The sequence below is a fragment of the Myripristis murdjan genome, chromosome 1 (genome assembly GCF_902150065.1).
Source record: "Myripristis murdjan chromosome 1, fMyrMur1.1, whole genome shotgun sequence".
NCBI lineage: Eukaryota > Metazoa > Chordata > Actinopteri > Holocentriformes > Holocentridae > Myripristis > Myripristis murdjan.
In genome coordinates, this window is record NC_043980.1 from 4,509,125 (window position 1) to 4,581,213 (window position 72,089).

Genomic DNA, 72,089 nt, shown 5'->3' on the forward strand with positions numbered 1-72,089 from the left:
TGATGGGACAGTTGATATGGAGATATATGTATGTGCTGATTGTGATCATAGCATTGAATAGTGTTTTTTTCGGTATTTATTGCATTGTTCATGTGTCTGACATTCCGGAAGCCTGCCTGTGAGGTTTTGGTGACGTGTCCGCACTGCTCGCCGGTCTCCGCTCCGCGCCTGTCTCCTGAGCTCCGCTCCGCCTGCGGCAATAGACCTCCATGTCAGCTGCGTAAACTTTCATTACGCCTTCACGCAGCGCATTTTAAAGGCAAGGACAGGGGCTCATTTGATTGGTTAAATGTGAATCGGCTGTGTCAAACCCACTCCACGCCTTCTCTCCTCCTCTCCGCCGGTATGAGGGACGGCGGAGTACTTGCGCCACCGAGAACGGCGTGCCAAACTTGGAAAATCCGCCTGGCCACACCCAGTTGGCGAAGCGCATCTGCGCTACGCCCCGCCTCGCCTGGTCTGCGAAACTAGAGCCCTAAATCTTTAAATGGCATTAAGTTAAGTTGACATGTTTGCTAATGACATTAGACCTGTCTGAACTGAGGCAGAGATGAAGACCAACCAACACATCTACAGAGGAAGAGGCTGAACATTACAGTCTGCCCATTTTCAGCTGCTAACATGTATGATTTTACATGCCAAAGATGCAAATTAAGGATAAATTCACTGGAATTTTGAACTCAAAGGAAACTTCTTCTTCCTCAACTTCTTGGGTGGGAATGGAAATTCTAACAGCCTTAAAGTGCGTATAGATTTTTGTATTTGGTCAGTTTCTTCTTTCTATGAGAATGTTTTTACAGAGCTTAGATGCATAAACACAAACACAATCACAACATGTCACATGCAAAATGACAAGGTGCAACAATAAAATTCAAAACCACAAATGGGCAAAATAGAAGAAAAAGCAAAGGAAAAGCAATGGAAACAATAAATCAAAAAACATTACAAAGCTTTCTTTATTATTAGGTAAAGGAACAGAGGCTTTCATGAAACAAGACTAAAATCAAAGCTGCCTCATTCACCTGGATATCCACCTCAAACTGCTCTTCATGCAGACTTTGTCCTTTAGAAAACATCCAAACTTCAAAAACTTCTGTCCAAACCTGATCTGAGCCTGAGATTTAATAACTTGTGGTTACAAACGGCTAAATAAAGCTTAGTTGCTAATTTCTACGAATTTTAATCAGTAAGAACCAGCCAAAAGCCCGATAGGCAATGACCTAATAATTTAGCTGGACCTACAAGCAGAGCAGGTTACAGATGAGTGACACGTGAAAGGGCAAACCAGCAGAATGTGTCTTAGTCAGGTGTTGAACAGCTTCAGTGCTCCGTGGCAGAGATTGTCCAAGTCTCTGGAAGTCTCCTGGAGGGACGGAGCTCCACTCCAAGTAAAGGTCAGCCCAGCTGGAGATTTTGGACTCTCCCCCGCCATCATCAAATGGAGAATGGAGCTCCGTCCCTCCAGGAGACTTCCAGAGATTTGGAGAATCTATGAAGCTGTTCATCACCTGACAAAGACTCTTCATGTTGGCTTTTCCTCTCATTTGCCAGCTGCCTGCAAGTGGAGTTCAGGTATGAGTGTCAACATTGAATGCAGGGCAGCTTCCCCATCCTGTGGAGGTACAGGAATGGGTGGACGAACCCAGTCATCACAGCAAAACATGCACAAATACCAAAGGAAATAGAGAACTGCCCCTGAGATATGAAACCATAAAGTGTAAATGTTGTGATAAAAGGAAGGTAGGTCAGGACTGTGGAGACGGTGATAATCAGAAGGACCTTAAAGGACTTCATCTTGACCTTATCGCTTCCCTCCTTGTCCCTCCCCCCTGTCCCCGGCCCAGGCTTCCTCAGAGCCCTGAGAACTGACAGGCAGCAGAACAGCTTCACTGAAAACAGCAGCAGGTAAGCACCGATGTAACAACGCTGGGTCAGAATCGGGTTGTTGAGCATTAACACTTGCATAATACAGGTTCCGAGCACCAGCAGCCAGACAGCTGCACAGCAGACCACCCTGTACTTCAGGGTCTTGAGCTGGAGGAAGAGCACAGGGTGGACGATGGCGATGTAGCGCTCCACACAGATACAAGTCTGGAAGAGGGGCCGGCCCATGATGAGAAAAGTGTTGAAGAATGCAGAGGCCAAATAGACACTGACTGACTTGTGAAACAGGGAGATGAAAGTGCAGATATTGGACAAACCATAAAGCAGCTCGGACACGGTGAGGTTGAGAGAGAAGAACTCCAAGGCGTTCACTCGTCCTGCTCTGGTCACCATCAGCCAAAGGATGAAGGCATTGGAGGGGAAACACAGGAGGAGGTTGAGTATATTTACAGCAAAATAAAGTGGGTAATACAAAGGTGGTGGAGTGTCATAAATGTAGGAGGTCTGGTTGCTGCTGTTGACTCTGTTTTCTTCAAGGCTGTCCATCTTGACTCTGCAGCTCCTAGGGAAAAATACAGAAAGGTGAATTACATCTGTAGAATCAAGTGACAACAAGAAACACCAGACAAATCAGAGTGCCAGCTCATCTGCTGCTTGAACAAGAGAGGCAGCTTTACCCCAGTCCAAAAATACACTTATATCAATCTATCTATATTGAAAACATATGAGCAAGATATTTTTCAAACAGTTTTTAGAGGAGTCATCGTTCCAGTCAAGTGATGGAAGGACGGCTTCTGACCTGGTCTGGTGGACTCCTCTGTCTCTCCACTGCAGGTTTGCAACGGCTTGGTCTGTATTTAAAATTATTATCTAGCTTTAGCTGACAGCACCTCCCCTTCTCTCTGCTGTCTCCACACCTGTTCCATGGATCATATGAATCATTTCATTTTCAAGTCATTTATTTTTCAGTGTTATTTCTGCTCCATCCTGACCAGAGGACATGCAAATACAACCCAAACAAAACAGCACAAGAAACTTTATATTAATTTGAGTAAAGCAAGCAGGAGTGGAAGGGGTAAAAGTATAAAGTTTTACTAAACATACCATTTTTATTTTTCTTAATAGATTCATAAAAGACTTTGTAATACATTTCATAAAACAGTTATTCAAATTATTCAGAGCTCTATGATTTATATATCTAACATCCAATATTGATCTGTGGGGTAAAAGTCTGGGAATTAAAGGAGGCTGTTAGTTTCACATCTAAAGGTAAGTGCGTTACGGTGAGTGTGTGTTGAGAGAGACAGAGGCAGGAATACAAAGTTCAAAACATGCAGAGCTGTTATATTGTTTTTTTCCATTTCTACTTGGCTTTTGTTTCCTCATGAATCTTTGTGTGTATTTAATGCTCTGCAAATACAAAACAAAATGATTAACATCAGTTCAAATCTCAACAAAAATAGTAACCCCACATCAAATAAAGAGACTCACTGAGCAAACAACATGGCTCAGGTCAAAGAGAAAGACCAGTGGGAGGAAGGCAGTTTTTATTTAATCTGTCAACTAGGCAATGTGGTTGCATCTGGGGTGGGCGGTTTCCTGCAAAGCAGGTGAATTTGTGTTATCCACCCAGCCTCAGGTGTGGTCATGTGACTCCTGGAATGGGGACTCCTTGACAGTCACTCTCAAAGTGGAGGTTTTGAAATACAGAATCCCCATCAGTCACCCTCCTTTAACTCCGGGAGCCAACAGGCCATAGTGAGTGAGGAAGTTGGGGATGGACAATCATCGGGATTTTTCCCTGTTTTAGTTTCTCCTGGTCGGTGCTCCATCTTGGTCTTGGTTGCAGGTCTGGGAGGTGATGTCTGACAAAGCTTGCCCAGAAGTGGTAAGACAGTTTTTGCTGTGACACCAGCACCTTTTCCCAATCAGCTGGCTGTTTGCATACACAGCCAGTAGAAGGGAAGCATCCTGCCACCCTATCAAAAGCAGATTTGGGGTAACAGGATCAAGATCAGCCACATCTGAGGAGACATATCCAAGGGGCTTATATTTTAGGGGTTGTTCAGGTCCTGGGTGGAGGAAGTTCTCATCATACTCCTGGTCAAGATCCTCTGATCTCCTGAACCATCCACCAACTCCGATAATGCCGAAAACCTGATCCAGCTGTGGTGCAAGGGATGACAACTTACTGCTGGAAGGAAGAGGCTTGTCCAATTGGAGTACCAACAGTTCAGCTGGAGAGCTGTCTGTTTGGGCCTTTTTCAAGAGAAGGATCTAAGCTTCAAGCTGCGATTAAGAGGCAGGATTGGGGCTGGTGGAGGGATCGCTGTGGTGACCAAGCCCGGAGTGGCTAATCGGGAGGACCGGGACAATTCCCAGTGGGCCGGTCTGATGTTTGGGCCGCGAGGGCCGGTGTTCACTTTTTTTTATTATTTTTTATTTTTTATTTTTTGGGGGCCGGTCTTCAGTCATGGCAGATCATCTATGCTGCTTACCGCTGTCCCTAGGCCGCCATCGCCTCCGCCTCCACTGGCAGCTTTTTTTTTTTTTTTTTTGTAGACGCACCCTGACGTAACACATCCGTGCACTCGGTCAGTGGTGTTTGAAAGATGGAAAATAGAAAGAGCAAGGATGGCGCGGAGAAGGCAAAGTTTAAAAAGAGGAAAGCTCTGGAAACAGACGCAGCCAAATCTGCTAAAATTGGCAACTTTTTCACTAATTATACAACACGTAGATCCGACCGAGCAATCTGATTGGTCAATCAGATGTTTAGAATGTGCTCAAATGAGCAATTGAGCACGGCTAGCCGTGCTCAAATGAAAAAAACCTCTTCACTGAAAATATTACTCCGCCCGGCAATGTTATCGCCCGAGTCTGTGTGGTTTCCATGGCAACAAGAAACGTTTCACTGAAAACCCGCATCAAAAGCCGCTGTCAGCTTTGTTAGTCTGCATAATGGACCGTTTTGTTGTCAATTTTGATTTATTTGGCGACCTAAGTTTGGATAAACGGCTGAACTGGGAAGACAAAGGAGAGATACGCGAGAGTGACGAGTGAAGAGCTGGATCAGCTGGAGAGGTCAGGAAATGAAGCCGGTACGGCCCGGTCAACGTCTTGGGCCGTCAAATGTCTACAAGACTACCTGAAAAACACCGGGCAAACAGCTGATTTCTCACCTGTAAGGAAAGAAGAGCTAAACCAGATCCTCCGTGAATTTTATGGAGCTTTAATTTCTACAATAGAGAATGAAATGCGGAGTCAGCACCACGGACAGTACCTGTAAGATTTTCCACGGAGATGTGCGGCTATAGCTTTTTTCTTGTTATTAATGTGTTAATGTTATCTGTTATTAATTAGCCTATTAATCGTTATTAATTTGTTTAGTCTTTATGAGTTGCCTAGGCCATTGATTGAATTAATTTGTCAATTTGTTTGCATCTGTACACTGAAGTGAACATTTAATAAAGCAACACATCTGTGAAAACTGTCGTCTTTATTTCAGAGGTAAATTGATAACAGCCTGAAAAGGTGATTAGCAAAAGCCCCTGAAAGGTGGGGTTGAAATTATATAACTGTTCAGCCTTAATGTGACTGCTTAGGCCTACTGTTACTTTTGCTGCTTAGCCACATTAATCGGAGCTGACGTTAAACTGGAGTGACACACCGCCAGCTGAAATAAAACATCTGCCGGTGAGTTTATGAAAAGATTGTTTGTTGTGGTGCCGACACTGGAAAGCAGTAGCCTATATTTAAATATAGCCTAACTGTTCTTATAAGATGGTTGTAGATAGACTAAAGATCAGCTATGCTTGTTTGTTTGTTTGTTTGTTTATTTTGCACAATAAAAGCAACAAAAAAAGAAAAAAAAAAAAAAAAAAAAAAAAAACAGTTAAAAACATGTGCAGGGTGAGACATGAAACCCGAAGGGCTTATTTAGGAGCCTCACCCCAAAAACTACATAATAACAATACTATGCTGTACAACAAAACTATATAGTAGTAACAGAATAATAATAACAGTACTGATATTACAAACGACATTTACATACACATACATACATATACCCAAATACATACATGTATACAAACATACACACATATACACATTACTCAACATCACATATCAATACACTATATCAATATACTACAAAATAGCATCAGTATTAACAATAATGAAAACTTTTATAAAATATGCAAAACCAAAACAAAACAGCTCAATTCAATCCAAGTTAAGATACATAGTATCAAATCAGTCATTTAATAAAAGATATTTAAGTCTACATTTCAGTTCTGAAATAGACGTACAATTTGTAATAATTGAAGGTTTTGAGTTCCAGATTGAAGGACCTCTAAACTTAATACTAAACTGACCTAATGTTGTTCGGGAAAAACTTTGGTAAATATGTTTTGCTTGTCTGGTAGAATATGAGTGAATGGTGGAATTTGCAACAAAAAAATCATTGAAAACAGCAGGAAAAGATGCAGCATTAACAGTACAATTAAACATAAAAATACATATCTGGTAAGTGTTTATGTCATAAATGGACAATATTTTAAGTTGTTTAAACAAGGGAGCAGTTGGTGCCAGATAACTCGTAGCAGTGGTGAGTCTAACAAACTTCTTTTGTAATAACAACAATTTGTGAAGAGATGTTGGATAGGTACTGGCCCAAACAAGATTGCAATATGATAAATAAGGGTAGATCAAACTATAATAAAGTGTTAATAGGCAAGATCTACTTATAAAAAATAAAACTCTACGGATAATGCCATAAGATTTAGTAATTTTCTTACAGACCAGATCAATATGGTTTTTCCATGAAAGGGCTTCATCAACTATAACACCTAAAAATTTAGTATGTGATACTTGTTTAATTTCATTATTATTAATATATAATTTAGCTTCTTCAATAGAATAGTTTTTATTTGTGTGCCTAAAGACCATATAATTGGTCTTTTTGATGTTTAATGAAAGCCTATTCATTAGAAACCATCTTGCAGTTTGGTCAAGTATACTATTTGCATTTTCAATAAGGAAACTGAACTTAGAGTGTGACAATACTATGTTTGTATCATCCGCAAATATGATAGGTAAAGCATTCTCAAACTGTAAAGCAAAATCATTAATAAAAATAAGAAACAAAAGAGGCCCAAGGATAGATCCTTGAGGAACACCATAAGATATCCTCATTTTTCTGGAATTCACACCCTCAATGCAAACATATTGCTGCCTATTATGAAGGTAATCTCTGAGCCAATCCAAGACAACATCACAAAAGCCATACCGATTAAGTTTGGCTAGTAAGATCTTATGATCTACTGAATCGAAGGCTTTGGATAAATCTAAGAAAATACCTATTGAAAACTTGTTCTCTTTCAATGCTTCATGAATTTTTTCTACAAACTGAACAAGGGCCATATAAGTTGAGTGCTTTTTTCGAAAGCCATACTGGTGCTTGTAAAGGATGTTATTTACATTGAGATGATTTAGGACTCTAACATACACCAACTTTTCTAAGATCTTGGAGAAGCAGGGGAGGATTGATATTGGCCGATAATTATTAAAGACTGCAGGGTCACCATCTTTAAAAAGTGGTAGGACTTTAGCTAGTTTCAACTCAGTTGGGACTATTCCTGTTTTCAGAGAGACCGCAAGTACATGAGTCAGTGGCATAATGATTGAAGAGGCTACCTCCTTCAGAAGCTTGGCCGTGATTTCATCATGACCAGCTACAGCGTTGTTTAGGTTATTGATGATCTCTAATACTTCAGAACATGTTGGAGGTGCAAAGCTACCAAGAGGAGAAGAAATGGGCTGAATATCTTCTATGGTGCATTCTTTAGTAGATGGAATTTCTTTAGCAAGAGAGTATCCCACACTGGAAAAGAAACTATTAAACCCGTTTGCTATTTCTAGAGAAGTAGAGAATAATTTATCTCCACTTGAAAATTGGGCTGGAAGTTTCACTGTTGTCTTATTCTTATTTAATAATTCTTTAATGACATTCCATGTGGCTTTTATGTCATTAGCTGATTCCTTAAATTTATCAGTGTAATATTTTTTCTTAGCTATGCGGAGAAGATGTGTATATTTATTTTTGTATTTTTTATAAACATCAGCGTTGTGTTGCGTTGGATTAGTCAGATATTTTTTATATAATCTATGTTTTTTTGTGGAAGATTTTAATAGCCCTGAGGAGAACCAGGGTTTCGAGTCACGTGCTCTCTTGGATTTTAAACTTACAAGTGGAAAGCAATAATCAAATATCTTTTTGTAATTCCGAACAAAGGCTTGGTATGCCAGGTTTGCATCATGGTCATGCATATACACATCATCCCAATTAGCTTCTTCAATCATCCCCTTGAAGCGATTAGTATTAACTTCATTGTACCTGTGAAAATTTACTGAGGTAGCATCCCTATGTTGTTTTGCTTTGAGTTGCTTCAGAGTAATATGAAAAATGGGAAAATGATCAGAAATGTCGCAAAGTAATATCCCAGATTTGGAAGCATACTCAAAGGAATTTGTGACTATATTATCAATCAGAGTGGCTGAACTACTTGTCACTCTTGTTGGTTTAGTAATAACTGGGTAGAAATAGGAGGCATGTAATAAATTAATAAAGTCGTTAGTTAGAGCATGATTATCACTTTGCATTAGATTAATATTAAAGTCACCATGTATAAAACATAGTTTACCCTCTTTGCCAATAACATCCAGTGACGCACCAAAAGCATCATTAAAGTGACTAATATTAGCGTCAGGTGGACGATAGACACACCCAATGATTACATTCTTGCCTTCGAAGAAAGAGCATGATGAGAGTTCAATGAATACAGATTCTATTTCACTTTCATTTGAAATTACCGCTAGATCATTTCTAAGTTTGAATTGTAATTTGTTATTAACTAAAAGTGAGGCACCTCCTCCCACTCTCTCCTTTCTTAAGGAATGAACAGATATGTAGTGTGATACATTGTAAGAGTCTTGATTCATATTTGTTAGCCATGTTTCTGTAAGTGCTATGACAGAGAAATCATGCTTTAGAGTCGCTAAGTAGTGACTTAATTGATCATAGTTCTTAGGAAGGCTACGTATATTGACATGTACAGATGAAAAACATTCCCTATTCTTAGTTGAATCAATTAGTTTATGGAAATCTATTTCACTGTAATACTGACAAGAATTTACCCCAACATTAACTTTGTTAAAGTAATGGACATCTGCTGCTGAGTCGCTGTCACGGCACCTGTTAGATTAAAAATGACTGAGAAGTCGGCAGAAGTATAACTATCAGTCCATGAAAAAAATATTTTTTCCCAGCGGATATTCTAGTAACAACATGATTGAGCTATCAGAGCAGTTTTTTGCTATCTATCTGTGGTATTTATTCAGTTTTGGGAAATCACGATGTCTAGAAAACATGGTAAGTCCAAGTTGGCTGGCTGACAGGGACTAGTTAACGTCAGATCTCTCAGATTTCCACTGAAACGGAGAGAATAGGCCTACTAGCAAAAAAAAACTTTTACATACCACAGTATGAATACATTTTGATTATACATTTTATTTTGTTGGTAATAGTTGTATAATTTCAGTGATGCTAACGGAACTCGGCGCAAGCGCCTCGTTCCTGGCCGCATCACTGTCGTGACAATAATAACGGTCAAGCACACCCTCTCGTGTAATAATGCTTAAAACGAGCTCTCCGTTTGAAACGACAAATGAGGACGATGAAACAGGTAAGGCAAGATGTTGAACTTTGCCTGCAACGCACTGTTCAAGTTAATTAATTATCAAGTCAATGAATTGTGTGGCGTTGTGACATACAACATAACGTTATATAATTTAAATAATATTAGCTATGATGCGACGCCACATAACTGGGAAACTTTGTCTTGTAGCCCCTCAGAGTCAGAAGCAAGATCCAGCACCAAGCACCAGGCATGAGGCCACAAGTCCACAGTGGGTAGGTAGGATTGCTCATTGAGTGAATATTATTAGAATTAATATAATGGAGAGTATGGTGTAGACCTGCTCTATATGAAGTGTCCTGAGATGCTAGATGATTCAGCACTACATTAATGAAACTGACCTGAATTGATCAGAAGGCTTTGTAAAAAGAGGAGATTTGTGCTGAGAATTATGACAATTTTTAAAATGTGATTTGGCGTCAGAAGCAGAGCCAGGAGCCAGTAGTGATGGGGGGATTGCTCCTGTCAGTATGGAAGGAACAGGTGAGCTGTTGTAACAGAGTGTGTGAACAAGCAAGCATTAGTTCCAATATAACCACTTTCTATGCTCAAACGATAGTAGTGACCCGTTATATTTTTGATTTTAATAATAATAGGTTGTGATCAAAAGTGGGCCGGTCTGAGGCATGAAACTCCAGGACTGAAAATGAGTCCCACTCCGGCCCTGGTGGTGACTACATCCTTTCAACTGCTGCACTGGGAGACATCCAAGGTGCCTGGGGAAGCACACACAGAGAAGTTGAGGAATCTGGTCGGCTTTCCAACTTTGCCAGAATCCTCCTCACAGAGTGTAGCCAGAAGGCAAGAGCACTGAGAACTGGCAAGGAGGACGAAGGAGGGCCCCTGTGGCTGGGACTGTTCGGAGAGTTTTTTGCCTCTGGTGAGGTCATCAGCAAGGTTACTCTACACATATCTCAAATCCTCTGTATTTGTCAATGCCTGGGTTTTGATGATCCATGTGCTAACAAAGACTTTATAGCGGCAAGAATTAGAGTGGAGCCACTGTAGCACTGTGGTGGAGTCACTCCAAAAGGTGGTCTTGTAATTGGCAGGCTAATTTCTTGTCTGACCATTGTAGCCAACAGCGCACAGCTAAGTGCAGCACACAGTTCAAGTGGTTGCACAGACATTATTTTTAGGTGTCACCCTGGACCGTGCCATGATGTACGCGATGGATACCTGGCCATGCTGGTCTTCAGAGTGAAGGTAAGTCACTGAGCCATAAGCTTTCTTGCTTAGAAAATAACCTCCTTGTATTCAACTGTTCTTACCAATACTGGGGTGAGAGCTTGAATTATAACTGGAGGAGTCCACCAGACCACAGATGACTGCACTAAAAACTTTGAAAAATATCTTGCTCATATGTTTTCAATATAGATAGATTGATATAAGTGTATTTTTGACTGGGGTAAAGCTGCCTCTCTTGTTCAAGCAGCAGATGAGCTGGCACTCTGATTTGTGACTCCTTTGAATATGTTGCCACTCAGTTAAATTCCCCCTGTTGAGCAATTTTAGTGACCATCTACAGACCCCCCAAATATAATGCAAGGTTTTTTGATGAGTTTGCAAAATTGTTGTCTATTGTGTGCAGGGATTTTGACTGTGTTGTTTTAGTGGGAGATTTTAACATTCATGTCGATAACCTTACAGATGGGTGTGCTGAGGAACTGTTAAATATCCTGGATAACTTTGGGCTTTCTCAGCATGTCACAGAATCAACACAGAGGGCACATATTAGATCTAATTATTTCCAAAGGTCTTAATATCTATGAGGTTGTGGTGAATGATGTCACTTTATCTGACCATTACTGTGTTTCGTTCAAAATGACCACCCCTGCTAATAATATGAAAAGTGAAGCAGAGGTGATCAGAAAGCGTTACATAAATGATAACACCTGGGTCACCCAGGGTTTTACACCATCACCAACCCTGCCCTCAGCTCTATTTGATGACCTTGTAAACAGTTTTAGCTCCAATGTCATGACTGTTATTGATTCTATTGCCCCAGTTAAGACCAAAGTTCTGTCAGGAAGGAAAAAGGCACCCTGGAGAAACGCCACACTGGTTAAAGAACACAAAAGAGTATGTCGACAAGCTGAACACAGGTGGCGAAAAAACAAACTCCAGGTATATTATGACATTTATAAAGAGTCTTCGCAACTATAATCAGGAACTGAAGAATGCAAGGCAATCATATTTCTCAGAGATTATCAATAGAAACAGTAATAATGCCCGCACACTTTATTCTGTAGTGGACAGACTGACCAACCCCACAGCATCTCTCCCTCCTTAACTACTGTCCAACAAGTCATGTAATGACTTTGCAGCCTTCTTCACAAACAAAATACTGCAGATAAGACAGGCAGTGTGCAGTTCCAGCTCAGGAATGATAACACTTGTGCCTTCCTGTCCTCTGGTTAATCTAGGACATTTTAGCCTCCATGATTACACAGCTCTAACAGAAACGGTTTCAAAATTAAAGCCCACAACATGCTGCCTTGATATTCTGCCTTCAAACTTTTTTTTAAAACCATTTTTAACCACATAGCTCTGGATGTACTGCTACTGCAGATAATAAATACTTCTCTTAAAGCAGGCCAGTTTCCCCAGGCCTTGAAAACTGCAGTAAAAAAAACCTCTTCTAAAAAATATCAAATCTGGACGCCACAACAATTAGTAACTATAGGCCAATATCAAATCTGCCATTTTTGGGGAAAATCAAAAAAAGGGTTGTCTTCCAGCAAATCCATACTTTTATGATGCAAAACAATCTTTTTTTTAACACATTTCAGTCTGGATTTCGGCCACACCACAGCACTGAGACTGTACTTATCAAAGTCTTAAATGATATTCATCCAAATAATGATGCATGCAAATCCTCTGTCCTGGTATTACTAGATCTCAGTGCTGCATTTTATACAGTTGATCATAATATATCCATTGCTTTAATCATGGCCAGGTCCAGGGTGACACCTAAAAAAAATCGCTGTGCCACAGCTTGAACTGAGTGCTGCACTTAGCTGTGTGCTGTTGGCTACAATGGTCAGACAAGAAATTAGCCTGCCATTAACGAGACCACCTTTTGGAGTGACTCCACCACAGTGCTGCAGTGGCTCCATTCTAATTCTTGCCACTATAAAGTCTTTGTTAGCACATGGACCATCAAAACCCAGGAATTGACAAATACAGAGGATTTGAAATATGTGTAGAGTTCACTTAACCCTGCTGATGACCTGAACAGAGGCAAATAACTCTCTGAACTGACCCAACCACAGGGGCCCTCCTTCATCCTCCTTGCCAGTTGTCAGTGGTCTTGCCTTTCGGCTACACTCTGTGAGGAGGACCCTGGCAAAGTTGGAAAGCCGACCAGATTCCTCAACTTCTCTGTGTGTGCTTCCTCAGGCACCTTGGATGTCTCCCAGGCTTCTTTCTTTCTTTCTTTCTTTCTTTCTTTCTTTCTTTCTTTCTTCCTCTTCGTCCCCTTGGGAACACAGGGCATCAACCATGGATCTCAACCTCACTCTCTTCTGGGCGGTGGCCTTTGCCTCCTCCCAGGAGGTCCCCACCTTGGTCAGCTCAGCCAGCGTGGACCTTCTCCAGTGTTTCTTCGGTCTCCCTTGCTTCCTCCTGCCCTGTGGATTGTTGTCCAGGGCAGTCCTTGCTATGTTGCTTGGATCTTTCCTGAGTGTATGGCCAATCCATCCCCACTTTCTGAATTTGATTTCGTTGTGTACTTGCTCCTGTTTCATCTGTCTCCACAGGTCTACGTTGCTTATCTTGTTGGGCCACCAGGCTCTTAGTGTGTATCTCAGACAGTTGTTAACAAACACTTGCAATTTATTGATAATTGCTTTGGTAGTTTTCCAGGTCTCACAGCCATAGAGAAGGACCGATTTTATGTTTGTATTGTAGATTCTGATTTTGGTGTTTCTGGAATAGAATGGAATAGAATAGAATAGAATGTCTTTATTGTCACTGTACAATGTACAATGAAATAAAAAGTGCGATCCCTAACGGTAATCATTCATTCAACATTAAAAAACATTGTAAAAAAAGGACAAACAAACAAAACGCATAATAAATAGAATTAAAAACAAACAAAAAAAAAAAAAGCAGAGAAGAGAGCCATACAGGACAGAGTTTTCGAAAAGCATGTCTTGCCTTGTTAATGTGCAGCGCCACATCCTTATCAGCTCCTCCCTCTGTGCTGATGTTGCTTCCCAGGTATACAAACTCAGTCACATCTTCCAGGATTTGCTCCTCGATTGTGATAGGTTGGAGGGATTTGGTGTTGAGCCTCATGACCTTGGTTTTCCCAGTGTTTATCCTGAGGCCTAACTGCTTTCTGTATTCATGTAATCTGGTGGTCTTTTGTTGCATGTGTTTATGTGTTACTGAGAACAGAGCCAAGTCATCTGCAAAATCGAGGTCTTCCAGTTGTTCAAAAAGGTTCCACTGCAATCCTGTCCTTTGGCCATCCACTGACCTTTTCATGGTCCAGTTGATGGCGACGAGGAAAAGAAAGGGCGACAGTAGGCAGCCTTGGCACACGCCTGTTTTCATGTGAAGGGCTTCTGAGAGCTTACCATTTGCAACGACTTGGCCTGTGAATCCGTCATACATGCATTTGATAATGTTGACCAGTTTTTTTTTGGTATTCCATAGTGTCAAAGCAGCTTCCACAGGGTGTTTCTGTCCAGACTGTCGAAAGCCTTTTCGAAGTCAACAAAGTTAATGAATAGTGGTGACTGCCATTCAATGCACTGCTCGACAATTATGCAAAGTGATGCTATGTGATCTGTACAGGAGTTGTTTTTCCGGAAACCTGCTTGTTCCTTCCTGAAAATCTTATCCAGTGGTTCTTGAATTCTGTCCAGAATAATTCGTCATAGGATCTTGCTGGGGACTGAGAGGAACATGATGCCTCTCCAGTTTTTACATTCACTGAGGTTACCTTTCTTAGGAACTGTAACTATCAACCCTTCTTTCCAATCATTGGGTATCTCTTCTTTTACCCAGATGTCATTAAGAAGCCCATGGAGGATATCAATGGTGGCATTGATGTCTGCTTTCAGTACATCAGATAGGATATTATCCTTTCCTGGTGCCCTGCCCAGCTTGAGTTTCTTGCTGGCTCGCTTTATCTCCTCCCTTGATATCCTTGCACAGTTGACGTTAAGGTCTTGTCTTGTTTCTTCGATGACTGGGAGGGAGTCTGGGGGGAGTCTTTAGGACTTCTTCAAAGTGTTCTCTCCAGCACTCCAGCTGCTGGGACTCTTTGATGAGGAGAGTTCCCTGCTTGCCCCTAACAGGCCGGCTTGAGATCCTGTTTTTCCCAGACATCTGACGGGTGATTCTGTACAGTTCCTTTACATTTCTTTCTCTTGCTGCTACCTCTGCTTCATTGGCCAGCTCCTCCACTTGTGCTTTCTTGTCTCTCTTGCAGCTTTTGCGGCCTACCTTGTTCTTTTCCTAGAAGTCTTGTTGGAGGCATTTCTTCTTGTTGTTGTCCATCTCTCTGTTGAGTTTGGATTTGATGTCATGCCTAGCTTTTATTTCCCTCCAAGTTGCATCAGTGATCCAGTCTTTTCTTCTGGGGTCTCTGCAGCCCAGGACAAATTCACTTGTGCTAGTGAAGGCCAGCTTGCATCGTTCCTATTTGTCGTTTATGTTATCTCCTTCTGCTAGGGCTTGGAACCGGTTGCGGTTGGATGTCTCCCAGTGCAGCACTTGAAAAGATGCAGTCACCACAGCTATCCCTCCACCAGCCGCAATCCTGCCTCTTGTTCGCAGCTTGAAGCTTAGATCCTTCTCTTGAAAAAGGCCCAAACAGACAGCTCTCCAGCTGAACTGTTGGTACTCCAATCAGACAAGCCTCTTCCTTCCAACAGTAAGTTGTCATCCCTTGCACCACAGCTGGATCAGGTTTTTTGGCATTATCGGAGTTGGTGGAAGGTTCAGGAGATCAGAGGATCTTGACCAGGAGTATGATGAGAACTTCCTCTACCCAGGACCTGAACAACCCCAAAATCCAAGCCCCTTGGATATGTCTCCTCAGATGTTGCTGATCTTGACCCTGTTACCCCAAATCTGTTTTTGATAAGGTGGCAGGATGCTTCCCATCTCCCGGCTGTGTATGCAAACAGCCAGCTGATTGGGAAAAGGTGCTGGTGTCACAGCAAAAACTGGCTAACCACTTCTGGGCAAGCTTTATCAGACATCACCTCCCAAACCTGCAACCAAGACCAAGATGGAACACCAACAAGGACAAACTAAAACAGGGAAAAATCCCGATGATTGTCGATCCCCAACTTCCTCGCTCACTATGGCCTGTTGGCTCCCGGAGATAAAGGAGGGTGACTGATGGGGATTCTGTATTTCAAAAGCTCTATTTTGAGGGGGACTGTTAAGAAGTCCCCATCTAGGAGTCACATGACCACACCTGAGGCTTGGTGGATAACACAAATTCACCTGCTTTGCAGGAAACAGCCCACCTCAGATGCAACCATTTTGCCTAGTTGACAGATTAAATAAAAACTGCCTTCCTCCCACTGGTCTTTCTTTTTGACCTGAGCCATGTTGTGTGCTCAGTGGCTCTCTTTATGTGATAAGGGGTTACTATTTTTGTCGAGATTTGAACTGATGTTAACAATTTTGCTTTCTAATTGCAGAGCATTAAATACACACAAAGATTCATGGGGAAACGAAAGCCAAGTAGAAATAAGAAAAATAATACAACAGTTCTGCATGTTTTGAACTTTGGATTCCTGCCTCTGTCTCTCTCAACACACACTCACCCTAGCCCACTTACCTTTAGATGTGAAACTAACAGCCTCCTTTAATTCCCAGACTTTTACCCCACAGATCAATATTGGATGTTATATATATAAATCATAGTTCTCTGAATAAACTGAATAACTGTTTTATGAAATCTATCACAAAGTCTTTTATGAATCTATTAAGAAAAAGAAAAATGGTATGTTTAGTAAAACTTTATACTTTTACCCCTTCCACTCCTGCTTGCTTTACTCAAATTAATATAAAGTTTCTTGTGCTGTTTTGTTTGGGTTGTATTTGCATGTCCTCTGGTCAGGATGGAGCAGAAATAACACTGAAAAATAAATGACTTGAAAATGAAATGATTCATATGATCCATAGAACAGGTGTGGAGACAGCAGAGAGAAGGGGAGGTGCTGTCAGCTAAAGCTAGATAATAATTTTAAATACAGACCAAGCCGTTGCAAACCTGCAGTGGAGAGACAGAGGAGTGCACCAGACCAGGTCAGAAGCCATCCTTCCATCACTTGACTGGAATGATGACTCCACTAAAAACTGTTTGAAAAATATCTTGCTCATCTCTTTTCAATATAGATAGATTGATATAAGTGTATTTTTGGACTGGGGTAAAGCTGCCTCTCTTGTTCAAGCAGCAGATGAGCTGGCACTCTGTTTTGTCTGGTGTTTCTTGTTGTCACTTGATTCTACAAATTACGAATGAGATATAATTCACCTTTCTTTATTTTCCCCTAGGAGCTGCAGAGTCAAGATGGACAGCCTTGAAGAAAACAGAGTCAACAGCAGCAACCAGACCTCCTACATTTATTACACTACACCGCCTTGGTTTTACTGGCTTTTTGTTGTTATACATCCAGTCAACCTCCTCCTGGGTTTCACTTCCAATGCCTTCATCCTTTGGCTGATGGTGACCAGAGCAGGACGAGTGAACGCCTCTGAGTTTTTCTCTCTCAACCTCACCGTGTCCGAGCTGCTTTATGGTTTGTCCAATATCTGCGCTTTCATCTGCGTGTTTTACAATCTGGTCAGTGTCGCTGTGGCCTCTGCATTCTTCAGTGTTTTTGTCTTCATGGGCCGGCCCCTCTTCCAGACCTGTATCTGTGTGGAACGCTACATCGCCGTGGTCCACCCTGTGCTCTTCCTCCAGCTCAAGACCCTGAAGTACAGGGTGGTCTGCTGTGCAGCCGTCTGGCTGCTGGTGCTCGGAGCCTGTATCATGCAAGTGTTAATGCTCAACAACCCGATTCTGTCCCAGCGTTGTTACATTGGTGCGTACATGCTGCTGTTTTTGGTGAAGCTGTTCTGCTGCCTGTCAGTTCTCAGGGCTCTGAGGAAGCCCGGGCCGGGGACAGGGGGGAGGGACAAGGAGGGGAGCGACAAGATCAAGATGAAGTCCTTTAAGGTCCTTTTGATTATCACCGTGTCCACAGTCCTGACCTACCTTCCTTTTATCATAACATTTACACTTCATGATTACATATCTCAGGAGCAGTTCTCTATTTCCTTTGGCATTTGTGCATGTTTTGCTATGATGACTGGGTTCGTCCACCCATTCCTGTACCTCCACAGGATGGGGAAGCTGCCCTGCATTCAATGTTGACACTCATCCCTGAACTCCACTTGCAGGCGGGTGGCAAATGAGAGGAAAAGCCAACATGAAGAGTCTTTTTCAGGTGATGAACAGCTTCATAGATTGTTCACTTCTCTGGAAGTGTCCTGGAGGGACGGACCTCCATTCTTCTAAAAGATTTCCCCTCATTTGGTGTTTTGATGATGGCGGGGGAGAGTCCAAAATCTCCTGCTGGGTTGACCTTTACTTGGAGTGGAGCTCTGTCCCTCCAGGACACTTCCAGAGACTTGGACAATCTTTGCCAAGGAGCATTGAAGCTGTTCAGCACTTGACTAATAAACTTTCTGCTGGTTTGCCCTTTCATGTGTCACTCATCTGTAACCTGCTCTGCTTGTAGGTCCAGCTAAATTATCAAGTCATTGCCTATTAAGTTATTGGCTGGTTATTACTGGTGAAAATTCAGCCTTTTGTAACCACACGTTATTAAATCTCAGGCTCAATTCAGGTTTGGACAGAAGTTTTAGAAGTTTGGATGTTTTCTAAAACACAAAGTCTGCATGAAGAACAGTTTGAGGTGGATATCCAGATGAATGAGGCAGGTTTTATTTCAGCCTTGTTTCATGAAAGCCTCTGTTCCTTTACCTAAAAATAAGGAAAGCTTTGTAATGTTTTTTTGATATATTGTTTCCATTGCTTTTCCTTTGCTTCTTCTTCTATTTTGCACATGCTATGTTGCTGGTTGGTCTGCTCTTTTTTTCAGGTTTCTTTCAGACAAAGTTGGGACCGTCATTAGGTGATGCGCTGCACCTGGATCCGGTGAAGCGCGCACCTATTTCCCCCGCTGGCAGTCACTCTCTCTCACTCCATCCACACCGTCTGAGGAGGACGCCATGGCGCGGCTGTGCTCTCCTTCTGTTTCCTTTTGTTATGCACACTCACTCATACATATGCATCCATACACGCCCTCATTACTGATTGCCGATACTGATCCTTTGCCTTTATTTTGAATGTAGCAATAAACATGTTTTTCGAACCTCGTCTCCACTTCTCTTTCTTAGTTGCAGTCCCCGAGCCGGACTGTAATACATGTTGTGATTGTGTTTGTGTTTATGCATCTACGCTCTGTAAAAACATTCTCATACAAAGAAGAAACTGACCAAATACAAAAATCTATACGCACTTTAAGGTTGTTAGAAATTCCTTTCCCACCCAAGAAGTTGAGGAAGAAGAAGTTTCCTTTGAGTTCAAAACACCAGTGAATTTATCCTTAATTTGCATCTTTGGCATGTAAAATTATACATGTTAGCAGCTGAAAATGGATGTAATGTAATGTTCAGCCTCTTCCTCTGTAGATGTGTTGGTGTTTCTTCGTCTCTGCCTCAGTTCAGACAGGTCTAATGTCGTTAGGAAACATATCAACTTAACTTAATGCCATTTAAAGATTTAGTGTTTATTGCCACCCCATAAAAATCATTTGCCCCTGTTTGGTGGCCTGTAAAATGAGTGACAGCCGTGTCGTATTGATCACATTTGTATGGCTATCAGAGAGCAGCAGTACTGGCATGAGGTTCTTGTCATCTAAAATGTGACATCAGCATCATGGGTGTTGCCATCAAACTGTTTCAAAAATATCTTGCTCATATGTTTTTAATATAGATAGATTGATATAAGTGTATTTTTGACTGGGGTAAAGCTGCCTCTCTTGTTCAAGCAGCAGATGAGCTGGCACTCTGATTTGTCTGGTGTTTCTTGTTGTCACTTGATTCTACAAAGTAGGAGGGAGATATAATTCACCTTTCTTTATTTTCCCCTAGGAGCTGCAGAGTCAAGATGGACAGCCTTGAAGAAAACAGAGTCAACAGCAGCAACCAGATCTCCTTTCTCGAGATCTCCATTTATGATGATCTCCCGCCTTGGTTTTACTGGCTTTATGTTGTTATACATACAGTCAACCTCCTCCTGTGTTTCCCCTCCAACGCCTTCATCCTTTGGCTGATGGTGACCAGAGCAGGACGAGTGAACGCCTCAGAGTTTTTCTCTCTCAACCTCACCGTGTCCGAGCTGCTTTATGGTTTGTCCAGTATCTGTGCTTTCATCTCCCTGTTTCACAAGTCATTCAGTGTCTTTGTGGCCTCTGCATTCTTCAGTGTTTTTGTCTTCATGGGCCGGCCCCTCTTCCAGACTTGTATCTGTGTGGAGCGCTACATCGCCGTGGTCCACCCTGTGCTCTTCCTCCAGCTCAAGACCCTGAAGTACAGGGTGGTCTGCTGTGCAGCCGTCTGGCTGCTGGTGCTCGGAGCCTGTATTATGCATATCTTGCTCATCTGTTTTCAATATAGATAGATTGATATAAGTGTATTTTTGGACTGGGGTAAAGCTGCCTCTCTTGTTCAAGCAGCAGATGAGCTGGCACTCTGATTTGTCTGGTGTTTCTTGTTGTCACTTGATTCTACAAAGTAGGAGGGAGATATAATTCACCTTTCTTTATTTTCCCCAAGGAGCTGCAGAGTCAAGATGGACAGCCTTGAAGAAAACAGAGTCAACAGCAGCAACCAGACCTCCTACATTTATTACACTCCACATGTTTGAATGTTTCGTGCGTGGATGTGGCAGGTTTTGTATTGCGCGTCACTGAAACTGGTGTGTCACGTGGCCTTCAGGTGCCGTTGAAAAATTACAACCGCCCGAAGGACAGGAAGAGGAACACCTGACAGAGTGGTAAACAATGACCGGGAGAGTACAGTGTTTGTGTGTGTGTGTGTGTGTGTGTGTGTGTGTGTGTGTGTGTGAACATGCATTTGTGTGTCAAGCAAAATAAATAAATGAACAAAATGTTACACAAATAATACAAAGACCCAAAAGTGCAAAAATAGTGGGGCGCCCCGGTGGCTCACCGGTAAAGCACACACACCATGTACCAGGGCTCACCTCCATCACAGCGACCAGGGTTCAAATCCGACCTCAGGTCGCTTGCTGCATGTCATCCCCTCTCTCTCCCCTGCCCTTCCTGTCTATCTCTACTGTGACTGTCAAATAAAGCAGAAATGCCAAAAAAAAAAAAAAAAAAAAAAAGTAGTCTCCTGGTTTGGCTTCCTCTTTTTTTTGAATTGCAGTGTCATTTTTATTCAAATGTATTCACCCATATAGTTTTTTTGATGCGTTCAAAGACGCAAAAGCAGAAGAATTTAAACGTGGAAGCTGGTTTTTATCACTTCATTTTTATTCATCATTTTGTTTTATTTATTTTTTGTTTTGTTTTATTTAAAATGAAAGCCGAATAATCTAAAATTAGAAGCCATTTTTAATCTTTATTATTTTATTTTATTTTATTTCAAATTAATTAATTCATTCATTTATAATAATAGGAGAATAATTGAGAGCTTGTTTTATCACCTCATTTTTATTCATTTATTTATCTATTATTTATGGTTTTTTAGTATTGTTTTTATTTTATTTTATTTTTGTTCACTTTCAAACTATTTTAATCTGTTTCAGTTTTGTTCCCCTCTCACAATAGAGGTACAAAGGGTGCTTACAGTCCAGAGCTATTATTATAGTCATCACTCCATACGTGAACGTGAATGAATTTGTTTGTTAAAGCTGCTAGTCGGAGGAAAGCTTTTTAAGAAGTGGAGTTTGACTGAACAGCCGCCAACATGACGAGACAGACGTGCACAAATACGTCCCGAGCCTGTCCTTTAGTTAAGGTGAGTCCACATTTTAAGGGAAGGTGGGAATCGTGTGGCTGCGTCATGATGCTGATGTCACATCTTAGAGGACAACAACCTCATGCAGGTCCTGCTGCTCTCTGATAGCCGTAGAAATGTGATCAATAAGACACGGCTGTCACTCATTTTACAGGCCACCAAACAGGGGCAAATGATTGTTATGGGGTGGCACAAAACACTAAATCTTTAAATGGCATTTGGTTAAGTTGACATGTTTCCTAACGACATTAGACCTGTCTGAACTGAGGCAGAGACGAAGAACCACCAACACATCTACACAGGAAGAGGCTGAACATTACAGTACATCCATTTTAAGATGCTAACATGTATAATTTTACATGCCACAGATGTAAATTAAGGATAAATTCACTGGAATTTTGAACTCAAAGGAAACTTCTTCTTCCTCAACTTCTTGGGTGGGAAAGGAATTTCTAACAGCCTTAAAGTGCATATAGATTTTTGTATTCGGTCAGTTTCTTCTTTCTATGAGAATGTTTTTACAGCTTAGATGCATAAACACAAACACAATCACAACATGTCACATACAAAATGGCAAGGTGCAACAATAAAATTCAAAATCACAAATGGGAAAAATATAAAAAGAAGCAAAGGAAAAGCAATGGAAACAATAAATCATAAAACATTACAAAGCTTTCTTTATTATTAGGTAAAGGAAAAGAGGCTTTCATGAAACAAGACTAGAATCAAAGCTGCTTCATTCACCTGGATATGCACCTCAAACTGCTCTTCATGCAGACTTTGTGCTTTAGAAAACATCCAAACTTCAAAAACTTCTGTCCAAACCTGATCTGAGCCTGAGATTTAATAACTTGTGTTTACAAAAGAAGAAGAATTTTAATCAGTAAGAACCAGCCAAAAGCCCGATAGGCAATGACCTAATAATTTAGCTGGACCTACAAGCAGAGCAGGTTACAGATGAGTGACAAGTGAAAGGTCAAACCAGCAGAAAGTGTCTTAGTCAGGTGTTGAACAGCTTCAGTGCTCCTTGGCAGAGATTGTCCAAGTCTCTGGAAGTCTCCTGGAGGGACGGAGCTCCACTCCAAGTAAAGGTCAACCCAGCTGAAGATTTTGGACTCTCCACCGCCATCATCAAAATACCAAATGAGGGGAAATCTTCTAGAAGAATGGAGCTCCGTCCCTCCAGGAGACTTCCAGAGACTTGGAGAATCTATGAAGCTGTTCAACACCAGACAAAGACTCTTCATGTTGGCTTTTCCTCTCATTTGCCACCCGCCTGCAAGTGGAGTTCAGGTATGAGTGTCAATATTGAATGCAGGGCAGCTTCCCCGTCCTGTGGAGGTACAGGAATGGGTGGACAATCCCAGTCATCATAGCAAAACATGTACAAGTGTCAAAGGAAACAAAAAACTCCTCCTGAGATATGTAACCATAAAGTGTAAATGTTATGATAAAAGGAAGGTAGGACAGGACTGTGGACACGGTGATAATCAAAAGGACCTTAAAGGACTTCATCTTGACCTTATCGCTCCCCTCCTTGTCCCTCCCCCCTGTCCCCGGCCCGGGCTTCCTCAGAGCCCTGAGAACTGACAGGCAGCAGAACAGCTTCACCGAAAACAGCAGCAGGTAAACACCGATGCAGCAACGCTGGGTCAGAATCAGGTTGTTGAGCATTAACACTTGCATAATACAGGCTCCGAGCACCAGCAGCCAGACGGCTGCACAGCAGACCACCCTGTACTTCAGGGTCTTGAGCTGGAGGAAGAGCACAGGGTGGACCACGGCGATGTAGCGCTCCACACAGATACAAGTCTGGAAGAGGGGCCGGCCCATGAAGAGAAAAACGCTGAAGAACACAGAGGCCACATAGACACTGAACGACTTGTAAAACAGGGAGATGAAACTGCAGAGACTGGACAAACCAAAAAGCAGCTCGGACACGGTGAGGTTGAGAGAGAAGAACTCCAAGGCGTTCACTCGTCCTGCTCTGGTCACCATCAGCCAAAGGATGAAGCCGTTGGAGGGGAAACACAGGAGGAGGTTGACTGTATTCACAACAACATAAAGCCAGTAAAACCAAGGCGGTGTAGTGTAATAAATGTAGGAGGTCTGGTTGCTGCTGTTGACTCTGTTTTCTTCAAGGCTGTCCATCTTGACTCTGCAGCTCCTAGGGGAAAATAAAGAAAGGTGAATTATATCTCCCTCCTAATTTGTAGAATCAAGTGACAACATGAAACACAAGACAAATGCGCCAGCTCATCTGCTGCTTGAACAAGAGAGGCAGCTTTACCCCAGTCCAAAAATACACTTATATCAATCTATCTATATTGAAAAGAGATGAGCAAGATATTTTTCAAACAGTTTTTAGTGGAGTCATCATTCCAGTCAAGTGATGGAAGGACAGCTTCTGACCTGGTCTGGTGGACCTCTGTCTCTCCACTGCAGGTTTGCAACAGCTTGGTCTGTATTTAAAATTATTATCTAGCTTTAGCTGACAGCACCTCCCCTTCTCTCTGCTGTCTCCACACCTGTTCTATGGATCATATGAATCATTTCATTTTCAAGTCATTTATTTTTCAGTGTTATTTCTGCTCCATCCTGACCAGAGGACATGCAAATACAACCCAAACAAAACAGCACAAGAAACTTTTTATTAATTTGAGTAAAGAAAGCAGTAGTGGAAGGGGTAAAAGTATAAAGTTTTACTAAACCATTTTTGTTTTTCATAGATTCAAAAAAAGACTTTGTCATAGATTAAACATAAAACCGTTATTCAACTTATTCAGAGCTGTATGATTTATATATCTAACATCCAGTATTGATCTGTGGGGTAAAAGTCTGGGAATTTAAGGAGCCTGTTAGTTTCACATCTAAAGGTAAGTGGGTTAGGGTGAGTGTGTGTTGAGAGAGACAGAGGCAGGAATCCAAAGTTCAAAACATGCAGAGCTGTTTTATTGTTTTTTTTTTTCATTTCTATTTGGCTTTCGTTTCCCCATGAATCTTTGTGTGTATTTAATGCTCTGCAAATACAAAACAAAATGATTAACATCAGTTCAAATCTCAACAAAAATAGTAACCCCACATCAAATAAAGAGAGTCACTGACACAACACACAACATGGCTCAGGTCAAAGAGAAAGACCAGTGGGAGGAAGGCAGTTTTTATTTAATCTGTCAACTAGGCAATGTGGTTGCATCTGGGGTGGGCGGTTTCCTGCAAAGCAGGTGAATTTGTGTTATCCACCCAGCCTCAGGTGTGGTCATGTGACTCCTGGAATGGGGACTCCTTGACAGTCACTCTCAAAGTGGAGGTTTTGAAATACAGAATCCCCATCAGTCACCCTCCTTTAACTCCGGGAGCCAACAGGCCATAGTGAGCGAGGAAGTTGGGGATGGACAATCATCAGGATTTTTCCCTGTTTTAGTTTCTCCTGGTCGGTGCTCCATCTTGGTCTTGGTTGCAGGTCTGGGAAGTGATGTCTGATAAAGCTTGTCCAGAAGTGGTAAGCCAGTTTTTGCTGTGACGCCAGCACCTTTTCCCAATCAGCTGGCTGTTTGCATACACAGCCAGTAGAAGGGAAGCATCCTGCCACCCTATCAAAAGCAGATTTGGGGTAACAGGGTCAAGATCAGCCACATCTGAGGAGACATATCCAAGGGGCTTAGATTTTAGGGGTTGTTGAGGTCCGGGGTGGAGGAAGTTCTCATCATACTCCTGGTCAAGATCCTCTGATCTCCTGAACAGTCCACCAACTCCGATAATTCCGAAGACCTGATCCAGCTGTGGTGCAAGGGATTCAATTCAATTCAATTTTTCAATTTTATTTATTTGTATAGCCCAGAATCACAAATACAAATTTGTCTCAAAGGGCTTTACAGAAAAATACAACATCCTCTGTCCTTAGACCCTCACATCGGATGAGGAACAACTCCCTAAAAAACCCCTTTAACAGGGAAGAAACCTCAGTTGAGCAACAGAGGAGGGATCCCTCCCCAGGACGGACAGACGTGCAATAGATGTTGTAAACACAGATAACAAACAATAAAATGTATGAGGATAGATAGGTGGCGGATGAGGGATGATGACGCCAAGGCAAGCTGGATGCACCAGAGCAGCCAGGGACCCGGGCCACACAGCCACCTACACCACGACGACCTGGATCTGAAGTAGACAGAGCATGCACTCGGACAAACACACATCAACCATTCACACACACTCACACAGAGACAAAGGTGGCACATTAATTATCTGGAGAAGACTAATTGATGATTAGCTCCGTGAGAGCAATAATCTCATAATCTCGTCGGCAGGTGAGTGCTTGGGTTACTTCATTGAGACAGAGAACCAGCCCACCATACCACTAACTGTCAGCCATAAGTTAGGCCGAAGAGATGAGTTTTTAATCTAGATTTGAAAGAATCAACAGATTCAGATTGCCTGACGTCAGCAGGGAGGTTATTCCATAGCAGCGGGGCACAATAGGAAAAGGCCCGGCCACCTGCTGACTTCTTCTTAATCCTAGGTAAGCAAAGCAGCCCCGCATTTTGAGAGTGGAGAGCCCGCGATGGAATGTAGGGTTTAAGGAGATGTGAAAGATAAGATGGGGCAAACCCATTTAAGATTTTGTAGGTTAACAGAAGCACCTTAAAGTCAGATCTAATATGCACAGGAAGCCAATGAAGGGAGGCCAGAATTGGAGTAATATGATCAAATTTTCTAGTTCTAGTTAAGACCCTAGCTGCAGCATTTTGAACCATCTGGAGACTTTTGGTGCTGGCCTGTGGGAGACCTGAAAACAGAACATTGCAGTAATCAAGTCTGGCTGAAACAAATGCATGAATTAAGGTCTCTGCGTCAGCCATGGACAGGGAAGACCGAATTTGTGCTATATTACGTAAATGAAAATAGGCAGTCTTGGTGATATCCTTAATGTGCCTGTCAAAGGATAAGCAGGGATCAAAAGTAACACCGAGATTTTTGGCTGCCACACTTTGTGAAATCACACAGTTGTCAAGTAGAACTGTTAACTGTTCAAAACAGTGTCTATGTCTGGGAGGGCCGACTACTAACATCTCAGTTTTATCTGAGTTTAATAGCAGGAAATTTAGTGACATCCAATTCTTTACCGCAGCCAGACAGACCTCTAATCTATTGATCTTTGTGGGATCATCAGCCCTTATTGGCAAATATAGCTGAGTATCATCAGCATAACAATGGAAATTAATACCATGGCTACATATAATTTGTCCAAGTGGCGAAATGTACAGGGAAAAGAGAAGAGGACCCAGGACTGAGCCCTGAGGTACCCCGCATTTAACATTGGAGAATTTGGATCTAGTATTATTGTACATGACACACTGTGTTCTTTCAGATAAGTATGAGTTAAGCCATGCACGAGCCTGGCCCGTGACACCAAAATTCTCAGTTAGTCTCTCTAATAAAATGGAGTGATCAACAGTATCAAAGGCTGCACTGAGGTCCAGTAATAAAAGCACAGAGGTAGAGTCCGCATCAATAGCCAACAGAAGATCGTTGGCAACTCTAGGGATGACAACTTACTGCTAGAAGGAAGAGGCTTGTCTGATTGGAGTACCAACAGTTCAGCTGGAGAGCTGTCTGTTTGGGCCTTTTTCAAGAGAAGGATCTAAGCTTCAAGCTGCGAACAAGAGGCAGGATTGCGGCTGGTGGAGGGATAGCTGTGGTGACTACATCTTTTCAAGTGCTGCACTGGGAGACATCCAAGGTGCCTGGGGAAGCACACACAGAGAAGTTGAGGAATCTGGTTGGCTTTCCAACTTTGCCAGAGTCCTCCTCACAGAGTGTAGCCAGAAGGCAAGAGCACTGAGAACTGGGAAGGAGGATGAAGGAGGGCCCCTGTGGCTGGGTATGTTCGGAGAGTTTTTTGCCTCCGGTCAGGTCATCAGCAAGGTTACTCTCCACATATCTCAAATCCGCTGTATTTGTCAATGTCTGGGTTTTGATGATTCATGTGCTAACAAAGACTTTATAGCAGCAAGAATTAGAATGGAGCCACTGCAGCACTGTGGTGGAGTCACTCCAAAAGGTGGTCTTGTAATTGGCAGGCTAATTTCTTGTCTGACCATTGTAGCCAACAGCGCACAGCTAAGTGCAGCACACAGTTCAAGCGGTTGCACAGACATTATTTTTAGGTGTCACCCTGGACCTTGCCATGATGTACGCAATGGATACCTGGCCATGTTGGTCTTCAGAGTGAAGGTAAGTCACTGAGCCATAAGCTTTCTTGCTTAGAAAATAACCTCCTTGTATTCAACTGTTCTTACCAATACTGGGGTGAGAGCTTGAATTATAACTGGAGGAGTCCACCAGACCACAGATGACTCCACTAAAAACTTTGAAAAATATCTTGCTCATATGTTTTCAATATAGATAGATTGATATAAGTGTATTTTTGACTGGGGTAAAGCTGCCTCTCTTGTTCAAGCAGCAGATGAGCTGGCACTCTGATTTGTGACTCCTTTGAATATGTTGCCACTCAGTTAAATTCCCCCTGTTGAGCAATTTTAGTGACCATCTACAGACCCCCCAAATATAATGCAAGGTTTTTTGATGAGTTTGCAAAATTGTTGTCTATTGTGTGCAGGGATTTTGACTGTGTTGTTTTAGTGGGAGATTTTAACATTCATGTCGATAACCTTACAGATGGGTGTGCTGAGGAACTGTTAAATATCCTGGATAACCTTGGGCTTTCTCAGCATGTCACAGAATCAACACAGAGGGCACATATTAGATCTAATTATTTCCAAAGGTCTTAATATCTATGAGGTTGTGGTGAACGATGTTGCTTTATCTGACCATTACTGTGTTTCGTTCAAAAAGACCACCCCTCCTAATAATATGAAAAGTGAAGCAGAGGTGATCAGAAAGCGTACATAAATGATAACACCTGTGCATTGTTCACCCAGGGTTTTACACCATCACCAACCCTGCCCTCAGCTCTAGTTGATGACCTTGTAAACAGTTTTAGCTCCAATGTTATGACTGTTATTGATACTATCGCCCCAGTTAAGACCAAAGTTCTGTCAGGAAGGAAAAAGGCACCCTGGAGAAACGCCACTCTGGTTAAAGAACACAAAAGAGTATGTCGACAAGCTGAACGCAGGTGGCGAAAAAACAAACTCCAGGTATATTACGACATTTATAAAGAGTCTTCGCAACTATAATCAGGAACTGAAGAATGCAAGGCAATCATATTTCTCAGAGATTATCAATAGAAACAGTAATAATGCCCGCACACTTTTTTCTGTAGTGGGCAGACTGACCAACCCCACAGCATCACTCCCTTCTGAACTACTGTCCAATACTGCCTTCAAACTTTTTTAAAACCATTTTTAACTGCATAGCTCCGGATGTACTGCAGATAATAAATACTTCTCTTAAAGTAGGCCAGTTTCCCCAGGCCTTGAAAACTGCAGTAATAAAACCTCTTCTAGAAAAAATCAAATCTGGACGCCACAACAATTAGTAACTATAGGCCAATATCAAATCTGCCATTTTTGGGGAAAATCATTGAAAGGGTTGTCTTCCAGCAAATCCATACTTTTATGATGCAAAACAATCTTTTTGACACATTTCAATCTGGATTTCGGCCACACCACAGCACTGAGACTGTACTTATCAAAGTCTTAAATGATATTCATCAGAATAATGATGCATGCAAATCCTCTGTCCTGGTATTACTAGATCTCAGTGCTGCATTTGATACAATTGATCATAATATACTACTTAGCAGACTGGAAAATTGGGTGGGACTCACCGGCACTGTGCTACAATGGTTCAAATCTTACTTACAAGATAGGGACTTTTTTGTGTCAATTGGTAACCATAAATCTGAGCGAACTACGATCACATGTGGGGTTCCTCAAGGGTCCATTCTCGGACCACTTCTATTCAACATCTATATGCTACCCCTAGCCCAGATTATGGAACATCACAACATCTCCTATCATACATATGCCGATGACACACAACTCTATATCTCAGTGTGATCACATAACTACAGTCCCTTACTCTCATTGAGTAGCTGCATTCATCAAATCAATGACTGGATGTGCCAGAATTTTCTCCAGCCAAATCCAGAAAAGACAGAGGTATTAATTTTTGGCCCAAAAAATGAAAGGGCAAAGATCAGCGCTCTCCTTGGCTCTATGTCACTGACAGCTACAAATCAAGCAAGAAATCTTGGTGTTATTAATGACTCAGACCTGAACTTCAACAGCCATTTAAAGTTCATCACTAAATCTGCCTATTACCACCTGAAAAACATTGCTAGAATTAAGGGGTTTCTGTCTAAACAAAACATGGAAAAACTTATTCATGCATTCATTTTTAGTAGGTTGGACTACTGCAATGGCATATTTACAGGCCTTAACAAAAAATCAATCAGACAGTTGCAGCTGATTCAGAACGCTGCCGCCACAGTCCTTACAAACACCAGGAAACTGGACCATATTACACCAGTCATTAAATCCCTGAATGGTCTTGGACCAAAATACATGCTTGATCTACTGGTTCCCTACGAAGCATCGAGACCCCTAAGGTCATCTGGAACTGGTTTGTTGTGTGTTCCAAGAACAAGAACCAAGCAAGGTGAGGCAGCATTCAGTTATTATGCTCCTCACCTGTGGAACAAACTTCCTGTAGATCTGAGGTCTGCTCAATCTGTCAGCTCCTTTAAATCAGGGCTAAAAGCACTACTGTTGAATGAAGCGCACTCTTAGATTCAACACTTACCTGTTGTATTGCCTGTACCTTTTAACTACGCACTGTTGTTTTATGCCTCCTTCGCACTCCAAGCACTACCTGTTGCCTTTTATTTTTCTACTTCTTTTCTTTCCACTTAAAGTGATGCCGGATTATTGCCAAATAGTCCGATGCTGGGAGAGGACCTGATGTCGCTGCAGGCGATGTCAGAATGGGTCTAGTGTCAGAAAAAGTTCTGATGTCGGAAAAGTTCTGATGTCAGGAAAAGTTCTGATGTCAGGAAAAGGCTCTGATGTCGGGAAAAGGTTCTGATGTCAGGAAAAGTTCTGATGTCAGGAAAAGGTTCTGATGTCCGGAAAAGGTTCTGATGTCGGGATAAGGTTCTGATATCAGGAAAAGTTCTGATGAAAGTTCTGATGTCAGGAAAAGGTTCTGATGTCGGGAAAAGGTTCTGATGTCAGGAAATGTTCTGATGTCGGGAAAAGGTTCTGATGTCAGGAATGTCAGGAAAAGTTCTGACTTCGGGAAAGGGTTCTGATGTCAGTGCAAGTTCTGATGTCAGGAAAAGTTCTGATGTCGGGAAAAGGTTCTGATGTCGGGAAAAGTTCTGATGTCAAATGTCAGAGATTCCAGGGCTGAGGAGTGAGTCCAGACTGAAATCTCCAATAGGAGAGGTTTCAGAGTCTAAGGAATTAAGAGGTTGGGCTGTCGGCATCCCTGCAGGGGGTGACCAGGAAGTCCGTATAGCTCAGGCAATGTACTGAGCCTGTTGATATTTATGTTACTGTATTTTATTTTTGCTATCATTCCCAATTCTATTTCCCTTTTTATTTTATGTTACTGTATTTTATTTTCGCTATCATTCCCAATTCTATTTCCCTTTTCATTGACTGTTTTTATTGTTTTAAATTGTGTCTTGTTGCTTTTAATGTCTCTGTAAAGCACTTTGACTGTTGTTGAATTGTGTTGAATTGTGCTCTACAAATAAATTTGCCTTGCCTTGCCTTGCCATATCTCTATCGACTGACATGGGATGAAGACATGCCTCCAGTTTGGAGTTATTTATAACTCCATGTGTTGTTTTATCTTCTGGAGGCATTTATTCATCCAGTGTCAAACGACTGAGATGAGTTGAATTGTAATGAGTTTCTTCATACACCCTCCATTGACTCCAATACAACTGGCGCCAAAGCGAGATTCAGTGATACAATGACCTCTCCACGTTTTACTCTCCTTGGGTCCTGCAAGGGAATGTGTGCACATGAGGATGATGAGGCAACCACACAGGGACGCATTGCCACAGGGGCGCCATGGTTTTGTTGAGACATCTGGTGATATGTCTCGGCGTGATTGCCCATCTGCACGCGGTTTACATGTTTTTCATTTTCCTTGCATTAGGTGCAGTAGCTTAATGCACATTTTACTTTCTCCCCCTGTTCACACCCTAAGTGACAGCCACAATCAAGTCATCTTAAAAAGGAAGGAAATGACACAAGCTGCCAGCTTGTGTCATTTCCACCCTTCCTGCTCCCTTGCTTCCTAGATGTTATGACCTATCCTCTTTTGATTAGCAAGTACATGGATGCCTCCAAGAGAGCTTATGGCTCAGTGACTTGCCTTCACTCTGAAGACCAGCATGGTCAGGTATCCATTGCTTTAATCATGGCCAGGTCCAGAGTGACACCTAAAAAAATCTCTATGCCACAGCTTGAACTGTGTGCTGCACTTAGCTGTGCGCTGTTGGCTACAATGGTCAGACAAGAAATTAGCCTGCCAATAATGAGACCACCTTTTGGAGTGACTCCACCACAGTGCTGCAGTGGCTCCATTCTAATTCTTGCCGCTATAAAGTCTTCATTAGCACATGGACCATCAAAACCCAGGAATTGACAAATACAGAGGATTTGAAATATGTGTAGAGTTCACTTAACCCTGCTGATGACCTGAACAGAGGCAAATAACTCTCTGAACTGACCCAACCACAGGGGCCCTCCTTCGTCCTCCTTGCCAATTGTCAGTGGTCTTGCCTTTCGGCTACACTCTGTGAGGAGGACCCTGGCAAAGTTGGAAAGCCGACCAGATTCCTCTACTTCTCTGTGTGTGCTTCCCCAGGCACCTTGGATGTCTCCCAGTCTTCTTTCTTTCTTTCTTTCTTTCTTCCTCTTCGTCCCCTTGGGAACACAGGGCATCAACCATGGATCTCAACCTCACTCTCTTCTGGGCGGTGGCCTTTGCCTCCTCCCAGGAGGTCCCCACCTTGGTCAGCTCAGCCAGCGTGGACCTTCTCCAGTGTTTCTTCGGTCTCCCTTGCTTCCTCCTGCCCTGTGGATTGTTGTCCAGGGCAGTCCTTGCTATGTTGCTTGGATCTTTCCTGAGTGTATGGCCAATCCATCCCCACTTTCTGAATTTGATTTCGTTGTGTACTTGCTCCTGTTTCATCTGTCTCCACAGGTCTACGTTGCTTATCTTGTTGGGCCACCAGGCTCTTAGTATGTATCTGAGACAGCTGTTAACAAACACTTGCAATTTATTGATAATTGCTTTGGTAGTTTTCCAGGTCTCACAGCCATAGAGAAGGACCGATTTTACGTTTGTATTGTAGATTCTGATTTTGGTGTTTCTGGAGAGCCGAGAAGAGAGCCATACAGGACGGAGTGTTCTAAAAGCATGTCTTGCCTTGTTAATGTGCAGCGCCACATCCTTATCAGCTCCTCCCTCTGTGCTGATGTTGCTTCATGTAATCTGGTGGTCTTTTGTTGCATGTGTTTATGTGTTACTGAGAACAGAGCCAAGTCATCAGCAAAATTGAGGTCTTCTAGTTGTTCAAAAAGGTTCCACTGTAATCCTGTCCTTTGGCCATCCACTGACCTTTTCATGGTCCAGTCGATGGCAACGAGGAAAAGAAAGATCGACAGTAGCCAGCCTTGGCGCACACCTGTTTTCATGTGGAGGGCATCTGAGAGCTTACCATTTGGGATGACTTGGCCTGTGAATCCGTCATACATGCATTTGATGATGTTGACCAGTTTTTTTGGTATTTGGTATTTGGTAGTGTCAAAGCAGCTTCCACAGGGTGTTTCTGTCCAGACTGTCGAAAGCCTTGTCGAAGTCGACAAAGTTAATGAATAGTGGTGACTGCCATTCAATGTACTGCTCGACAATCATGCGAAGTGATGCGATGTGATCTGTACAGGAGTTGTTTTTCCGGAAACCTGCTTGTTCCTTCCTGAAAATCTTATCCAGTGGTTCCTGAATTCTGTTCAGAATAATTCGGCAGAGGATCTTGCTGGGGACTGAGAGGAACATGATGCCTCTCCAGTTTTTACATTCACTGAGGTTACCTTTCTTAGGAACTGTAACTATCAACCCTTCTTTCCAATCATTGGGTATCTCTTCTTTTACCCAGATGTCATTAAGAAGCCCATGGAGGATATCAATGGTGGCGTTGATGTCTGCTTTCAGTACATCAGATAGGATATTATCCTTTCCTGGTACCCTGCCCAGCTTGAGTTTCTTGCTGGCTCGCTTTATCTCCTCCCTTGATATCCTTGCACAGTTGACGTTAAGGTCTTGTCTTGCTTCTTCGATGACTGGGAGGGAGTCTGGGGGGAGTCTTTAGGACTTCTTCAAAGTGTTCTTTCCAGCGCTCCAACTGCTTGGACTCTTTGGTGAGGAGAGTTCCCTGCTTGCCCCTAACAGGCCGGCTTGAGATCCTGTTTTTCCCAGACAGCTGACGGGTGATTCTGTACAGTTCCTTTATATTTCTTTCTCTTGCTGCTACCTCTGCTTCGTTGGCCAGCTCCTCCACTTGTGCTTTCTTGTCTCTCTTGCAGCTTTTGCGGCTTACCTTGTTCTTTTCCTAGTAGTCTTGTTGGAGGCGTTTCTTCTTGTTGTTGTCCATCTCTCTGTTGAGTTTGGATTTGATGTCATGCCTAGCTTTTATTTCCCTCCAAGTTGCATCAGTGATCAAGTCTTTTCTTCTGGGGTCTCTGTAGCCCAGGACAGATTCACTTGTGTTAGTGAAGGCCAGCTTGCATCGTTCCTATTTGTCGTTTATGTTATCTCCTTCTGCTAGGGCTTGGAACCGGTTGCGGTTGGATGTCTCCCAGTGCAGCACTTGAAAGGATGAAGTCACCACAGGTATCCCTCCACCAGCCCCAATCCTGTCTCTTGATTGCAGCTTGAAGCTTAGATCCTTCTCTTGAAAAAGGCCCAAACAGACAGCTCTCCAGCTGAACTGTTGGTACTCCAATCAGACAAGCCTCTTCCTTCCAGCAGTAAGTTGTCATCCCTTGCATCACAACTGGATCGGGTTTTTTGGCATTATCGGAGTTGGTGGAAGGTTCAGGAGATCAGAGGATCTTGACCAGGAGTATGATGAGAACTTCCTCTACCCAGGACCTGACCCCAAACCCCAAAATCCAAGCCCCTTGGATATGTCTCGGATATGTCTCAGATGTGGCTGATCTTGACCCTATTACCCCAAATCTGCTTTTGATAGGGTGGCAGGATGCTTCCCATCTCCCGGCTGTGTATGCAAACAGCCAGCTGATTGGAAAAAGGTGCTGATGTCACAGCAAAAACTGTCTTACCACTTCTGGGCAAGCTTTATCAGACATCACCTCCCAAACCCGCAGACAAGACCAAGATGCAACACCAACAAGGACAAACTAAAACAGGGAAAAATCCCGATGATTGTCCATCCCCAACTTCCTCGTTCACTATGGCCTGTTAGCTCCCGGAGATAAAGGAGGGTGACTGATGGGGATTCTGTATTTCAAAACCTCTATTTTGAGGGGGACTTTCAAGAAGTCCCCATCTAGGAGTCACATGACCACACCTGAGGCTTGGTGAATAACTCAAATTCACCTGGTTTGCAGGAAACCGCCCACCTCAGATGCAACCACTTTGCCTAGCTGACAAATTAAATAAAAATTTTCCTCCCACTGGTCTTTCTTTTTGACCTGAGCCATGTTGTGTGCTCAGTGGCTCTCTTTATGTGATATGGGGTTACAATTTTCGTAGAGATTTGAACTGATGTCAATAATTTTGCTTTCTAATTGCAGAGCATTAAATACACACAAAGATTCATGGGGAAACGAATGTAGAAACAAGAAAAACAATACAACAGCTCTGCATGTTTTGAACTTTGGATTCCTGCCTCTGTCTCTCTCAACACACACTCAACCTAACGCACTTACCTTTAGATGTGAAACTAACAGCCTCCTTTAATTCCCAGACTTTTACCCCACATATCAATATTGGATGTTATGTAATTAAATCATAGAGCTCTGAATAAATTGAATAACTGTTTTATGAAATCTATCACAAAGAAAAACAAAAATGGTATGTTTACATTACACTGTCCTTTTTACTCCTTCCACTCCTGTCTGCTTTACTCAAATTAATGAAAAAGTTTCTTGTGCTGTTTTGTTTGGGTTGTATTTGCATGTCCTCTGGTCAGGATGGAGCAGAAATAACACTCAAAAATAAATGACTTGAAAATGAAATGATTCATATGATCCATAGAACAGGTGTGGAGACAGCAGAGAGAAAGGGAGGTGCTGTCAGCTAAAGCTAGATAATAATTTTAAATACAGACCAAGCCGTTGCAAACCTGCAGTGGAGAGACAGAGGAGTGCACCAGACCAGGTCAGAAGCCGTCCTTCCATCACTTGACTGGAATGATGACTCCACTAAAAACTGTTTGAAAAATATCTTGCTCATATGTTTTTAATATAGATAGATTGATGTAAGTGTATTTTTGGACTGGGGTAAAGCTGCCTCTCTTGTTCAAGCAGCAGATGAGCTGGCACTCTGATTTGTCTGGTGTTTCTTGTTGTCACTTGATTTTACAAATTACGAGGGAGATGTAATTCACCTTTCTTTATTTTCCCCTAGGAGCTGCAGAGTCAAGATGGACAGCCTTGAAGAAAACAGAGTCAACAGCAGCAACCAGATCTCCTTTCTCCAGATCTCCATTTATGATGCTCTCCCGTCTTGGTTTTTCTGGCTTTATGTTATTATACATACAGTCAACCTCCTCCTGGGTTTCCCCTCCAACGCCTTCATCCTTTGGCTGATGGTGACCAGAGCAGGACGAGTGAATGCCTTGGAGTTCTTCTCTCTCAACCTCACCGTGTCCGAGCTGCTTTATGGTTTGTCCAATATCTGCGCTTTCATCTCCCTGTTCTACAAGCTGGTCAGTGTCACTGTGGCGTCTCTGGTCCTCAGCGTTTTTCTCTTCATGGGCCGGCCCCTCTTCCAGACCTGTATCTGTGTGGAGCGGTACATCGCCGTGGTCCACCCTGTGCTCTTCCTCCAGCTCAAGACCCTGAAGTACAGGGTGGTCTGCTGTGCAGCCGTCTGGCTGCTGGTGCTCGGAGCCTGTATTATGCAAGTGTTAATGCTCAACAACCCGATTCTGGCCCAGCGTTGTTACATCGGTGTTTACCTGCTGCTGTTTTCAGTGAAGCTGTTCTGCTGCCTGTCAGTTCTCAGGGCTCTGAGGAAGCCCGGGCCGGGGACAGGGGGGAGGGACAAGGAGGGGAGCGATAAGGTCAAGATGAAGTCCTTTAAGGTCCTTCTGATTATCACCGTGTCCACAGTCCTGACCTACCTTCCTTTTATCATAACATTTACACTTCATGGTTACATATCTCAGGAGCAGTTCTCTACTTCCTTTGGCACTTGTACATGTTTTGCTGTGATGACTGGGTTCATCCACCCATTCCTGTACCTCCACAGGACGGGGAAGCTGCCCTGCATTCAGTGTTGACACTCATACCTGAACTCCACTTGCAGGCGGGTGGCAAATGAGAGGAGAAGCCAACATGAAGAGTCTTTTCATGTTTCATAGTTTCTCCAAGTCTCTGGAAGTCTCCTGGAGGGACGGAGCTCCATTCTTCTAGAAGATTTCTCCTCATTTGGTATTTTGATGATGGCGGTGGAGAGTCCAAAATCTGTTGATCTTTACTTGCAGTGGAGCTCCGTCCCTCCAGGAGACTTCCAGAGACTTGGACAATCTCTGCCAAGGAGCATTGAAGCTGTTCAACACCTGACTAAGACACTTTTTGCTGGTTTGCCCTTTCACGTGTCACTCATCTGTAACCTGCTCTGCTTGTAGGTCCAGCTAAATTATTAGGTCATTGCCTATCAGGTTATTGGCTGGTTATTGCTGGTGAAAATTCTTAGAAATTAGCAACTAAGCTTTATTTAGCCTTTTGTAACCACAAGTTATTAGATCTCAGGTTTAGATCAGGTTTGGACAGACGTTTGAGAAGTTTGGATGTTTTCTAAAGCACAAAGTCTGCATGAAGAGCAGTTTGAGGTGGATATCCAGGTGAATGAGGCAGCTTTGATTTTAGTCTTGTTTCATGAAAGTCTCTGTTCCTTTACCTAATCATAAAGAAAGCTTTGTAATGTTTTATGATACATTGTTTCCATTTCTTTTCCTTTGCTTCTTCTTCTGTTTTGCCCATTTGTGATTTTGAATTTTATTGTTGCACCTTGTCATTTTGTATGCGACATGTGTAATGGCCCCTCCCTCTTTGCTGAGTGTGTTGGTTGCTGGTTGGTCTGCTCTGTTTTTCAGGTTCCGTCATTAGGTGATGCGCTGCACCTGCATCCGGTGAAGCGCGCACCTATTTCCCCCGCTGGCAGTCACTCTCACTCCATCTGAGGATGCCACGGCGCGGCTGTGCTCTCCTTCTGTTTCCTTTTGTTATGCACACTCACTCATACATATGCATCCATACACGCCCTTATTACTGATTGCTGATACTGATCCTTTGCCTTTATTTTGGATGTAGCAATAAACATGTTGTTTTTCCGTTCGAAACTCGTCTCCCCTCCCGTTCTTAGTTGCAGTCCCCGAGCCGGGCTGTAACACATGTTGTGATTGTGTTTGTGTTTATGCATCTAAGCTGTAAAAACATTCTCATACAAAGAAGAAACTGACCAAATACTGACCTTTCCCACCCAAGAAGTTGAGAAAGAAGAAGTTCCCTTTGAGTTAAAAACACCAGTGAATTTATCCTTAATTTACATCTGTGGCATGTAAAATTATACATGCTAGCAGCTGAAAATGGATGTACTGTAATGTTCAGCCTCTTCCTCTGTAGATGTGTTGGTTTTTCTTCGTATCTGCCTCAGTTCAGACAGGTCTAATGTTGTTAGGAAACATGTCAACTTAACTTAATGCCATTTAAAGATTTTGGGCCCTATCTTGTGCCACCAGCTATCCGCTGCCACTACCCGCTACCCGCAAATTGCGGATTTAGGAACTTCCGCTATCCCTAAACGGTATCTTGCGCCACCCGCTACCCGCTATCCGTTATGCTGACTCCGTCACTTGCACCTGGAGGTGTGTCCGTGGGCGTGTTTCATGCGCTATCCCTAAAGTTGCTATCTTGCGCACATGCCACCGGAATGGACTGAGTATATTACTCATATAGACTGTTTAGAGGAAAGACTGTTTTAACTGCACACTCACACATATTTTATTTGCCTAATCTACCTTGTCAATAAATTAGTTTACACATAGTTCCACCTCTGCCTCTTGTGTGTCTGTGGTGTGACCCGGGGATTTTACTCAATCAGTACAACCTTGTGACACGTCCACTTGGACACATGTGGCTCCACCTCCCGAATTAACTCGCCTATAATATAATAATATGTATATATATTAGTGGTGTCAAATTATCGCGTTAATTGAGATTAATTAATTACAGTCATATTTAGCGCGTTATGTTTTTTAATCGAGTTAATCTAATTTTTAATCTCTAACTTTACTTTTTATAAAATCGGTTTGTAGGCGTTGGGCTTCCTGTGCTTAAGTTGTTGGGGGTGGAAAACAATGGTCAGTGACACCCTGAAGTGGACATTGATTGGCTGTCATTGTGTTTGGGCTTGTTTAGCATAAGCTGATAGGCTCCTATTGTCAGGTCCGGACTGTACATCGGGAGATTTCCCGAAGCGCCGGCCTGTCACTGGCCCGGTGGCCTGCCCGTCTTTTTTTTTTTTTTTTTTTTTTAAACAGGTCGCCGGCCAGGCCAATCAGCTGTCGGTCCGGTCCGGCTGGCCTCACCAGTCTGATCTTTTTTTTTTTTTTTTTTTTAAGTCAGAGAGACAGGCCAAGCCAATCAGAGGCCAGCAACCTGTGAAGAGGTCAAGACATGATTGGTTTGTTTTGATTAACACCCGCCCCAACAGTCCGAGTCCGTTGTAAACAGGCATCGCATGTTGAGGAGGGGGTGTCGCGACTCGTGTGTGTGTGTCTGACTGTGGAGGAGAGGAGAGGAGGTGGAAGAAAAGGTTGCGTGATCGAAGTTAATACATTACCGTATTCATCCGAATATAAGACGATATTTTTTCCATTGAAAATGCCCTGAAAAACGCTCTCGTCTAATATTGGGGGTCTAAGCAAATACACATGTATTGTGCATATGTAAACCAGTAGGTAGGCTCGCCTGATGCCGCGATTACCGGCGAATGGCCGCATTGCGCAGTCATTGCAGCCGCGTATGAACAAAAATTGATATGGCAGTAGGCTATGTGTGCGCCGCTCACCTGTCAGATCCGGCAGACCAGACATTTTTTTTTCCCCAAAAAAAGGGTCTTGAAAAAGAGGGGTCGTCCCCCCGACCCGCATCGGACTGATCTGCTACAATAATGTAATGAATTTAAAGGGAAATACCTCAAGTTGAGGGCTTTTCTCAGCAATTTTAGGTGAGATTAAAAAACAGATTAATTAGATCAATTAATTACAGATCATAATTAATTAATCTCTCAATTTTTTTAATCTCTTGACACCACTAATATATATATATAAGGCCACCTTGCTTTAGCCTCAGTAGAAGCCCTGAGAAAATCTACCTCCCTCTCTCCATCGCGGGTTTAGGATTTAGGATTTAGGATAGCGCATCCTACCCTTAAAGGCAATGGCACCTGGCACACTGATTGGTTTAACTGGCGTAACGCCCAAAACATGCCTATGCATAATATAGCGGGTAGCGCAAGTGTTTTGCGGATAGCGGGAGGTGCACAAGATAGCAACTTTTACGGGGGAGCGCCTCTTCCTAAATCCTAAATCCGCAAATAGCGGGTTTAGGGAGTCTGGCGCAAGATAGGGCCCTTAGTGTTTTGTGCCACCCCATAAAAATCACTTGCCCCTGTTTGGTGGCCTGTAAAATGAGTGACAGCCGCGTCTTATTGATCACATTTCTATGGCTATCAGAGAGCAGCAGGACCGGCATGAGGTTCTTGTCCTCTAAAATGTGACATCAGCATCATGACTGATGAGATTCCCACCTTCCCTTAAAATGTGGACTCACCTTTACTAAAGGACACGCTCGGGACCAGTGGCGGTTCTGCCCATGTTCCAGACACACACACACACACACACACACACACACACACACACACAACGAGAACTTCCCAGGCTGTAACGAAGAGCACTTCGTTACGAGTGACTGTTTCTTGTAAATATTGCACAACAGGGTTGATATAAAAGGCACTTTAACAGACAACGCAATTATGCACTTTAATAATGGCACTTCGCACTTTAGTCTCAACAGTCGCACTTTATTATTGGTTTGCACAGTAATATTTGCACATTGCATATTTGCACATTTTATACCGACTATTTATTGGTTATTTATTGAGTATTTTGCAACTGGATAATTTAACCGTGTAAAACCATGAGTGTTGGGTGTCTTCAGGCTTGGGTGGTAGGCAGGGCTTGGCTCCACCTGTGAAAGAAAGATTGAATTAGCCGCTGACACCGCACTTGCGTGTGATCGCCTAATCAAAATTGATTAGCAGGTGTGTTAGCGACTACACCACTGTGTGGTGTAAAGTGCAGTTAAATCAAATAAATGTGCAAGTGTCTGATTAGTAAGTATGCTGTTGAAAGTTGTCTGTAACCTGTCCTTACCTTGTCATGTCTGTGTCTGCTCCAGGGTGTTCGGCCAAAGAGTCCCGGGTGGTACGAGCACCGTATTAAACGTTCCGGGAGAGACCAAGTGGCAGGAAAGGATAGGGGGAGCTGGTATTTGGGTGTATTATTTTTTCTCTTGTAATATGGGTTCATTAGATTTATTTATAGAAATAATTATAGTAGATGAGTGATAGTTAATAGTAGTCCTAAAATTATATTTTATATTGTGTATTTATAAGAATTTATTATAGCCTAATTTATTAATTATACCTGGGAGTAGAAAGCACCCAATTGAGCCTACAGGGACAGAGTATATAAGGCGCCAGTATACCTCTGTCTAGCTGGCTGTGAGGTTTCCTTTGCTGATGCTGCTGCTGCTCATGTTATTGTATCGTTTCTTTTTGTGGGGTTTTTTTTGGTGAATAAAACACCATTTGAAGATACACCTCTTCGCTGCCTCACATCATTCACTGCATATCCAGCCGCAAATGGTTATCCCTGACAAGTGGTGTCAAGAAGCTGGGGCCCACCCTGCAGTAAGATGATGACGAGAGGGGGAAAGAAAAATGGACAAGAGGAGCCAGATGAGGGAGCTTCCTCATCAGCTGAACAAGGCGCCATGGGAGAGCATAAAGCAGAGGGGACGCTGGAGGAGCTGGCAGGTCTGGTTAAATCCCTCGTCCGATCCCAAGCAGTGAGAGATCAGCAAATGGAGAAAGAGTCTTCTCGCCAGGAGCGGCGTTGGAAGAATATGCAGCATCAATTTGTGCAAATACAACAGCAAGTAAATGCAATGAGCAATGAATACAGGCAAGGATATGAGAGACAGGAGGAAGGCCAGTCCCAGGAAAGGGATGGTGATGGTGACCATGACGATGATGATGATGATGACGATGACGACGACCCAGGGGAGATGACCAGTCAGCTAAGTCAAAGCTTTAGACCGCAGAGGGAACCCCTTGCCCACAGGGAACCCAAGCTGCTGCCCTTGTCTGCTGAGGATGACATTGAACATTTTCTGACTACGTTTGAGAGAATGGCTCATGTATGTCGCTGGTCCAAGAATGGATGGGCTATTCGCCTGGTCCCCCTGCTCACCGGTAAAGCTCGTAGTGCCTATGTGTTAATGGACATCAAAGACTCTGAAAACTACGACAAAGTCAAAGCGGCAATTCTGGCAAAATATGAAATCACTCCTGACACCTACCGAAGGCGATTCCGATCCCTGCAGATTGAGCCTGGTGAGACTCCACGGGAGCTGTATGTGCGCCTGAAGGACCTGTTCTCAAAGTGGGTCAAACCAGAAAAATCCACTGTAGCAGACATATCAGAGACTATGATTCTGGAGCAGTTCCTGAGAATGGTCCATCCAGAGCTGGAGATCTGGATCAGAGAGCATGACCCCAGGACAGCAGAGGAAGCGGCTCGCCTGGCAGATGTCTTCACGTCAGCGAGGACAGGGGGCCGGAATGCCACCTTTGGTTGGGGGAAGCACCAAGCCCATGCAAGTAAGTCCACTGGGGGTGAACGGGGGTTTGGTCAGCCACAGGAGAAAGGTTTTCCCACCAATAGGCAGTTTACACCACAAGCACCAAGCCGTGTTACAAAGCCTCAGCCTAGATCCTCTAAACAGGAAGTCAGGTGCTACCACTGTAATGGTTTAGGCCACACCAAACAGTTTTGCCCTGCCCTTCACCACACCAAGCCCTCTCTTCTGTGCTCAGTGCCAAGACCAACTAGGATAGACACTGTGACTGAAGCAGGCCGAACGGTACCAGTTCTCATCAATGGTCAGCGTGAGGAAGCTTTACTGGACACAGCATGTTTTCAGACAGTGATTTTGTCTAGCTTGGTCCCAAGGGAAAAGTGGAGTGAGGACAGTTCCAGGATAAGTTGTATTCACGGTGATGAGCATGTTTACCCCACAGCTGAAGTTTATCTGACAGTAGGAGGCCAGACTTTTCTTTTGTCTGTAGCATTAGCTCCAACATTGCCATATCCAGTCATTTTAGGCAATGATCTCCCCACACTCTATGACCTGGTGCACCAGCCAGTGTGTAAGCCAGATGTTAGCAGTGATGAGGTTCAGAGCCCAGGGATAGATATCATGGAGTCACCAGCTAAAAATGATGTTGCACCAGTTACAGTGCCAGTCAAACCCTGCCATGTCACCACAAGAGCACAGACGGCAAAGGGAGTCCTCAGAGAGTTGCCTTTCTTTGGGGTAGAATGGGAGGCAGGCCACGTTAGACCCCCAAAGTCAAGAGCTCAGAGACGGAGGGAAAAGCTAATGGGTGCAGCTAGAAAAGAGACAGAGGACCCTGCCAAACCGGCTGGTCTGTTAGACTTTGACATTCCCCCAGATGTAGGATTACTGCAGAAACAGGATGCAACACTCAAACCATGGTTTGAAAAGGTGACAGAGGTGGAGGGGGTGAAACAGAACAACCCAAGCTGTTTAGATGATGCCACTTATGTAGTGACAGAAGGCCGGCTCTATCAGCGAAAAGGGAAGACGGAGGCATTGGCCTTGCCTCAACAGTTTAGACTAAAGGTCATGGAGTTAGGTCACTCAATTCCTTGGGCAGGTCATATGGCTTTTCAGAAGACACTACACAGGATTGCAAGTCGTTTTGTTTGGCCAGGAATGTACACCCAGATCTCTCAGTTCTGCAGTTCATGCAAAACATGTCAGCTTACCTCAGCAAAGGGAGTAGCACGTGCACAACTGCAGTCATTGCCTATCATAGACACACCATTTGAAAGAATAGGCATGGACATAGTAGGGCCACTGGAAAGAAGTTCCTCAGGTCACCGCTACATTTTAGTGTTATGTGACTATGCAACCCGTTACCCTGAAGCCTTCCCTCTCAGGTCTGTCAAAGCCAGACAGATAGCAAACTGCCTATTACAGTTTTTCTCCAGGGTAGGCATCCCCAAAGAAGTCCTAACAGACTGTGGGACAAATTTTCTGTCCAAACTGTTGCAGCAGGTTTATAAAGTGTTAGGTATAAAGGGCATTAAGACCACCCCGTACCACCCCCAGACGGACGGGCTGGTGGAACGCTATAACCAAACACTGAAGAACATGCTTCGCAAGTTTGTCTCCCACACAGGTGCTGACTGGGACCAGTGGCTGCCCTACCTTTTGTTTGCATATCGGGAGGTGCCACAAGCATCAACAGGATTTTCCCCCTTTGAACTGTTATATGGTCGCCAGGTGAGAGGGCCATTGGACCTTCTAAAAGACCACTGGGAAAGTCCAAAGCAAGGAGGAGAGAATGTGGTCGCCTACGTGGTCAAAATGAGAGAGAGACTGGAGGAGATGACAGCGCTGGCACATGAAAACATGAGGAGGGCTCAACAACACCAGAAAGCCTGGTATGATCAGAAGGCCAGAGAAAGGGTCTTTGAACCAGGCCAGCAGGTACTCTTGCTGTTACCAACCAGTGACAGTAAGCTGCTTACACAATGGCAGGGACCTTACGAAATCACCAAACGAGTGGGTAAGGTTACGTATGAACTTTATATGCCAGACAAGCAGAGAAAACACCAGACTTTTCATGTAAATTTGCTTAAAGGCTTCCAGGTTCGCCCAGAGCCGGTGTGCCAGCAGCTGTTGGTGCGGGCTGTCCAGGAGGAGGACACAACAGAAAAGTTCTTTCCCACCTCTACATTGGAGCCTAGCACAGTGGACCTGTCTCATCTGTCTGCTACCCAGCAGGAACAGATCACACCACTACTTGACCCAGAGCTCTTCAGGGAGACGCCAGGTTTCACCTCTCTGGTCCAACATAAGATTCGTCTGGCAAAGGATGCTCCTGTTCGGCAAAAGAGCTACAGGATTCCGGAGCGGTTGATTCCTGCGCTGCAAAAAGAGATCAAGCTGATGTTGGAGCTGGGGATAATTGAGGTCTCCTGCAGTGAGTGGTGTAGTCCGGTTGTCCTTGTGCCGAAGAAAGATGGCTCACTCAGGTTCTGCATCGATTTCCGGTACCTAAATGCTGTGTCCAACTTTGACCCCTACCCAATGCCGAGAATTGATGATTTGGTGGAGAGAGTTGGCAGAGCACGGTACATCACCACACTGGACCTGAGCAAGGGCTATTGGCAGGTAGCCTTGGCACCAGAGGCAAGAGAACTGACGGCGTTCAAAAGTCCATTTGGTATGTATCAGTTTAGAGTCATGCCATTTGGCCTCCAGGGGGCACCTGCCACGTTTCAGAGATTGATGGACCATGTCTTAAGAGATTTCTCAGATTTCTCTGCAGCATACCTGGATGATGTGGTGGTGTTCAGCCAGTCCTGGGAGGAGCACAGGTTCCACCTGCAGCAGGTCCTACAGCGGATCACAGCGGCAGGCCTGACCATCAACCCGCGCAAGTGTGCTGTTGCCCAGAGGGAGGTGGAGTACCTGGGCTACATCATCGGCTTTGGTAAGATCAAGCCACAGCTGGGGAAGGTGGAGGCCATCCACTCTTTCCCTGTTCCCACCACCAAGAGGAAGCTGAGGGGTTTCCTGGGCCTGGTGGGCTGGTACCGCAAGTTTGTTCCTCACTTTGCAGACAGAGCAGTGGTGCTGAATGAGCTGACCAGAGCCTCAGCTCCCAACAAACTGAGATGGACTGATGAGTGTGACAGGGCCTTCAGAGACCTTAAAGATGCCGTCTGCACACACTCAGTTCTCCACAGCCCAGACTTTGACAAACCTTTCACGCTGCAGACAGACGCTTCTGGAGTGGGCCTGGGGGCGGTGCTGTTGCAGGAGGTGGAGGGAGAGAGGAGGCCGGTGGTGTTCCTGAGTCGCAAGCTGCTCGACAGGGAAACCAGATACTCGACGGTGGAAAAGGAGTGCTTGGCGATGAAGTGGGCCATCGACACCCTCAGATATTATCTGCTGGGACGCCACTTCTTTCTGGAGACTGACCACCGAGCTCTGCAGTGGCTGCATCGCATGAGGGATGCCAACATGCGCATCGCTGGATGGTACCTTGCCCTGCAGCCATATGACTTCACTGTTTGCTACAGGTCGGGGAAGTCTAATGTGGTAGCAGACTGTCTGTCCAGAATGTCTGAGGAGTGAGGTACTGTTCTCCTTCGGGAGAGGGGGGAGGAAATGTAACGAAGAGCACTTCGTTACGAGTGACTGTTTCTTGTAAATATTGCACAACAGGGTTGATATAAAAGGCACTTTAACAGACAACGCAATTATGCACTTTAATAATGGCACTTCGCACTTTAGTCTCAACAGTCGCACTTTATTATTGGTTTGCACAGTAATATTTGCACATTGCATATTTGCACATTTTATACCGACTATTTATTGGTTATTTATTGAGTATTTTGCAACTGGATAATTTAACCGTGTAAAACCATGAGTGTTGGGTGTCTTCAGGCTTGGGTGGTAGGCAGGGCTTGGCTCCACCTGTGAAAGAAAGATTGAATTAGCCGCTGACACCGCACTTGCGTGTGATTGCCTAATCAAAATTGATTAGCAGGTGTGTTAGCGACTACACCACTGTGTGGTGTAAAGTGCAGTTAAATCAAATAAATGTGCAAGTGTCTGATTAGTAAGTATGCTGTTGAAAGTTGTCTGTAACCTGTCCTTACCTTGTCATGTCTGTGTCTGCTCCAGGGTGTTCGGCCAAAGAGTCCCGGGTGGTACGAGCACCGTATTAAACGTTCCGGGAGAGACCAAGTGGCAGGAAAGGATAGGGGGAGCTGGTATTTGGGTGTATTATTTTTTCTCTTGTAATATGGGTTCATTAGATTTATTTATAGAAATAATTATAGTAGATGAGTGATAGTTAATAGTAGTCCTAAAATTATATTTTATATTGTGTATTTATAAGAATTTATTATAGCCTAATTTATTAATTATACCTGGGAGTAGAAAGCACCCAATTGAGCCTACAGGGACAGAGTATATAAGGCGCCAGTATACCTCTGTCTAGCTGGCTGTGAGGTTTCCTTTGCTGATGCTGCTGCTGCTCATGTTATTGTATCGTTTCTTTTTGTGGTTTTTTTTTTGGTGAATAAAACACCATTTGAAGATACACCTCTTCGCTGCCTCACATCATTCACTGCATATCCAGCCGCAAATGGTTATCCCTGACACAGGCGGTACCGCTACCGGTGCCCCTCCAGCCGCTAGAGGCGCCCCTCCCAGAGCAGGGGCCCTGGCAACTACACAAATACCTTAAAACTTACCTTAAATAAAATAAATCCCCCCTACCCATCCTTAAAATGCTAAATAAAATAAAAAATAAAATAAATTCCCTACCTATTCATGGCCTTAAATGCCGACCGGTGCCACGCCCACCCTGTCAGGTCTGCCGGATCTGACAGGTGAGCGGCGCACACAGACTGCCATATACCTTTCATTATAAATCAACTTTTGTTCATACGCGGCTGCAGCAGCACAGTGGACAATGACACTGACAACATGGTTAATTATTGACTGCGCAATGCGGCTATTCGCCGGTAATCACGGCATCAGGCGAGCCTACCTACTGGTTTACATATGCAACAATACATGTGTATTTGCTTAGACCCCAATATTAGACAAGGGTGTTTTTTCAGGGCATTTTCAATGGAAAAAATATCGTCTTATACAGGGACGGTTTTTGCTATAGGCAATGTGGGCAACCGTCCAGGGCGCAATCTACTTAGGGGCGCACGAGAAAAAAAAATCGCCAGTTTTCTAGACTACCGTATTGACCCGTAATATGCCGCGGCACCATCAGTCGGCATCACGCAAGCCGGCCGCGGCACCGGCCGGTACCACGCCCACCCGGTCAGGTCTGCCGGATCTGACAGGTGAGCGGCCTGATGCCAGCTGGTGCCACGGCCGGCTCGCGTGATGCCGCCTGATGGTGCCGCGGGGGCGGGGGGGTTGGAGTAATAACATGAAAGGGTGCAAGCCAGTAATTTCACCTAGGGCGGCAACATAGGCAGAACCACCACTGGTCTTATATTCAGATGAATACGGTTATAGAAAACTGCTTTGCAGCGCTGATGATTTTTTTTTTTTTTTTTGGCGCTCGTGCCGCCCCCCATGTGACATGAAAAAAAGCCGCCCCGGGCGGGTGCCCGGTTCGCCCGTGCCTAAAACCGCTACTGCTCGGGACGTATTTGTGCACGTCTGTCTCGTCATGTTGGCGGCTGTTCAGTCAAACTCCACTTCTTAAAAAGCTTTCCTCCAACTAGCAGCTTTAACAAACAAATTCATTCACATTCACATCTGGAGTGATGACTATAATAATAGCTCTGGACTGTAAGCACCCTTTGTACCTCTATTGTGAGAGGGGAACAAAACTGGAACAGATTAAAATAGTTTGAAAGTGAACAAAAGATGAAATAAAATAAAAACCATAATAAAAATACATAAATAATAAATAAATAATTAAATAAAAATGAGGTGATAAAACTAACTAGCTTTCAATTTTAGATTATTCTGCTATTACTATAAATAAATGAATTAATTAATTTAAAATGAAATAAAATAAAATAATAAAAAATAAGTTGATTAACCCTATAAAGCCACACGTGTCATCTTTAAGACATGATTGTTTTCAGCCTTGTACATTAACTGTACAGCATTTGTACAGCAAATTTTTACTGAAACATCAATAGGAAAAATTACTGAGTTGATGCAATGTGAAATTACTGAACATTTCATAACGTTTTTGTTTGTAAAACCGTGTTGAAAATGGCTGTATCAAATTTAACACAGCAGCTACATTGAGGTCATTTTCACCAAATTGGTTAAAATAAAAAAAAAAAGATAATAATACTATGTTATGGAAAAAGTGTTATTTTCTATGTTTGGAAGGAAAAGTGCTCTTTTATATGTTTGGGATTACCAATGTGTTTTTGTTTGTTTAAAATAAAAAAAAAATTGAGCACAATTGCCTGATGTGCCAAATATGATACAAATTTAAACTCATAGTTGGGAATTGATATTTGATTTTTTTTTTTTTTTTTTTTTTTGGCTGTTCAGTTGGACCAATAACGGCGCCAGTTTCAAAGAATTGGAATTTTCGGTCAATTATTTGATGGTTCAGGCTTTACAGGGTTAAAAATGGCATCTAATTTTAGATTATTCTGTTTTTATTATACATAAAACAAGACAAAATAAAATAATAAATAAAAATGAAGTGATAAAAGACGGCCTCCAAGTTTAGATTCTGCTTTTGCGTCTTTGAACGCATCAAAAAAACTAGATGGGCGAATACATTTGAATGAAAATGACACTGCAATTCAAAAAAAGAGGAAGCCAAACCTGGAGACTATTTGTGCACTTTTGAGTCTTTGTATTATTTGTGTAACATTTTGTTCGTGTATTTATTTTGCTTCACACACACTTGTGCGCGAGCGCGCGCGCGCACACACACACACACACACAGTTTCAGTCACGCGCAATACAAAACCTGCCACATCCATGCACGAAACATTCAAACATGTGTAGTGTAATAAATGTAGGAGGTCTGGTTGCTGCTGTTGACTCTGTTTTCTTCAAGGCTGTCCATCTTGACTCTGCAGCTCCTAGGGGAAAATAAAGAAAGGTGAATTACATCTCCCTCCTAATTTGTAGAATCAAGTAATAACAAGAAACACCAGACAAATCAGAGTGCCAGCTCATCTGCTGCTTGAACAAGAGAGGCACCTTTACCACAGTCAAAAACAAACTTACATCAATCTATCTATATTGAAAACATATGAGCAAGATATTTTTCAAACAGTTTTTAGTGGTGTCATCTGTGGTGTGGTGGACTCTTCCGGTTATCGTTCAAGCTCTGACCCCAGTATTGGTAAGAACAGTTGAATACAAGGAGGTTATTTTCTAAGCAAGAGAGCTTATGGCTCAGTGACTTACCTTCACACTGAAGACCAGCATGGCCAGGTATCCATCGCTTTCATCATGGCAAAGTCCAGGGTGACACCTAAAAAAAAAAAATCTCTGTGCCATAGTTGGAACTGTGTGCTGCACTTGGACTGGACCTGACCTGGAACTGCCACACAGGTCTTTTGGGGTACGTGCCAACCCACTGAAGAAGAATCTCTTCTCATACAGGTCCCAGTCTGAGGGAGAGCTACAGAGTTCTGGCAAGTCAGTATGATCCCCTTGGCTACATTCTTCCTTTTACCACCAGGGTGAAAATACTGTGGAGGAAGAGAAGAGACATTTAAACAGTGAATTAAAAGGTTACTATATATATAGTAACTTTTTAATTCACTGTTATATAGTAACCTTTTAATTCAAGGTTACTATATATATATATAGTAACCTTTTAATTCACTGTTTAAATGGCTCTTCTGGCATTTATTCCTTATATTCCTTATTGGCGTATATCAAATCAGATAATGTGTGATATGCATGTGTAAACAGAATAATTCTAAGAACTTGTAATTGACTTTTTTTCTTGTCTTTATGTGTGTAATCAACTTGTGAATTTTTATAGTGATATCTGAAAGTAAAATTTGGAACCCCTTTCCCCTGTGTGTTAGGGTTACAGTGTTTTTTGTTAATATGTGGTCATAAATAGGTGATTTTCAAAACTTTCCACCCATAGGATTCCTTGGGACTTTTTTCTCCTCACTCAGGACAAACTGAGGATACAGAATCAGTTGAGTTTGCTTCTCTTGCACTTTGTCCTAGGTTGACCCCAATTTTGGCCTAAAATTACAAGGATACAAGGATACAAGGAAGTTTATTTGTCATTATACAACAGGTTGAATAATGAAATTAAAGTGTGGTTCCCTCTTGATTGATTAATTGATTGTATAGAAAATAAAATTATTAAACATGGAGGAGTGCAGATGGTGCATTTAGTAGTCTCACAGCCTGAGGGAAGAAGCTGCTCTGTAGTCTGGTTGTACGGCAGCGAATACTTCTGTATCTTTTGCCTGATGGCAGCAGGGTGAACAGGCTGTGGCTGGGGTGGCTGTTGTCTTTTAGGATCCTTTTGGCTCTGCGCAGGCACCTCACCTCCCCGATATCACTGATGCTTGGTAGATGGGTGCCAATGATGTTTTGGGCAGTTTTAATCACTCGTTGCAGAGTCTTCCTGTCCTGGGCCGTGCACATCCCATGCCAGTTTGTGATGTTTCCAGTCAGGATGCTTTCAATCGCTCCTTTGTAGAAGCTGACAAGAACTTGGCGTGGGAATTTTGCTTTCTTAAGTTTCCTTAAGAAATACAGCCGTTTCTGGGCTTTTTTAACCAGGGCAGAGATATGTGAAGTCCATGTTAGGTTCTCTGTTATGTTGATTCCCAGGAACTTAAAACTGCTCACTTGCTCCACCTCAGCTCCATTAATGTAGACAGGGTTGTGTGTCTTTGCCTCTTTTTTTCTAAAATCAACTATCAGCTCTTTGGTTTTGCTGACGTTGAGCAGTAGGTTGTTTTCTGTGCACCATTCTGCAAGATGGTTGATTTCCTCCCGACATGAGAACTCATCATTGTTGGAAATCCGGCCGATGATGGTGGTGTCATCCGCGAACTTCACAATAGAGTTCTCTCCATGTCGGGGGTTGCAGTCGTGGGTGTACAGCGTGAACAGGAGGGGGCTGAGCACACAGCCCTGGGGAGCTCCGGTGTTGAGCACTAGAGTGGAGGAGGAGAGACTGCCAATCCGAACTGACTGGGGTCTGTTTGTGAGGAAGTCCAGTATCCAGTTGCAGAGAGTGGTACTGATGCCCAGAGTGTTCAGTTTTCCAATCAGCTTCATGGGGGAGATTGTGTTGAAAGCTGAGCTGAAATCAACAAACAGCATTCTGATGTAGGTGCTGCTTTTCTCCAGGTGAGTGAAGACTGAGTGGAGAGCAGTGGAGATGGCATCCTCTGTGGATCTGTTGGTTCTGAATGCAAACTGCTGAGGGTCCAGACTGGCAGGGATGTTGTTCTTTATGTACTGGAGAACCAGTTTCTCAAAGCACTTCATCAGGATGGGGGTGAGTGCCACAGGGCGGTAGTCATTTAGATTAGACACTGCGGACTTTTTAGGCACAGGGATGATGGTGGCTGTCTTGAAGCAGGTGGGAACACTCTCCTGTGACAGTGATATGTTGAAGATGTCAGTAATGACATCTACTAGCTGGTTGGCACATGTTTTTAGTACACGGCCAGGGATGTTGTCAGGCCCAGCAGCTTTACTCATATTCACTTTCAGCAGGACTTTCCTCACATCCACTGTGGATACTGACAGTGGCCGGTCCTCTGGAGGCGGAGTAGACTTTACAGCTGATTCCTTGTTGAGGAGGTCAAAGCGAGCATAGAATGTGTTTAGCTCGTCTGGTAACGTGGCCTCACACATGATGGGAGCGCTCCTGGTTTTGTAGCCTGTCACATTTTTGACCGCCTGCCACAAGTCTTTGCTGTTGCTGGTGTTGAGGTCTCTCTCCAGTCTCTGCTGATGCCTTCGCTTTGCCTCCTTGATGCCAGCTTTCAGGTTTGCTCTGGCGGTGTTGTAGGCTTCTTTGTCACCTGACTTGAAGGCAGCTTTTTTGGCTCTATATAGAGCTCTCACCTCTCCATTCATCCAGGCTTTCTCATTAGGGAATGATTTAACTGTCCTTGTTTTTACCACATCATCAGCACATTTGCTGATGTATGATGTCACTGATGATGCGTATTATGCGTATAAAATTACTGGACTATGTCTGCTTCCCCAGGCACCTTGGATGTCTCCCAGTGCAGCAGTTGAAAGGATGCAGTCACCACAGCTATCCCTCCACCAGCCCCAATCCTGCCTCTACCATGACACTATACATCCTGTTGTGTCAGGCGCTAGTCATCCAATTGTCAAACTTCTGATCCAGGGGTATGATGAGAACCTCCTCCATCCAGGACCTGAACTGTCCTTCCATCACTTGACTGGAATGATGACTCCACTAAAAACTGTGTTTGTTTTCAATATAGATAGATTGATATAATTTTTTGATTTGACTGAGGTAAAGCTGCCTCTCTTGTTCAAGCAGCAGATGAGCTGGCACTCTGATTTGTCTGGTGTTTCTTGTTGTCACTTGATTCTACAAATTAGGAGGGAGATGTAATTCACCTTCCTTTATTTTCCCCTAGGAGCTGCAGAGTCAAGATGGAAAGCCTTGAAGAAAACAGAGTCAACAGCAGCAACCAGACCTCCTACATTTATTACATTCCACATGTTTGAATGTTTCGTGCGTGGATGTGGCAGGTTTTGTATTGCGCGTCACTGAAACTGGTGTGTCACGTGGCCTTCAGGGGCCGTTGAAAAATTACAACCGCCCGAAGGACAGGAAGAGGAACACCTGACAGAGTGGTAAACAACGACCGGGAGAGTACAGTGTGTGTGTCTGTGTGTGTGTGTGTGTGTGTGTGTGTGTGTGCACATGTGTTTGTGTGTGAAGCAAAATAAATAAATGAACAAAATGTTACACAAATAATACAAAGACTCAAAAGTGCAAAAATAGTGGGGCGCCCCGGTGGCTCACCGGTAAAGCACACACACCATGTACCAGGGCTCACCTCAATCACAGCGACCAGGGTTCAAATCCATCCTCAGGTCCCTTGCTGCATGTCATCCCCTCTCTCTCCCCTGCCCTTCCTGTCTATCTCTACTGTGACTGTGAAATAAAGCAGAAATACCAAAAAAAAAAATAGTCTCCTGGTTTGGCTTCCTCTTTTTTTTTAATTGCAGTGTCATTTTTATTCAAATGTATTCACCCATATAGTTTTTTTGATGCGTTCAAAAACGCAAAAGCAGAAGAATTTAAACGTGGAAGCTGGTTTTTATCACTTCATTTTTATTTATCATTTTATTTTATTTTATTTTATTTTTTTGTTTTATTTAAAATGAAAGCCGAATAATCTAAAATTAGAAGCCATTTTTAATCTTTATTATTTTAGTTTATTTTATTTCAAATTAATTCATTCATTCATTTCTAATAATAGCAGAATAATCTAAAACTGAGAGCTTGTTTTATCACCTCATTTTTATTCATTTATTTATTTATTATTTATGTATTTTTAGTATTGTTTTTATTTTATTTTATTTTTTGTTCACTTTCAAACTATTTTAATCTGTTTCAGTTTTGTTCCCCTCTCACAATAGAGGTACAAAGGGTGCTTACAGTCCATAGGTATTATTATAGTCATCACTCCATACGTGAACGTGAATGAATGTGTTTGTTAAAGCTGCTAGTCGGAGGAAAGCTTTTTAAAAAGTGGAGTTTGACTGAACAGCCGCCATGACGAGACAGACGTGCACAAATACGTCCCGAGCCTGTCCTTTAGTTAAGGTGAGTCCACATTTTTAGGGAAGGTGGGAATCTTGTGGCTGCGTCATGATGCTGATGTCACATTTTAGAGGACAACAACCTCATTCCGGTCCTGCTGCTCTCTGATAGCCATACAAATGTGATCAATACGACACGGCTGTCACTCATTTTACAGGCCACCAAACAGGGGCAAGTGATTTTTATGGGGTGGCACAAAACACTAAATCTTTAAATGGCATTTGGTTAAGTTGACATGTTTGCTAATGACATTAGACCTGTCTGAACTGAGGCAGAGACAAAGACCAACCAACACATCTACAGAGGAAGAGGCTGAACATTACAGTACATCCATTTTCAGCTGCTAACATGTATAATTTTACATGCCAAAGATGCAAATTAAGGATAAATTCACTGGTGTTTTGAACTCAAAGGAAACTTCTTCTTCCTCAACTTTTTGGGTGGGAAAGGAATTTCTAACAGCCTTAAAGTGCGTATAGATTTTTGTATTTGGTCAATTTATTCTTTGTATGAGGATGTTTTTACAGCTTAGATGCATAAAACACATACACAATCACAACATGTGTTACAGCCCGGCTCGGGGACTGCAACTAAGAACGGGAGGGGAGACGAGGTTCGAACGGAAAAACAACATGTTTATTGCTACATCCAAAATAAAGGCAAAGGATCAGTATCAGCAATCAGTAATGAAGGTGTGTATGGATGCATATGTATGAGTGAGTGTGCATAACAAAAGGTAAAAGAAGGAGAGCACAGCCGCGCCGTGGTGTCCTCCTCAGACGGTGTGGATGGAGTGAGAGAGAGTGACTGCCAGTGGGGGAAATAGATGCGCACTTCACCGGATCCAGGTGCAGCGCATCACCTAATGACGGTCCCAACTTTGCCTGAAAGAAACCTGAAAAAAAGAGCAGACCAACCAGCAACCAACACACCCAGCGTAGAGGGAGGGGCCATCACAACATGTCACATGCAAAATGACAAGGTGCAACAATAAAATTCAAAATCACACATGTGCAAAACAGAAGAAGAAGCAAAGGAAAAGCAATGGAAACAATGTATCATAAAACATTACAAAGCTTTCTTTATTATTAGGTAAAGGAACAGAGGCTTTCATGAAACAAGACTGAAATCAAAGCTGCCTCATTCACCTGGATATCCACCTCAAACTGCTCTTCATGCAGACTTTGTGCTTTAGAAAACATCCAAACTTCAAAAACTTCTGTCCAAATCTGATCTGAGCCTGAGATCTAATAACTTGTGGTTGCAAAAGGCTAAATAAAGCTTAGCTGCTAATTTCTGAGAATTTTCACCAGCAATAACCAGCCAATAACCTGATAGGCAATGACCTAAAAATTTAGCTGGACCTACAAGCAGAGCAGGTTACAGATGAGTGACACGTGAAAGGGCAAACCAGCAGAAAGTGTCTTAGTCAGGTGTTGAACAGCTTCAATGCTCCTTGGCAGATATTGTCCAAGTCTCTGGAAGTCTCCTGGAGGGACGGAGCTCCACTCCAAGTAAAGGTCAGCCCAGCTGGAGATTTTGGACTCTCCCCCGCCATCATCAAAACACCAAATGAGGAGAAATCGTGTAGAAGAATGGAGCTCCGTCCCTCCAGGAGACGTCCAGAGATTTGAAGAATCTATGAAGCTGTTCATCACCTGACAAAGACTCTTCATGTTGGCTTTTCCTGTCGTTTTCCACCCGCCTGCAAGTGGAGTTCAAGTATGAGTGTTAACATTGAATGCAGGGCAGCTTCCCCGTCCTGTGGAGGTACAGGAATGGGTGGACGAACCCAGTAATAATAGCAAAACATGTACAAGTGCCAAAGGAAGCAAAAAACTCCTTCTGAGATATGTAATCATGAAGTGTAAATGTTATGATAAAAGGAAGGTAGGTCAGGACTGTGGACACGGTGATAATCAGAAGGACCTTAAAGGACTTCATCTTGACCTTATCGCTCCCCTCCTTGTCCCTCCCCCCTGTCCCCGGCCCGAGCTTCCTCAGAGCCCTGAGAACTGACAGGCAGCAGAACAGCTTCACTGAAAACAGCAGCAGGTAAGCACCGATGTAACAACGCTGGGCCAGAATCGGGTTGTTGAGCATTAACACTTGCATAATACAGGCTCCGAGCACCAGCAGCCAGACGGCGGCACAGCAGACCACCCTGTACTTCAGGGTCTTGAGCTGGAGGAAGAGCACAGGGTGGACAACAGCAGCATAGCGTTCCACACAGATACAAGTCTGGAAGAGGGGCCGGCCCATGAAGAGAAAAACACTGAAGACCAGAGTTGCCACAGTGACACTGACCAGCTTGTAAAACAGGGAGATGAAGGCACAGATACTGGACATTCCATAAAGCAGCTCGGACACGGTGAGGTTGAGAGAGAAGAACTCCAAGGCGTTCACTCGTCCTGCTCTGGTCACCATCAGCCAAAGGATGAAGCCGTTGGAGGGGAAACCCAGGAGGAGGTTGACTGTATTTACAGCAATATAAAGTGAGTAAAACCAAGACGGGAGAGCATAATAAATGGATATCTGGAGAAAGGAGATCTGGTTGCTGCTGTTGACTCTGTTTTCTCCAAGGCTGTCCATCTTGACTCTGCAGCTCCTAGGGGAAAATAAAGAAAGGTGAATTACATCTCCCTCCTAATTTGTAGAATCAAGTCACAACTAGAAACACCAGACAAATCAGAGTGCCAGCTCATCTGTTGCTTGAACAAGAGAGGCAAACAGTTTTTAGTGGAGTAATCATTCCAGTCAAGTGATGGAAGGATGGCTTCTGACCTGGTCTGGTGGACTCCTCTGTCTCTCCACAGCAGGTTTGCAACAGCTTGGTCTGTATTTAAAATTATTATCTAGCTTTACCTGACAGCACCTCCCCCTCTCTCTGCTGTCTCCACACCTGTTCAGTGGATCATATGAATCATATTCATTTTCATGTCATTTAATTTTCAGTGTTATTTCTGCTCCATCCTGACCAGAGGACATGCAAATACAATCGCAAATACAACCACAAGCAGGCAGGACCACTCCTGCCTGCTTTCAGGGGTAAACGTTTTAAGTATAAAGTTTAACTAAACATACCATTTTTGTTTTTCTTGAAAGATTCATAAAAGACTTCGTGATAGATTTCATGAAACAGTTATTCAACTTATTCAGAGATCTATGATGAATATAATATCTAACATCCAATATTTTTCTGTGGAGTCAAAGTGTGGGACTTTAAGGAGGCTGAAGAAAATAATTACCAAATCAGAACAATGAATTGCCTCTTTGCTCTAATCCTTGCTACTGATGCATATGAGCCTCATATACGTGAGCCTATATGAGACTGCTCTAGTGCTAGATTTTGCAAAATTGTTATTCAGCTTAATAAAAGCTCTATTATTTACATATAACAGTTTTCTGTGGAGTAACAGTATGGGAATGCAAGGAGGCAAAAGTGAATTATTGGCAAAACAGAATAATGAATTTATTCTTCCTCACAGGTCAGTTTGCCCTCACCCTTGCTATTAAAGGATGGTTGGACAGTGATATCAGTTTGTAGGCGCCCCAGATAGTGGGATGGCAAAGCTTTTTAAGCATGATCTTGCTCTCCATTCACCAAAAAATGGTCTAATGAACTATTGTCTAAACCAGTATGTTCCCAGTACGTATCCCTCTAGCAACGACACCGGCAGATTTCAAGCAATGTGAGAAGGAATTACCTTGTGGACCAAGCAAATCTCTGCTACTGTCACCAAGTGCAGAGACAGAGGTATCCTTGAAGGTTGGTGAGAAAAACTCACTGCCATTATGTCTTCTTGACATTGTAGAGACAAACTCAAAGAAGAAAACACTTTTTGGAAAACTTTTAAAAAGCAAAAGACTTCCAGCACCGCTCCTTCACATTTCTGTCTTGACCATCCCAACTGATCCCCTCAAGTCATCTTCAAGGTTGCCCCAGTTGTACTGTATAACAACAACAAAACACTTAATACCTGTGCCATTTTGGACAATGGCTCTGAATGATCAATCATTCTGCCTGCAGCTGCCAAATGGCTTAACCTTAAGGGCAAGCCAGAGGTACGCAAACCATCCGACAAGATGTTCAGCAAGTGAAAGGAGACATGGTCATTTTCAAAATTTCATCAGAGGGAGACCTTTTAGCAAAGTATCAGGTAAAGGACACATTCACACCTGATCAACTGAGCCTGATGGAGCTTTACTGTCCAGCAGCTGCACTACAGCTGCAATACCCCCACCTCAAGGGTTTACCTTTGCCTCAGATAAATAAAGTTCAGCCACTTGTTCTCAAATATTTTGGGGCATTTCTGCTTTATTTGTCAGTCACAGTAGAGAGAGACATGAAAGGCACGGAAGAGAGATACAGCAAATGGCTTGAGGTTGGATTTGAACCCAGGACACTATGGTCTGGACTCAGCCTTAACAAGTGGTACACGCTCTTGCACACTGGGCGACCAGGAGCCCCAGAGCCACTTGCTCTTACTGGATCTGATCACCTTCATCTCACCATTCCCACTGCACCTGTGCACACTGGCCCTCCTGGTGCCCCTTCTAGAGTTTCTACAGCCCTTAGATGTGCTATACAAGAGCACTTCTCCACAGATGGGTAACAAATTTACTTTACTGATACTCCTTTCTCAACACCTACAAATGATGAGGAATGTAGCTAAGTTGTGGCAGTTGGATTCCTTCCCCCATCGAAATGAAAAGTGAGCCAATCCAAACTTGAGCAGTATGCCCTTCACCTCTTGGACTCCCTGACTGACAGAATCACTGTTGATGGACAGGTGCAACAGGTGTGGGCAAAACCTCTGCTCTCCCCCTTCTCTTGAGCACTGAACGGCATCTAAAGAGAGGTCCACATTTGGCAGAGGTCCATTCAGTGGAATTTTGTAAACTTGTTGATGTTGGATATGTCACCCAGCTAGAGCCAGGCTCTGATGGCAACTCAGCTGGGTTCTGGTTTCTTACCATCATGTGGTCACACAGCAGAGAGGAAATCACCTCCTTGTATTCAACTGTTCTTTCAAATACTGGGGTCAGAGCTTGAACGATAACCGGTCACCTGGTACCATTCTCAGTCTGTCATTAGTGGCCGATCAAAGTTGACAGTGATATCAAGGCCGTGTTCCATCAGGTGTGCTTACTTCCTGAGGACAACCACTCCTTTGATTCATCTGCAGAGACCAGGAAGAAATGAGTAGCTATGAGTGGCAAGTTTTACCTTTTGGTATAACGTGTAACCATTTAAGCCTTGCAGTGCCATGCCAAGGACCAGCTTATAGAGGATGATGACTGTAAGTCCATTCAGCAGTCCTTTTATGTGGAAACTGCATGCTCAGTCTGCAGTGGAACTGCCACACAGATCTTTTGGGGTACGTGTCAAACCATTGATGAAGAACCTCTTCTCATACAGCTCCCAGTCTGAGGGAGAGCTACAGAGTTCTGGCAAGTCAGTATGATCCCCTTGGCTACATTCTTCCTTTTACCACCAGGGTGAAAATACTGTGGAGGACTCAAAGAGGCTGGGATGACCCCATTGAACCTGCTCATCTTGCAGAGCACTGGATATCCTGGGAGGCTGATCTCAACCTGCTCTCGGAGGTGGCACTTCCTAGATGTTATGATCTATCCTCTCTTCATTAGCAAGTGCATGGATGCCTCCAAGAGAGCTTATGGCTCAGTGACTTGCCTTCACTCTGAAGACCAGCATGGTCAGGTGTCCATTGCTTTCATCATGGCCAGGTCCAGGGTGACACCTAAAAAAATCTCTATGCCACAGCTTGAACTGTGTGCTGCACATCGCTGTGCGCTGCTGGCTACAGTGGTCAGACAAGAAATTAGCCTGCCAATAACAAGACCACCTTTTGGAGTGACTCCACCACAGTGCTGCAGTGGCTCCACTCTAATTCTTGCCGCTATAAAGTCTTCGTTAGCACATGAATCATCAAAACACAGGAATTGACAACTACAGAGGATTTGAGATATGTGTAGAGTAACCCCGCTGATGACTTCACCAGAGGCAAAAAAAAACTCTCCAAACTGAGCCAGCCACAGGGGCCCTCCATCCTTCTTCTTGCCAGTTCTCAGTGGTCTTGCCTTCTGGCTACACTCTGTGAGGAGGACCCTGGCAAAGCTGGAAAGCCGACCAGATTCCTCAACATCTCTGTGAGCACGTTTGCATGCACACCTTATTACTGTATCAACCGGAATATTCGCAATATTCGGGTTGCGCACGTGTCATGTAAACGTGCACCGAACCCGATTAAGGTCATATTCCAGTTGGAGAGAATTCCGAATCAGACCCCTGGCATGTGCCTGTTCCAACCGGAATATGGTGGCATGTAATCACCTTAGTCGGAAAATGCCCCGAACCGGAATATTCAGTCACGACTGCGCATGCTCAACCTACAAGGAATTCTGTGGCGTCTTTGTTGCTATGGTTACCTGCAAGTGGGGAAAACGGCATGGCGAACAGTAGCAAGAGCCAGGTGACTGCAGTCTGCCTTCAACTAATGAAAGACTTAAATATCATGGAGGATATCGATGGGAGAAAACATAGAACTAGTGACAGAAGAAAAAGAAGAAGAAGACGAGGAAGAAGACTTCTTCGTCTGTATTTCCGGCAGACCAGACGCCTATACGCGTGCTGCTGCCCCCCGCGGCTGAGTGTCGCATTACGTAAGAGAGTGGAATACACCGAAACACGGGGGCATGCCAAGTAACATGTAAACAGAATATTCCAGTTGCCGCAGCGCAGTTACCTTAACCGGAATATTGGCCCGAACCGGAATATGGTGTGCATGTAAACGTACTCTGTGTGTGCTTCCCCAGGCACCTTGGATGTCTCCCAGTGCAGCACTTGAAAGGATGTAGTCACCACAGCTATCCCTCCACCAGCCCCAATCCTGCCTCTTAATCGCAGCTTGAAGCTTCGATCCTTCTCTTGAAAAAGGCCCAAACAGACAGCTCTCCAGCTGAACTGCTGGTACTCCAATCAGAAAAGCCTCTTCCTTCCAGCAGTAAATTGTCATCCCTTGCACCGCAGCTGGATCGGGTTTTTGGCATTATCAGAGTTGGTGGGAGGTTCAGTAGAAGGATTTTGACCAGGAGTATGATGAGAACTTCCTCTACCCAGGACCTGAACAACCCCTAAAATATAAGCCCCTTGGATATGTCTCCTCAGATGTGGCTGATTTTGATCCTGTTACCCCAAATCTGCTTTTGATAGGGTGGCAGGATGCTTCCCTTCTACCGGCTGTGTATACAAACAGCCAGCTGATTGGGAAATGGTGCTGGTGTCACAGCAAAAACTGTCTTACCACTTCTGGGCAAGCTTTGTCAGACATCACCTCCCAAACCTGCAACCAAGACCAAGATGGAGCACCGACAAGGACAAACTAAAACAGGGAAAAATCCTGATGATTGTCCATCCCCAACTTCCTCACTCACTATGGCCTGTTGGCTCCCGGAGATAAAGGAGGGCGACTGATGGGGATTCTGTATTTCAAAACCTCCATTTTGAGGGGGACTGTCAAGAAGTCCCTATCTAGGAGTCGCATGACCACACCTGAGGCTGGGAGGATAACACAAACTCACCTGCTTTGCAGGAAACCGCCCACCTCAGATGCAACCACTTTGCCTAGATGACAGATTATATAAATACTGCCTTCCTCCCACTGGTCTTTCTTTTTGACCTGAGCCATGTTGTGTGCTCAGTGACTCTCTTTATTTTATGTGGGGTTAGTATTTTCGATTAAATTTGAACTGATGTTAATAATTTTACTTTCTAATTGCAGAACATTAAATACACACAAAGATTCATGTGGAAACAAAAGCCAAGTAGAAATAAGAAAAACAATGAAACAGCTCTGCATGTTTTGAACTTTGGATTCCTGCCTCTGTCTCTCTCAACACACACTCACCCTAACCCACTTACCTTTAGATGTGAAACTAACAGCCTCCTTTAATTCCTAGACTTTTACCCCACAGATCAAAACTGGATGTTAGATATATAAATCATACAGCTCTGAATAAGTTGAATAATGGTTTTATGTTTAATCTATGACAAAGTCTTTTATGAATCTATTAAGAAAAACAAAAATGGTATGTTTAGTAAAACTTTATACTTTTACCCCTTCCACTCCTGCTTGCTTTACTCAAATTAATAAAAAAGTTTTCTTGTGCTGATTTGTTTGGGTTGTATTTGCATGTCCTCTGGTCAGGATGGAGCAGAAATAACAATGAAAGATAAATGACATGAAAATGAACATGATTCATATGAACCACTGAACAGGTGTGGAGACAGCAGAGAGAAGGGGAGGTGCTGTCAGGTAAAGCTAGATAATAATTTTAAATACAGACCAAGCCGTTGCAAACCTGCACTGGAGAGACAGAGGAGTCCACCAAACCAGGTCAGAAGCCGTCCTTCCATCACTTGACTGGAATGATGACTCCACTAAAAACTGTTTGAAAAATATCTTGCTCATATGTTTTCAATATAGATAGATTGATATAAGTGTATCTTTGGACTGGGGTAAAGCTGCCTCTCTTGTTCAAGCAGCAGATGAGCTGGCACTCTGATTTGTCTTGTGTTTCTTGTTGTCACTTGATTCTACAAATTAGGAGGGAGATATAATTCACCTTTCTTTATTTTCCCCTAGGAGCTGCAGAGTCAAGATGGACAGCCTTGAAGAAAACAGAGTCAACAGCAGCAACCAGACCTCCTACATCAATTACTTTATGACTCTCCCGTCTTGGTTTTACTCACTTTTTATTGCTGTAAATACAGTCAACCTCCTCCTGGGTTTCCCCTCCAACGGCTTCATCCTTTGGCTGATGGTGACCAGAGCAGGACGAGTGAACGCCTTGGAGTTCTTCTCTCTCAACCTCACCGTGTCCGAGCTGCTTTTTGGTTTGTCCAGTATCTGCGCCTTCATCTCCCTGTTTCACAAGTCATTCAGTGTCTTTGTGGCCACTGTGTTCTTCAGCATTTTTCTCTTCATGGGCCGGCCCCTCTTCCAGACTTGTATCTGTGTGGAACGCTACATCGCCGTGGTCCACCCTGTGCTCTTCCTCCAGTTCAAGACCCTGAAGTACAGGGTGGTCTGCTGTGCAGCCGTCTGGCTGCTGGTGCTCGGAGCCTGTATTATGCAAGTGTTAATGCTCAACAACCCGATTCTGGCCCAGCGTTGTTACATCGGTGCTTACCTGCTGCTGTTTTCAGTGAAGCTGTTCTGCTGCCTGTCAGTTCTCAGGGCTTTGAGGAAGCCCGGGCCGGGGACAGGGGGGAGGGACAAGGAGGGGAGCGATAAGGTCAAGATGAAGTCCTTTAAGGTCCTTCTGATTATCACCGTGTCCACAGTCCTGACCTACCTTCCTTTTATCATAGCATTTACACTTCATGGTTACATATCTCAAGAGCAGTACTCTATTTCCTTTGACATTTGTGCAGGTTTTGCTATGATGACTGGGTTTGTCCACCCATTCCTGTACCTCCACAGGGCGGGGAAGCTGCCCTGCATTCAATGTTGACACTCATACCTGAACTCCACTTGCAGGCGGGTGGGAAATGAGTGGAAAAGCCAACATGAAGCGTCTTTTTCAGGTGTTGAACAGCTTCATAGATTGTCCACGTCTCTGGAAGTCTCCTGGAGGGACGGAGCTCCATTCTTCTAAAAGGTTTCTCCTCATTTGGTGTTTTGATGATGGCGGTGGAGAGTCCAAAATCTCCAGCTGGGTTGACCTTTACTTGGAGTGGAGCTCCGTCCCTCCAGGAGACTTCCAGAGACTTGGACAATCTTTGCCAAGGATTACTGAAGCTGTTCAACACCTGATTAAGACACTTTCTGCTGATTTGCCCTCTCATGTGTCACTCATCTGTAACCTGCTCTGCTTGTAGGTCCAGCTAAATTATTAGGTCATTGCCTATAAATTTATTGGCAGGTTATTACTGGTGAAAATTCTTAGAAATTAGCAGCTAAGCTTTATTTAGCCTTTTGTAACCACAAGTTATTAGATCTCAGGCTCAGATCAGGTTTGGACAGAAGTTTTTGAAGTTTGGATGTTTTCTAAAGCACAAAGTCTGCATGAAGAGCAGTTTGAGGTGGATATCCAGATGAATGAGGCAGCTTTTATTTCAGTCTTGTCTCATGAAAGCCTCTGTTCCTTTACCTAATAATAAAGAAAGCTTTGTAATGTTTTTTGATTTATTGTTTCCATTGCTTTTCCTTTGCTTCTTCTTATATTTTGCCCATTTGTGATTTTGAATTTTATTGTTGCACCTTGTCATTTTACATGTGACATGTTGTGATGGCCCCTCCCTCTACACTGGGTGTGTTGGTTGCTGGTTCGTCTGCTCTGTTTTTCAGGTGTCTTTCAGGCAGAGGTGGGACCGTCATTAGGTGATGCGCTGCACCTGGGCCCAGTGAAGCACGCACCTATTTCCCCCGCTGGCAGTCACTGTCTCTCACTCCAACCACACCGTCTGAGAAGGACGCCATGGCGCGGCTGTGCTCTCCTTCTTTTTCATTTTGTTATGCACACTCACTCATACATATGCATCCATACACGCCCTCATTACTGATTGCTGATACTGATCCTTTGCCTTTATTTTGGATGTGGTAATAAACATGTTTTTTCGTTTGAACCTCGTCTCCCCTCCCGTTCTTAGTTGCAGTCCCCGAGCCGGGCTGTAACACATGTTGTGATTGTGTGTGTTCTCATACAAAGAATAAACTGACCAAATACAAAAATCTATACGCACTTTAAGGCTGTTAGAAATTCCTTTCCCATCCAAGAAATTGAGGAAGAAGAAGTTTCCTTTAAGTTCAAAACTCCAGTGAATTTATCCTTAATTTATATCTGTGGCATGTAAAATTATACATGTTAGCAGCTGAAAATGGATGTACTGTAATGTTCAGCCTCTTCCTCTGTAGATGTGTTGGTGGTTCTTCGTCTATGACTCAGTTCAGACAGGTCTAATGTCATTAGCAAACATGTCAACTTAACTAAATGCCATTTAAAGATGAAGGGCCCTATCTTGTGCCACCCGCTACCCGCTGCCACTACCCGCTACCCGCAAATTACGGATTTAGGAACTTCCGCTATCCCTAAACAGTATCTTGTGCCCAAGCTACACACTGTCCGTTATGCCGACTCCGTCATTTGCGCCTGGAGGTGTGTCCGTGGGCGTGTTTCATGCGCTATCCCTAAAATTGCTATCTTGCGCACACACTTTAGGGAAAGCAGATAGCGGGTGGTCCTGACCTCCCGCGGCTTCAATGCGCGCCCCGACGGAGCCTCGCCACGCACACGGTCGGACTGATACCGGGACGCCGCTGGAATGGAATGAGTATATTACTCATATAGACTGTTTAGAGGAAAGACTGTTTTAATTGGACACTTACACCAGCACGTTTTATTGTTTTATCATAAGCCAGCAGCTGTGCTATATTTTTATTTTTAATATTTTATATGCCCAATCTACCTTGTCAATAAATTAGTTTACACATAGTTCCACCTCTGCCTTGTGACACGTCCACTTGGACACATGTGGCTCCACCTCCCGAATTAACTCACCTATAATATAGGCTAATATATAATATACAGTACAGGCCAAAAGTTTGGACACACCTTCTCATTCAATGCGTTTTCTTTATTTTCATGACTATTTACATTGTAGATTCTCACTGAAGGAATCAAAACTATGAATGAACACATGTGGAGTTATGTACTTAACAAAAAAAGGTGAAATAACTGAAAACATGTTTTATATTCTAGTTTCTTCAAAATAGCCACCCTTTGCTCTGATTACTGCTTTGCACACATTTGGCATTCTCTCGATGAGCCTCAAGAGGTAGTCACCTGAAATGGTTTTCCAACAGTCTTGAAGGAGTTCCCAGAGGTGTTTAGCACTTGTTGGCCCCTTTGCCTTCACTCTGCGGTCCAGCTCACCCCAAACCATCTGGATTGGGTTCAGGTCGGGTGACTGTGGAGGCCAGGTCATCTGCCGCAGCACTCCATCACTCTCCTTCTTGGTCAAATAGCCCTTACACAGCCTGGAGGTGTGTTTGGGGTCATTGTCCTGCTGAAAAATAAATGATCGTCCAACTAAACGCAAACCGGATGGGATGGCATGTCGCTGCAGGATGCTGTGGTAGCCATGCTGGTTCAGTGTGCCTTCAATTTTGAATAAATCCCCAACAGTGTCACCAGCAAAACACCCCCACACCATCACACCTCCTCCTCCATGCTTCACAGTGGGAACCAGGCATGTGGAATCCATCCGTTCACCTTTTCTGCGTCTCACAAAGACACGGCGGTTGGAACCAAAGATGTCAAATTTGGACTCATCAGACCAAAGCACAGATTTCCACTGGTCTAATGTCCATTCCTTGTGTTTCTTGGCCCAAACAAATCTCTTCTGCTTGTTGCCTCTCCTTAGCTATACCTCCGGGTATAAATAAAGTTATCTTACCTTACCTTACCTTAGCAGTGGTTTCCTAGCAGCTATTTGACCATGAAGGCCTGATTCGCGCAGTCTCCTCTTAACAGTTGTTCTAGAGATGGGTCTGCTGCTAGAACTCTGTGTGGCATTTATCTGGTCTCTGATCTGAGCTGCTGTTAACTTGCCATTTCTGAGGCTGGTGACTCGGATGAACTTGTCCTCAGAAGCAGAGGTGACTCTTGGGGCTCTAGTTTCCCGGCGCAGCGCGGGGTGGCGCAGTGAGGCGAACCCCGCGCAGAGCTAGTTTCGACCGGCGAAACGGCAGAGGCGGACAGTGTCCAAGTTTCGCAGGCGGAGGTTCGCCGAGATGGGAGTGCCGGCGCAGCGGGGGGAGGTGCCGACAGATTCGGCTTGGCGCAGTGACAGTTTCGTGCCAAAAGGCTTCGCCGAGGTGCGCCAAAGGCTCGCCATCTGAAACCACGTCTACTTTCAGCGCAAGGCGGAGCGGAGCTGGCGCAGTGGAAGTTTGGCTGCCTGGCGCACATCACCAAAACCTCACAATCAGCACAAACGGTGCCAATCTCCTTTGATCTGACATCAGCTGTGACGGGACAGTTGATATGGAGATATATGTATGTGCTGATTGTGATCGTAGCATTGAATAGTGTTTTTTTTGGTATTTATTGCATCGTTCATGTGCCTGACATTCCGGAAGCCCGCCTGTGAGGTTTTGGTGACGTGTCCGCACTGCTCGCCGGTCTCCGCTCCGCGCCTGTCTCCTGAGCTCCGCTCCGCCCGCGGCAATAGACCTCCATGTCAGCTGTGTAAACTTTCATTACGCCTTCACGCAGCGCATTTTAAAGGCAAGGACAGGGGCTCATTTGATTGGTTACATGTGAATCGGCTGTGTCAAACCCACTCCATGCCTTCTCTCCTCCCTTGCGCCGGTAGGAGGGACGGCGGAGTACTTGCGCCACCGAGAACGGCGTGCCAAACTTGGAAAATCCGCCTGGCCACACCCAGTTGGCGAAGCGCATCTGCGCTACGCCCCTGCCTCGCCTGGTCTGCGAAACTAGAGCCCTATGTCTTCCTTTCCTGGGTCGGTCCTCATGTGTGCCAGTTTCGTTGTAGCGCTTGATGGTTTTTGCGACTCCACTTGGGGACACATTTAAAGTTTCTGCAATTTTCCGGACTGACTAACCTTCATTTCTTAAAGTAATGATGGCCACTCGTTTTTCTTTAGTTAGCTTATTGGTTCTTGCCATAATATGAATTTTAACAGTTGTCCAATAGGGCTGTCGGCTGTGTAGTAACCTGACTTCTGCACAACACAACTGATGGTCCCAACCCCATTGATAAAGCAAGAAATTCCTCTAATTAAACCTGATAAGGCACACCTGTGAAGTGAAAACCATTTCAGATGACTACCTCTTGAAGCTCATCGAGAGAATGCCAAGAGTGTGCAAAGCAGTAATCAGAGCAAAGGGTGGCTATTTTGAAGAAACTAGAATATAAAACATGTTTTCAGTTATTTCACCTTTTTTTGTTAAGTACATAACTCCACATGTGTTCATTCATAGTTTTGATGCCTTCGGTGAGAATCTACAATGTAAATAGTCATGAAAATAAAGAAAATGCATTGAATGAGAAGGTGTGTCCAAACTTTTGGCCTGTACTGTATATAAAGCCAACTTGCTTTAGCCTCAGTAGAAGCCCTGAGAAAATCTACCTCCCTCTCTCCATCGCGGGTTTAGGATTTAGGATTTAGGATAGCGCAGCGTGCCCTTAAAGGCAATGGCACCTGGCACACTGATTGGTTTAACTGGCGTAACGCCCAAAACACGCCTATGCATAATATAGCGGGTAGCGCAGGTGTTTTGCGGATAGCGGGAGGTGCACAAGATAGCAACTTTTACGGGGGAACGCCTCTTGCGCAACCCTAAATCCGCAAATAACGAGTTTAGGGAGTCTGGCACAAGATAGGGCCCGTAGTGTTTTGTGCCACCCCATAAATATGGTTGCCATGGCGGTGCGCATAGACGCAGCGGCTACAGCTCTCCACTCTCGGTGCTGTATTATATGTTTTTATATGTGTGAACGGTTGTGTTTTTAGCTTAAAACACCACCTTATGTTGGGAAATGTACGCGTACAGTCGTAAGCACCTTTTGAGCTTGGGATTGTGCTGCGAGGTACCATTTTCGCCGGACTTTCATTGCTACCAGGACATTCCGGAGGACGCCATTAGAACACCGGGGTCTCCGTGGATAGTTCTTCCCAGTGACAAGTCCAGGAGGAAACGTAAACAAGCAAAGGAAACAACAGTTATCAGGACCTTTTGAGCTTGGGATTGCGCTGCGGGATGCCAATTTCACCGGACTTGCGTCGCTGCCAGGACATTCCAGAGGACGCCGAGGCTGCAGGGCCGGCGCGTTGACACGGCTGAAAGGACAGCCCTTTGGGCCGACGCCTCCCAGCATTTTCCAGCGCCAGGTCCATGGCGAACACGGGATGACGAACTGTGCTTGCACATCCAACAAGTGTTTCCGTGACTGTTGCATTTTTTCTGATATCAGAGACATGGCTGCAACCATCTATTACTGGACTTGGCTATTCAACTAGCAGGATGCACGATGCTTTCTATTCTCCCCTGCACCGAAAGGACTGAGTCCTAATTTCGTTGCATTATTATACGTATATGATTGTGCAATGACAATAAAAATCTATCTATCTATCTATCTATCTTAATAGTAATGCTGAATCTGTCCAGGGTTGAATTAAGGGCTGATTGTTGTCTGACTCAGCCGCCTGGGTGACAGCCTTCTGTTTTTGATTTTTTGATTTGAAATTAGGCCACAAACAAAAATGCATACATTTACATAACACCACAATCACTGAGGACAAAACTCATTGCAGATATCAAGGCACTTCAGCAGGCATTCGATCTGGGATTTTGCTCCTCATTTAACTTTAGGATTGACTCATACACAGAAAAGATATTAAGGCTGTGTTATCAGATGAAACGCTTTTGTTCACCTTCACAATATGAATGCTGTTAGTGAGAAAAGATACATACCAGTGAATTAAATGTGGATCATCCTCATCCAAAAGTGCCAGGTTGCCAGAAGAAACTGCCCGTGTACTCTCCTTTCTAAGGTCCTGAAAGTGAAGCATGGTGTTTTTTTTTTGTTTTTTTGTGTGTGTGTGTGTGTTTTTTTTGTTGTTGTTTTTTTTTATTATTTACAACAGTGAAAGACCTGTGGCTGGCCACTTTAACATCCTGTATTGCTAAAACTGCACAAATACAACGGATGTGAATCACCAGAGGTGCCATGATATGATATCATCACTGAAGTGTGTTGTTTTATCTTCTGGAGGCATTTATGCATCCGGTGTCAAACGACTGAGATGTGTTGAATTGTAATGAGTTTCTTCATACACACTCCATTGACTCCAATACAACTGGCGCCAAAGCGAGATTCAGTGATACAATGACCTCTCCATCGTTTTACTCTCCTTGGGTCCTGCAAGGGAATGTGGGCACATGAGGATGATGAGGCAACCACACAGGGACGCAATGCCACAGGGGTGCCATGGTTTTGTTGAGACGTCTGGTGATAGGTCTCAGCGTGATTGCCCTTCTGCACGCGGTTTACATGTTTTTCATTTTCCTTGCATTAGGTGCAGTAGCTTAATGCACATTTTGCTTTCTCCCCCTGTTCACACCCTAAGTGACAGCCAAAATCAAGTCATCTTCAAAAGGAAGGAAATGACACAAGCTGCCAGCTTGTGTCATTGTGGTAAAATTAATTGGCATTTATTCCACCCCCTGCTGAGGAGGCAGCAGGGGGTGCTGCTGCACCCTCAGCACCACCCTTCCTGCGCCCTTGCTTCCTAGATGTTATGACCTATCCTCTCTTGATTAGCAAGTACATGGATGCCTCCAAGAGAGCTTATGGCTCAGTGACTTGCCTTCACTCTGAAGACCAGCATGGTCAGGTGTCCATTGCTTTAATCATGGCCAGGTCCAGGGTGACACCTAAAAAAAATCTCTGTGCCACAGCTTGAACTGTGTGCTGCACTTAGTTGTGCGCTGTTGGCTACAATGGTCAGACAAGAAATTAGTCTGCCAATAATAAGACCACCTTGTCATAAAGTCCTCAGTGCTCACTCCGTGATCAGGCGGATCTTGATTGGCAGCGCGGGCGTGTGTATATTTGATCACGCAGTGCGTGCATGAGCACCTGTGAGCTGGCTGGCCGACGCACTGCTGCTGCGCTCTTTCCTCTCCCCAAAAAGTGAACTTTTCTCCGGTGGTGTGGCACATTCACCCTTCCTGTGTGCGTTATTGATGCCCAAGTGAGTATTACTATATATAAGTTGGAGGACGGACTTATTTCCTTCTACGGACATTTAGCCTTATTGATTCACTCTTGAGGGAGTTATGCGGGATGACTGATGTGTGCAAATGTTTCCACAACGCGCTTTTGTTTCCTTATTAATCCTGTATGGTTATTACTGATGTAGCCTATATTATTGAGTGTCTATTGCCATATATCCTGCAAATATCTTATGTTTGTATCCTCATTGTGTTGTAATAATAATATAATAATAAAACTTTATTTGTATAGCACCTTTCATACAAGAATTGGAGCTCAAAGTGCTTCACAATAAAAAGAACATTTGAAAACATTAAATAAAACATTAAAAAGAATAAAACACAAATTAAAAGGAAAAGGCTAAAAGTGAGAACTTTGAAATAAAACAAAAGATGCAAATAAAACGATAAAAGACAAATAAAACAGGAGCTAGTTAAAAGCCAGAGTGAAAAGGTAGGTCTTTAATCTTCTTTTAAAGCTATCTAGTGAGCTGGCTTCCGTGATGTCTAAAGGTATGTTTGTTTGTGTGTTCCAAAGCTTGGGGGCATACGTAACAAAGGCGGCATCCCCAATTTTCTTTCGACTTTTGT

The 72,089-nt window shown here is 43.7% G+C and overlaps 4 protein-coding genes across 4 annotated transcripts; 3 read left to right on the plus strand and 1 right to left on the minus strand.

Annotated features, from left to right (window-relative positions):
- Nucleotides 1-17,184: 17,184 nt before the first annotated feature.
- LOC115357695 (G-protein coupled receptor 183-like) lies at nucleotides 17,185-18,033 on the plus strand. The gene has a single exon (XM_030049320.1). It carries the CDS (start codon nucleotides 17,185-17,187, stop codon nucleotides 18,031-18,033), a length of 849 nt encoding a protein of 282 aa, XP_029905180.1.
- Nucleotides 18,034-23,012: 4,979 nt separating this feature from the next.
- On the minus strand, nucleotides 23,013-23,861 carry LOC115357730 (lysophosphatidic acid receptor 4-like). Its single transcript, XM_030049380.1, has one exon. The coding sequence runs from the start codon at nucleotides 23,859-23,861 to the stop codon at nucleotides 23,013-23,015; it is 849 nt and encodes a 282-aa protein (XP_029905240.1).
- A 12,508-nt stretch (nucleotides 23,862-36,369) lies between these two features.
- On the plus strand, nucleotides 36,370-37,230 carry LOC115357780 (G-protein coupled receptor 183-like). The gene has a single exon (XM_030049455.1). It carries the CDS (start codon nucleotides 36,370-36,372, stop codon nucleotides 37,228-37,230), a length of 861 nt encoding a protein of 286 aa, XP_029905315.1.
- A 26,123-nt stretch (nucleotides 37,231-63,353) lies between these two features.
- On the plus strand, nucleotides 63,354-64,208 carry LOC115357785 (G-protein coupled receptor 183-like). The gene has a single exon (XM_030049468.1). The coding sequence runs from the start codon at nucleotides 63,354-63,356 to the stop codon at nucleotides 64,206-64,208; it is 855 nt and encodes a 284-aa protein (XP_029905328.1).
- The last annotated feature ends 7,881 nt before the right edge of the window (nucleotides 64,209-72,089 follow it).

Excerpts from the sequence above, each read along its gene's own strand:
- LOC115357785 (XM_030049468.1), top strand. The coding sequence starts at position 63,354 with ATGGACAGCCTTGAAGAAAACAGAGTCAACAGCAGCAACCAGACCTCC.
- LOC115357695 (XM_030049320.1), top strand. The coding sequence starts at position 17,185 with ATGGACAGCCTTGAAGAAAACAGAGTCAACAGCAGCAACCAGACCTCC.
- LOC115357730 (XM_030049380.1), bottom strand. The coding sequence starts at position 23,861 with ATGGACAGCCTTGAAGAAAACAGAGTCAACAGCAGCAACCAGACCTCC.
- LOC115357780 (XM_030049455.1), top strand. The coding sequence starts at position 36,370 with ATGGACAGCCTTGAAGAAAACAGAGTCAACAGCAGCAACCAGATCTCC.